The sequence below is a fragment of the Clytia hemisphaerica genome, unplaced genomic scaffold, assembly GCF_902728285.1.
Source record: "Clytia hemisphaerica strain Z4C2 unplaced genomic scaffold, Clytia hemisphaerica genome assembly, whole genome shotgun sequence".
Taxonomy (NCBI): domain Eukaryota; kingdom Metazoa; phylum Cnidaria; class Hydrozoa; order Leptothecata; family Clytiidae; genus Clytia; species Clytia hemisphaerica.
The window spans coordinates 219,710-276,665 of NW_027103373.1; the positions used below are offsets into that span (position 1 = coordinate 219,710).

The window sequence follows — 56,956 nt, forward strand, 5'->3', positions numbered from 1 at the left end:
GGGCGCAACTTTGGAAAATTGGGGCGCCATTTAAAAATAATTGACTTTGACCCCTCCAGAATTTTTTACGGGTGTATTTCCCTGAACTGGTAAAAAGATAAACCGTACTTGATCCTTAAATTGGAAACTTGGGGTGATGACTAAGACCTTTGGTATTCGGAAGTCGATAATCCTCGTTAATCTGTTTGTAAATTACCTCTTACATTCTTACTCAAAGTTTTATTCACGACCACAATGCGACTGTGTGCGTGTGTCACTTGATAAAATATAGACTTGTTCATAACAACTAAAATTTACACCGTGTGAGTTTAACCGTTTCCAGATCAGATTAAAGTGCCGAATACTTCTTAGTAATGTACGAAGGAGTACTAGCTCTATGAAAAACCTGAGCTATGTTATTTATTTTTGAGGCAGCAAGGAGACTCAAGACTCTGCTGTGTTAAACACAAAAATAATTGGAATTTTTAGAGAGAATATCGCTGGGAAAATCTCTACATATTGGTCAGATCAAAGCGATAAGATACTCATGTGGTAGTTAAGTAAAAGTGTCGACTCAAACCTTTTCATAATGGTCGTATTAAGTAATTGATCAGATAATTTGTATGTCTGACTTCACGGAACTCAAGTTGATGTTTCTGACGCATCTGATTTTTCATTAAATGAAAAATCAGATGCGTCAGAAACATCAACATCGGTAAATTTTACCGATGTATGAAATATGTATACTTCAGTAAAAGCACATGTCGTGATATTCATTACGTAATGTTTTATACGGAAGCGTCCAAAAGAACCGGCCGGGTGTTTGTTGCTTCAAAAGCTCAATCAACGATCAAGTCGCCAAAACCATGGCAAACACCCGGGCTATTTTGAGTGCTTCCATATCAAACATTACGTCATTACGTCATCAGTTCCCTTTCCACATATCCCTCACGGAAGTACCATGTAATAGCAAGGAACTTGGTAATAGTATTCCAGAAACAAAAATAATACTTTTCTTTTTTCCGTTGTTAGGTTATTGAGATTATTAGCGCAAAAAATGATGCTCAACCAAAAATTAAACAAAATATTAGTTAAAAAAAGATTAGTTAGTTTTACAGAAAAAAATCATATCCAAAGAAAAAGTCAAATAAAAATAAAAAGTAACATTAAACAACAAAAATATTAGTGATAAAATAAAGTAGCATGAAAATAAATAGAGTTAGATATATTTCCGTCTAAAAAAATAGTTTCGACACATTTTTTTCATTTAGCGAAATTTCAAACAGTTGACTCGTGATGAGCGAGGGGTCATGAGTTCAAGTGTTAGAACGAGATACGTGTTTCTCATTACAAAGTATAATCTGGTATGAAAAAATTTCTTTTATTCATTTCATTTGGAAGAAAATGTATCTGGATGCTTGAAAGGACGTCATGGGATATGTGCTTTGTTTGTAGAACAAATGTAGGTTTTAATTTGTTAGCAGTAACCCAGCTAACACACAACGCTGTTTTGACGTTCATTTAACGTTTTCTGTACGTTCTGGACGTTCGATAGACGTTAGTGTGCTAGCTGGTAAGGGAGCTAGTCATGAAAATAATACACTAAGATATAATACTCTATTACATACGATTGTTGTCTGTTACATACATATAATATCATCTTACAAATATGTGCAGGTGTGAAGGTGTACATATAAATATGTACTACTTGTTGTAAAAGAGGGGTCGTTCCCAAACCCTTTTTTATATTTAAAATTTTTCTATTGTCTTAAATAATTATTTTATTTACTACATACTGTACTAGGATAATAACATTTTTATAATAAAGATATTCAGAAAATAAAAAAGTTTAAAGAGTTTTTTTTAGTGCGAATATTCGAAGAAAATTTATTATTTTGCTCCGAAAAAAGTCTCGACTAAAAATTTCGCAACGGGTTTGCCAAAGTAAACGCTTTCTTCTTTGGAAGTATATGTTTTTATAACCATAAGCAGACTCAGATTTCTTGAGAATAAACGAAGCATTCAGGCCAACTTAAAAGATTGGATATTAGTTGAGAGAAAAACCAAAACGTAAAATATATTTACATTGGTAGAGAGTGAAACCTTAAAATATGTACAAAGCTGAAAAATCTCTCGGTCTCCAAATACTTCTCTAGTCATAAAATATATATATTAAACATTAAAAACGCACATCCAGGGGTAAAATGCAACGAAGACAAAATAATATATGTAACATTACGTCATCTAAAAACATTTAATGTACTTTTCAATGGTTTGCCTGCAAACCAGAAGTGAAATGTAACGCCAAGAACACAGGCTAAAATAAAGAGAAAAAAGAGTTTAAAAGTAAACACACAAAGCGTAAACAAGATGTGTAATAAATTGGGCTAGGGGTCAAAAAGAAAAATTTAACCTTTTTCGCCTTTTTACAGCGAAATTGATTACTTCAACGTAAAATCGAAGGAATAAATAGCAATGAAAAGAAATCCATAATCAAACATACCTTATGATCGCCCAATGCAACATCTTCACCAAACGTGTCGTAAACCATTGTAGATTTCTATCGATGAAAAGAGTAGTCGACAAGTCAAAGATTTGAAACTTTTTCAAATGATTTCTTTTCGGATATTCTTCCCGAATTTAATCATTATTCATTAAATTTGTTCAGTGATTTTTAATAAACCATTCACAACATGATGGACATAGTGTTTGAGCTTCCAAAACTGTGATCTTTTAGGGATGCGAAATCGATATGAAAACCCCACATTAAAACAATGTGTTTGCAAACATAAACACTATGTAATGAATTTATAGAAACGGAAGTACTAAGGTATTATTGGAGGGGGCGTGAAAATCGAATACCGACGCATTTTCTTAGGTTAGGTTTTCTTAGGTCAACACCTACAGTAAAAATTACTAAAATCCATATCATATCACCATATGGCATGTTTGAGCACTATTTTCTTCAAGCACCGAAAAACCAACGGAAAAAACGGGCTAATAACGTCACGCTGTCGAACTCGTACCCTTATTGAGACTTAAAAAAACATAAAACTCACAGATAGTTGATTGTCTAGTTCTTGATCAATAAGTATCCTGTCGCACCATGAAGGACATCTACAAAAGAAGATTTCTTTCTCATACACAAAGAAAATGTAATGATAATATAGAGTACTGTAATCAACGAAAAATTGTCATGAAAAAGCGATGAATATGAATTCAGCTAAGTCTGAAAGCTGCGATGAAGTCACGTAAAGATGACAGAGATTTCACCAGAAACAATTGCTTTATTTTTGTTTTGTCTATTTGCTGCTTTTACAATTTTTTGTTTTTTTACAAAAAATAGTGTTTGCTTTGATGCATTTTCTATGAATCTTTCATGGTCAAAGGCTTTGGAAAAATATTGATGCATGTGAGAAAACTTGAAGTGGGAAGAAATTTGATAAAAATAATTTCCTTTTTGGTGAAGTTTATGACAGTTTTTTTTCAATATGGATATTTTCCTTTTCTGATTGATTGAAACTGTTTCTCTCTTTTAAAATATTACTTATCTTTATATTTTTCATGTAGCCGACACACATATGTGCTCGAACGAAAAACCCGTCTTATAATCGCGGAAAATTTCTCACAAATGAATTTTTCTCAAACATATTTTTTTTACCTGACGTTAGCGAAGGAATATGTTCCAATATCTTTCGGGTTTTCCTTGTGAGGATAACTATTATGGGGAAAAGTAAAAGGAAAGTAAAATCTTTATATTAATCAGTATAATTAATTGATGATTTGAATAAATTAAGCCAAAATGAATCTTTACAGATAATATCAGACAAAATGTATGGACAGGGAAATTTAGTGAACGAATTCTTCATTCACGAGAAATGCAAAAAGCGAGAAAAACAAAAAGCCCAAAAAACGAGGAAGAAACCACATTTTTTTTAATAAAAACATCCAATTTTTTTGAAGCCTGTCGATGTTCTTAATATTCTGTTCTTATGTTCTTCAAAGAAAACCTCCATAAAATAATATTACTAATACACTTACGTTGGACGAAAACTGATCGGTAATTCGGCAAATTTATCGTTTAATAGCCAATCCAGCTCTTTATCAAACTTTAAGATTTCCGTTTGATGAGATCCATCGAAAGCTTCGTAATCACTGAACTCGAATAATCGCTCCTTGATTCTCAACAGATCCTAAATAACACAAAATTGTTGATGGTATAACATACAGTCAGTTGATCTCAAAACCAGTAAAAACAGATATCCTGAAATTTTATTCTCGGAGTCTACAAATGGAGAAAATCATTTTGCATATTTTTTAAACTTAGGCTTTAAAATTTGAAAAACATTCTGGTCCCTTGAATATCGAATTAGAGAGAGTCCACTGTACTTGAAAAGATACCTTAGTAGATCCATTGCAACTTCTATAAATGACAGTATGTGGTTTGGCATCTTCACTCTCAGCACCCAATGTATGGCGCACTGCTTTACTGTCCATCAAATACTAGGAAAATGGAGGAGATGGCTGATAAATTTTGTGCCTAATTCGGAAAAATATCTAAAAACGCATACCTATAATTCTATTGATTTTGGCGCATCTTGCAATTTCGGGGCCATTTTTTGAGTGTTTTTGAAAAAAACATAGGTAAAGAGGGCAAAAAAGACACAAATACCAGCATACTAGCTGGATCGTACATCCCACCCACTTACATCCCTTAAAAAGAGCCCTTAGAAGAGATTTCTACACATTTATTACGATTACTAATTCGCACACCTTATAATTTTTGTGAAACCTAGTGTACAAAAACAGGCGGCAAAAATTAATGGGATTTCAGTATTCATAAGTTTTTACATGCACATTTAAAAAAAAGGCAATAATTTCCACTGCTTTATATAAGCGAAAAAAAAGATGAATAGATAAGAAGACGAACTGGTGAATGTCTAGAAGCTAAAACATAATCTACATAACATAATGATCACCCAGCCATTCATGACATCACCTACTAAAGTTCAAAATTTCATTTTAACAAACCTCTAAAAGAGCTTTTGTATCCGGCCGAACATTGAAATCACCAAACATCATCTGATGGTCACTCTGTAATGTTTTCAGTCTGAAAATGAAGAAATGAAAATCAAAAGAACGTGTGTATCTAAGATATTATAATCAACTATACTTGTTTAACCCATTTAATATCTCAAGCATAAAAGAAACTAGAATAAAAGATTCCCAGAATGAAACGAACGAAACAGGTATCCAGAATCGGCAGAATTTTTCCCCATTTTCAAGGCTTTTTTACCAAATTTAGTGAATTTTCAATGTTTTTGAGTCATATTTTTTCAAGGGTTTTTCCCTTTTTTAACAAAATTTAATGGATTTTCAATGTTTTTCAGATCCGGCAGAAACCCTGAGGATAACCATGGTGTTCAGTAAAAAAATTTATTGATCAATTCTCAATCTCAGTTACATAATTACAAGAGTTCTATGTCATACCTGTCAAGCATGTATTCAAGTGACCTCCTCCTGTATCCTGAATATTTGGTTGGTGACTGTAACAAAAAAATCAAAACTTAAAATGGCTTGAGATAAATTCATTTCTATAATGCAATGCTATTAAAACTTGTCATAAATAATAATTTTTTCTAATCTTATTAAATTTTACAATTAGTATAAAGAATCTTACAACTTGTATCAAAACTTAATCCAAAAAGTAGAAAGAGAAAATATAGTTTTGAAAGGTTTCTCAAATGACAAAGAAAATAGTTCCCCTGTTTTACCTGTCTTGTAATTTCAATATTGCAGGCATCATGAGTTAAATGAATGTTCAAAAGCACAAAAACTTTGTTAAATAGCCTCCATTTGCTACATGTGAATCCTTTCCTTGGAAGTCTAGTTTGATTCTAAAAAACAATAAAGAGACAAGTTAAGCACAGAAAACTCTTTAAAAGTAGAAGGTATAAAAGTCTTTCTAACTCAATAGACATAAGACGTGATACCAATTTGAATAAAGAAATTGGCGGGGAAAACATTACAAAATACATCCAAAAACATTGAATTTGATGCTGCTCTGAAAAATAATTTTTTTTTTTATTTCTCATGCTGTTTCTTCAGCAAATACAAATTCAAAATTTAAAAGATCTGAAAATTCAATGAAAGTGTACTTTAAAATATAACTTTCTGTTAGTAAAAGAGACAGAAAGACTTACTTTTGAATAACAGGATAATGGGAATTTGTATTTCTGTAAAAATAGCGTATCTGAAGTGATTTGGTTTATTTCTCTTCCCTCAGCAGCAACCACAAAACGTTTCTCTAAAAGGAACAGGGAGCTTAAAAAAACATTTTGCCTACATATATATTGGTAAACAGTGAAAATTCCAAGCACTTTTTTGTGGCCGTTTAATGGCCAAAATACTCAATTGAGTTTTGAAAATCAATATTTGAAGAATTCTATTTTTGTCTTTGTATCACAAAAATGTTGAAAATAATATGTAGATGGTGAACAATGACAGAATTATTTTCCCTTCATGATTAAAACTCCTTTATTTCTAAATTCTCTTTATGATTAAAATTCCTTGAAAATAAATATTTCACGAAAGGTTAAGAGACATCCCTAACATGTTTCGAGGGCCTTTGACAAGCATCGACCACTTATGGTGGTTACAATCGGTCAAAACTCAATTTCTAATCCAAAAAACGGCCAGTGACTAATGCTTGGAATTTTGCCTGGTAAATGACGATTTAGAACATAAAAACACTCAACCACACAAAGAAACTCTGACAGTGCAAAGGCAGAAATGCAGCCCTGTGAATCCAGGTCGGCATTTGGCAATGCCGACATGCAAGCCGACGTAACTTGAGCTGAAGTCGGCTTTAAATTGCCGACGTAATTTACACTCTAGGTAGGCGTGCCGACAAAAGAAATGTTTTGGGTCGGCAAAGCCGATGAGGAAAAATATTATTTGTTAGGTTAATCTAAAATTGTGTTATCATTTGATAACACATGATAATCGAGCCTTATTCCATTCTCTTTATAAAACATAAAACTTATTAACACAATTATAGAGCAGCTGAATTTGTTAGTTCGTCTTTGCCGACCTAAACAAGCTACTTAGGACGGCTTTGCCGACCTAAAATGACCTCTAGGTCGGCAAAATTTTGCCGGCTTACGGCCCGTTTTGGTCGGCACTTGCGTGCCGATATGACTTTGTCTGAATTCACAGGGCTGGAAATGTGATCATGTTTAAATGATCTCATATTAACGAACAAGAAATTACCCCTATAGAAGAATAAAAATAATTCAAAATTTAAAGTGTGAGTTTCTTATCAACCTTTTTACCCAATAATTTTCTCATAGGACTTGAAGGATTTATTTTATTTCATTTATAAGCATGTTATTCAAAGATAGAGTTGTTTGAGTATAAAACCAAAATTGATTTTGCTAGTTCTTTGGCAAAAAAACCTTCATTGATGGAATCTTTAGGTTATACACAAAAAAGATCTCATTTTAATATTTGTGTTGGCTCATTTTTCACTATGACCCTAGACAAGTTTTGTTATGAAGGAAAATACAATCAATCTAAAATAAAAGATTGTTTGATTGATAAATAACCTATTTTAGTTTTCTTTTAAATGACATAAAAGGCACAGTAACAGTGTTTAGAACATTTTATTAATTTCTGTGAAAAGAATAGTGGGTAAAACTGATTCACCTGCTATCATTACAATGAAATTTTTAATGAAAATTCATTTTGCTTAAATAGCACCTCCATTGGGTAATAGAACTATCACTTAGTTGTAAAATAAGCCTGAGGTTAAAACTATTCCAGAGTTCTGATAAAAACTATTCCAGGGTTTTGATAAAGGTAAACACAGTAGTAGTAGAAAAGCGTAACAAAACAAACAGTTGATTAATTTGTTTGACAAGGGAAAGCAATCCAATGTTAAGCTTGCATCATATATTGTTTACAAATCAATTGAAAGATAAACATACCGTGAAAATTCCATTGTTGAAGGTGTCCTTTCAAGGATTTATGAATGAAATAAGAACATCCCATTGCCTGTAGATCAAATATATCTTACGTGAGAAAATAATACTATGTTTTAAGAGGAACACTCTTAAAGTGATTGACCCTTGAAAACTGCATTCTTTACTCTAAAATTTGATTCCCTTGAAGCTTAAAAATGATCTAAAAGGTTGGCTTTCCTAGTGTTTGACCAGTATGGCAAGAAAATTGACTTAAAAAAAGCTGTTTCAATGAATTGAAAAAAAAATGATTTAATATAATATTTATTGTTATGTCTGTACTTAAAAATTTCATAATGGGAAATAATCTCTTTTAAAGGAATCAATGCCAAATGTGTGGTCATTCGCTGAAATCTCCCGAGAAAAAAAGACTCTAAGGTGTGAGACTCTGCTTGATGGTTAGGGCTAAAGAGTTTCTCAGTAATAAAATTAAATTTCATTTTGTTCAAATATTAATATAAAACAAATTCGATAAAAACAAATCAAAAAATCTTACAGTGTATTTGACATCAACATATTCTTCATCTACAAAACTTTGGACACTGTAATAATCATCGAAATATTCTGGCTCATATAAATCCCTGTTTGGCAAAAGAAAAGTTATTATTTATACATAAAAAAAATAGACTCAGTCATACAAAGTTGTCACATTTAAAGGGTACTGTGTAAGTTGATCTTATCAGCACAACTCCTTTTCTTTTTCTGACATCCTTCTTTAGGGATGAGAAAGATATAAAAAGTTAGGATGGGGATCCCTGATTTGAAAAGATTTTTCCTATACAGTAGGCTGCTAAGAAAAGAAAATTTTTTCAATCAGTGATTCTAACCTTCTATCTCTAAAGAAGAGTGACAGAATTAGATTGGGATTGTAGACCACCAATTTACAATAAACCTTTAACATTGAGTTTGAGTTATAAGCATGCAATATGCAAATTCTTAATTTTAGAGAGAGATAGAGATACATAGAGTTCATTTCAAGTTGAAAAATGACAATTAAATATCAAGGGGGTAGGGTGTATGGTGTATGTACTTTTTATTCAACTTTTTTGTAGAGATTTAGTGAATATAATTTTTCAAGTGATTTATAAAATGCATCAATTAAAACTAACTGGAAAAAGTTTTTGACAATATCTTGAGAAACATCATGACTTTTCCCTCCAACTTCTTGTAAATGAAGAGCAATCAGAGCAGGCTCGTTTTCTGAAATTAGCTATATAATGAGAATGAAAAGATTATGATGAATTTAGTTACATAGTCACAACTATTATTTTCAAAATCCTAAATATTATAATTCATGTTTCATATTATAGGATCAAGGCTATCCCTTTATTTGTGAGAATAGGTTTTGCAAACCTCCTGTGAATTATCATATCATGAAACAGAAACAGAAATAGATGATACTGATAAGTTTTAATCCCAATATTTTAAAAGCCCTCTATTTTGTTAGAAAGAATTTTGAATGATTCAGAATTAAAACCTAAAATATGTTTTAATCAGTGATTTTTTAACCTTCTATATAATTCTAATTTTAAATTTTTATCTGACACACTCTTTTCAGAGAAAAGGGATAAAAAATGCAGGATTACTATATTCAACTAACAGGATCTTTGAGGGCTGGAATTTTATCCTATTTTGTAGCTCGAAAAGATCTTGCAGTAATGAAAACAATAATACCTTATGGAATGCAGATATCCAATTTGCACGCAGCTCTTCTCCATACTGAAATGTTAGAAGAAGAAGAAATTTTTACAGAAAATGACAACAACTAAGCAAATCAAGGATAGCATAGACCTTTTGCTATCCAATGTCATTTTGTATAAGTTAAAAAATAAAAACTCCAGTCGAGTCAAGTATCAAAACAGGAGTTTTTAACTTTTTAACTTGACATCACAAATACTAGCAAAAGGTCTATTTTAGTCACCAACATATACTTGCTACTACCTAAATGTACAAACAACGAAATAAATATGTTGTTCCCCTCCTCCTTCCAAAGCAAAACCAAACACGGGCTATTAGAAATCATTTAAAATTGAGTAGCACAATAATGTGGAAGGTGCAAATACTAAATCAAAAATAGGTTCTTGTCAATTGATATGATATAGCAGCTCCTTACATTCAATACTGTTTACTATCAGACTATTGCACACTTCCTGTCCACTAAAGCCATAAAGCAGCTATTTTTAATTAAAAAGTGCTGCAAACTGTACAAACGAAACTTCAAAAATATCATTAAGTTGGTGAAATCTTTTTTTGGAAAAGCCTAACAATAGCTCATGAAAAAGGTGGACATAACTAATTATGTATGAAAGCAAAAAAGTCGAAACTAATCATTAATACATTTTAATGATTGGAAACTAAATGAAAAATTGTGTATAGCCCTACCTCCTCGAAGAGTGAACCCACGTTCGCGGTGACGAGTAGAAACTTGGGATCATTATTTTCCATGTCTCTTAATCATATTATACTTATTAAATATTCTTGAGAAAAATGAGTTAAACTGCTGTGAAAACAAGACTAAAACAACTTATTTTGACAATTTTGTCTGCCAACCCTCCAGCGATCTCCAGGCTCAGCACTCAGCGCGACACAAATTCTGACTTCAATTTTTCGAAAGCCGTGGATTTTTTGTTTTGGTAGCCTCGTTTTGATGTTACGAAGAATTTTTCCCGTGTGACTTGCTTAAAGTACAATAACAAAGGTTTGAATCATAAAGTTTAAAGTAATTTTGATAAAAAAGTTAGACTTTGAGCAGGTCAGCCTAAACCGAAACCGAGCCGAGAAAAAAATTCGTTCGAGAAAAAAAGCGATGGTGGTGGAAGGAAAACAAAATGGTCGCACACTCTGGTCAACAAAAACAACACCAAAACCTTGGTAGAATCTCTTTTTTACTTTCACAAGCACATCATTTCATCGCTTACACTTTATCAGAACCAAGAGTAAGAATAACTAAAAAGTTTTACATGTTTTTTTTAAATATCTAAGTTCATTTATAGCTACCTATATACTGACTAGCAAATAAGACAAGATAGGTACTTAACCTAGTCTCTATTTTCTCTCTTTCAGGCCAACATTTCATTGTATAATAATCGAATGAAGGAAATGCTGGCTGAAATTTCCCTACTTTTCAAAGAATAATAAAGAATTCAAGTGTTTTTTTAGATTTTTGAAGCGAAGCACAGTCAGTGTCAGGTTTTTATCCAGACGATCTCAATCGAACGGAATCGAAGATTGAACCAGTCGAACCAAATCGAACGCAATCGACCGATTGAAATTCGATTGTCGAATGCAATTGAATCTTAATCAAATATTACCGCGATTTTCAGATTCGATTGATATTCGATTGCGTTCGATTGATGTTCGATTGCGTTCGATTGCGTTCGATCGTCAATTCATTGACCCCGGATTGTTCATCACATAATTTCTAAGGGAAATCAAAAGTAATTTCATTCGCCTCGTGATGTTTGAGAGCTTGGATGTTGGGAAACTGCAAGAATAAAGCAGTCAGGCACATCCTGGCAAATGAACGGGGTATTTTTCACTTGCGATTGGTGGCAAATGCAAGGGGTCGAAAACAAAAGTGATGTAGTAGCACTGAATACCCCACGCAATTGAAACGGGTTGGAAATATTTTTCTTCATTTCAAAGACAAAGAACTGCATAGATGAAATTTTTTTTCCATGGGTCAATTTTGTCTTCGAAGATTGAAGAAACTTTTAACGAAAAAATAAAGTTCCCAGTTTTCTTCCTTTTTTCCCATTTTCAGTTTGAAGTTCATTTTTATTCATTTTCACGCTTTTAGCCTGAAATGTCCTATCTCATTTACACTGGGTGACAAATACCCCATGCAAATGCTCACCCCGTTCATTTGCCAGGATGTGCCTGACTGTAAAGCCAGATGATCTCAATCGTATGGAATCGACGATCGAACCAGTCGAACAACAATCGAACCAGTCGAACAACAATCGAACCAGTTGAACAACAATCGAACCAATCGAATATAACCCAGAATTTTGACGTTTGATTGAGATTTGATTGCGTTCGACAATCGAATTTCATTCAATCGGTCAATTGCATTCGATTTGGTTTGACTGGTTCGATTGTCGATTCCGTTCGATTGAGATCGTCTGGTACTATACTACCGTCAACTGCTCCAACTTGGGACGAGTGTACGCAACATATGGGACTTGTTGATATCTGGCCTGTATTTTCACTTACCGTTAAATCTCTTTGACAACAAATTTGTTTCAATAACTCCACCAAGTTTATCAATCATAAACATGTCACGATAACTTTCACTGATAGTGCACCCTTTTTAACTTTTGTTTTCATTTAAAATGATCGGACGCCGTCCGAGTGGAAAGTTAGATAACGCCCGCCACCTAACCACCTACCGGCCAATGAGTTTAACAAATAGCGAGTGTGTAATTTGCACGTGCGAGTGACGTCAAACGCTCACATTCCTGCACATTCGCGCTGTTTCACTACAGATTTTTTTCATATTTCGATTTAAAAGCCTACTCGGTGCGAAAGAGAAATCGTGTATTTTTCAATACGCTTTTCATTTAACTCAAAACAAATGACTTTGGAGGTTCGGTGAAATGGTGGTGGAATGGCCATCCCATGTTGCGTAAGATAGTCCCAAGTTAGAGTAGTTGACGGTACCAGAAAGTTCTAATTAATAAATTTGATTATCAAAGTAATCGATAATGATCAAAGTAATCGAACGACCACTTATCGATTAACAGTCATCAAATTTCAAGTACAAAAATTTCAAAAAAATTGTGAGTATTTGATCCCTTTCTTAGCAACCCTTTGAAGACTCTCGATAACCAGACACGGTGTCAATCGAACGAATCGAACGCCAAATCAATTGAACGCAATTGAACACAATAGGACAAACATCGGACACATGAAAGTCTGGTGTAAAATGAGAATTTTTTTTTACCACCGGACAATCTCTACACTGGACTTAAGGAAGTCAGATGTCCGGTGTAGGAGAAGGATATTTTTTTCCACCGGACAATCAAAACATTGGACATGTGCGTTCGGTGCGTTCGGTGTTTCTTAATTTTTTGTTTCATAAATGTCCGAAAATTCCCTGTATGCAACACCGGACTGACACTGCGTGTAGCGAAAGGATACTTTAAGCCACCGGAGAAATACACCAGACAGTCCGGCGCATCGGCAGGGTCCTTGAACAATGAAACAATTGAACAATTGAACACAATCAAATAATTGCAATTCAATTGTCAAATGCGATTGAATCGCAATCGAATATTACCCAGGATTTGCCGTTCGATTACATCCGATTGTATTTGATTATGTTTGATTATGTTTGATCACATTCGATTGATTTAGAATTTATTTTTTAGCCCACGCTAAAAGGCTCTAACAGAGTGATCCAATCTAATTTAATCACAATCAAACTCATCAAACATAATTGTAATCGAACGAAATTGAAGATTAATCGAATGTAATTGACAATCAATGTCAAATATTACCCAGGAATTGGCCGTTCAATTGAGATTCGATTACGTTTGACAATCGAATCGCAATTATTTGATTGTGTTCCATAACGTTCAATTGGTTTTTGCTTGAAGTTCTATTGACACTATCTGGCAATAACCGTTTGAGCACTTACTTTGATTGTTATTGATACTTTCAATACCGTCAACTGCTCTAACTTAGGACTATCTGACAACACATGGGACAGCAATTCGGCCACCATTTCCCCGAACCTCCAAACTCATTTGATTTGAGTTAATGAACGGCGTATTAAAAAATACATGATTTCTCTTTCGCACTGAGTAGGCTTTTAAATCGAAATATGCATTGACCGCAAACCAAAGCACAAAAAGAAGCACAAGCCCATAATAAATTTCAGTAATTATCCAACCATTTTGTGTGTGTTCTCGCCCTGGGTTTATTCAAGTAACTCATATTGTGCATTCTGATTGGTTGGAGAAAACAAAAGTAGTTTTCGCCTGTGAATCATGTGTTTTTGATGAAGGGCGAGACAAACTCGGTTCAGATTCTGACGCGCTGCCATAGGAAACATATTTCTAGACGGTACTAATCGAACATTCGATTGTGATTGAAGTAATCAATAATGATTGATAATAATTGAAGGTGGTCAGTGACCACCTATCGATTTCATCAGTGATGGAATGCTCATTACTTCAATCATTATCGATTACTTCGATAATGGAATTTATCAATTAGTTCTGTCTGGATATTTGATACAATCGAAGGTACCTTAAGTTGGTTTAATGTTGACATCCCTCTTCTAATTCCCAGACCCAGTTTTAGAAATAGGAATATTAGGAAAGTTGGGATCATTGATAGACAAAAGGTTTTTCCTCTCTACACTCTGGTCGCTAAGGCAAATACTTTTTTATTGATTGGTTTACGGACCCGTCAACGTTATTTTTGCCAAAATAAAAAATAAATAAAATGGAGATTTCAAAAACTTTTATTTACTTTTTCTCCTCCGACCTTCAAAAAAGAAGAAAGAAATATAAAAACCTTTACTTAAACATGAAAACAAAAGAAAAGAAGAGAAAAGAGAGGGGGTTAAATGATCTAACACAGCTGTGCTCTATTCTGCCAATGTAAAGATACTTTGATCCTTCCCTTAATTTCAGGGAACTTCCCCATGGAATTTCCCTATCCACAAAGACTCCAACTCCAAGAGTACATTTTTCCTGCATATGTGCTAAGAAGAAGAGTTGTTGAAGAGAGACTTATTTAGATACTTAGCAAATTTCATAAAATTTTATTTCATTATTTCCTCTGATTTCTGATTTTAAAAGAGAAAATAAAAAAAAATTTAAACATCAATTTCATTTTTATTTTTTTTCATCCTCCTGTCCAAAACTTTTCCTCATAATGTCTGTAAACCAGAAAATAAAAAAGTAATTGCTTAAATAGAGAATAGTTTCCATCAGCAATTCCAACCTTCCTATTATTCCTATCTCTAAAACTGGGTGTCAGAATTAGAAGAGGGATGTGGAGGGATGTCAACATTAGACCAACCTACGGTATTCAATACGATTGTAAATAATAAAAAAAAGTAATTGAAATAGTTGCATTCTCCCATAAACAACTATGATCTAACGAATCGAATATTTGTGAAAAGGACCTGTACAATTGGTTTGAGGTATAATTCTAAATAGACTTCTAAATTAACTCTTGCGCTGTCTTCATTGACATTGCTGAGAAAATTGTCGCACTCTTTAGCATTCTAAGACATCAATCTCTTAGCATACTACAACCTCTCAGTATACTACAACATGAATCAAATATCTTAGTATATTAAGAGATTGAAGTATACGCCGTTGTCTTAGTATGCTACGGTCAATACCAACCGCAGACAAGCTATAGACAGGCTTCTTAAAAGTACATATGCAATCATTAGGTTGCAAAGTCTGCGAATGTCAAATGACTTCTAGTCTAACAAGCAGATATTTGTATAGCAAAATCAATAAAGATAAAAATTAATCAATAAGACATAATCTGCTATTACGTAATGACTCCAAAAACCTTGAGTTGGTCTAATGTTGACATTCCTCATCTAATTCCAACACCCTTCTTATAGATATGATTAAAAGGTTGGTCAGGGGGAGTCAAAATGGTATTACCCATATCCCATAATGTAATACATGCTACTCACTGTTATTGTTTTTAAGGGACATCGACATAGGAGGAGTTACCTTGTGTAGAAAAGTAGCTAATGCTCAGAACGCCTTGAAATTTTTCAAAATAGTAGATTTGACCCCAGTTCAAATCACCAAAGTAACTTTCATCTATGGTTCTGAGCCTGGCCTACTAATGCTGTGCTATCAAACGGCTGCATAAAATAGAAATTTGAAAATATTTAAAAAGAGACAGTACTAATCAATTGTTCATATGACACTGTACCATTTTTACTCTAAGAATTAGCAAATGAAAACATTAGGCAATGAGTAATTGATAAGCTATCAGGTTATCATGACATAATCTTACGATTATGAATATAATATAGTCATTATGTATATTTTTGCCCCTAATTTTTAGAGTCAAAATACCAAAAGTCCTACAAAAAGTGTATTGTGCAGCCTAAAGAGTGTGCCAACTGGAACAAACTACTCTGTACTCTTGGTCTATCTGTTGATTGTATACAGTAATATTTTTATTCCAAATACTTTTAGAGGTATTTGTGCAGGTATTTTTCTGGTCTTTCATGTGATTTATACTCTCATACCTTGCATTTTTGTTGTTGTTTTTTTTCCAAGATATTTACAATCTTTGATTTTCATTTCCCTCAGTAACTTTAAAAAGATAAAAAATATGACTTTTTTAAAAATGTGTGCACATAGCAAGGTGTTATCGGCGCTCTTTTGATTTGATTAAATAGTATCAGTGGAAAGGGCATGGCAATTTTCAGTTATAAGGCTGAATTTTAGCCATAGATCACACTAAAGGCCATAGATCATTATACATAAAAAGACTGTTGAACTGTTGAAAACTTTGACAAGGATTATGTATTTTATATTTTTCATAATTTTGGGTATAAACAGAAAAAAGTCAAATCAGGGGTTATTGTATGGTGCAAAAAATATGAGCAATCTGATTGGCGTAGAACAAATACATAAGCGTATTATTCACCAAAAACAGTGCAGATAAGTCCCAAAAACAGTACAAATATTGAAGGGAAACGGTGCAAATACAAACGAGAAATTTAAAATGGTAGATCGAAGCCAAGATTTTCAAAATTGAACTTGTTTGAAAACGCACATTAGAATGTTTTTTGGAATGTCATGAAAATCAAAACAAACCAAAAATTGTTTTCTTCTTCAGTTTTTTTGAGGAGACAAAACATTCTAATGTTGGTTTTGATTTTGAGTACTACTATTGAAATAAAAAGTGCAGTGCATTGTATAGGCAGAGGTGGATGTTTGAAAAAATTTAACCTTTCTTTTTCGATCCATCAAAGATGTAAAACAAAACTTTTTTGCACTTCATACGATAAACCAGTTATCACATAGTGCCTCGTGCTATATGAATTTATTTTTCTCGTTCTTTTTTTTTTGCTGTTATTTTCACTCGCCTAAAATAAAGAGCAAAAATAAAAGAACTCGAAAAATATAATCTCATATTGCACTCTGCACTATGCGATAACTAATACTTATCCTGGGTTATCAGCAACTTTCAAGATTTTTTAATTATTGTCTATAAAATTGATGAGGTCTAAAGAAATGGGAAATTTTTGGTAAATAAAATTGAATGTTAGAAAATTTTTGACATAGAGCAATAATACAACATCGCCTTCGCAAGATACTGAAGGATTAGGCTCAAAAGGCTGCTTAACTGGTTTCAGTGGATGGTTCTTGAAAATATGTTTGACTTATTTCTTGGGTTCCACTTTGATTTAGAATACACGAACTTCAGCTAAAGTAAAAGTACAACTTAAACATTGTCGGGTATTGTAATTAAAGGCCCAGCTTAGATGCTGGCTTCTTTCATTTAACATTTTATTATTATCTCGGTTATACTTGTTGTTGTTGTTTTTCTCTACTCACAGTCAGTTAATGGTGTAATTGTTTTGCTTAATTAATAATCAAAGAATGTTAATAGATTTGTCATAATTATTGCATTGCAAAAAGTAGAGAGACTATGAGAGCATGTATTTTTTTTGCACTGTCTATAAGTTTTTTCCAAACGTCATTTCGAAGGTTATTGTTATGCAGATTTAAATTATTAAGTAACTTAATACAAGTGAGGTTTTTTATTTTGATGTATACTCTATGTAAAACATAACACGACAATCATGAGATAGAGCTTTAAATCAAACTGAAAATATTTCAAATCTTTTATGTATATGACAGTGTATTCAGTTTATTTTCCAAAGTGGTTTTCTCAGAAGATCAGCTCATTATTTATTTTGACGTGGAAACTTCCAATTTCTTTCACTATCATCTTTGTGTTTGAACTTATGATGTTAAGAGGGTTGTTCTCTCTTTTTTTTAAATGATATATCACTTTCGATGGCTGTTGAACTTATACCAGCATTCCATATCTTCCTTTGCATAAACTAAGTCAAGGAACTTTCTCTGTTGCAAAGATTTCTTTAGATTAAACATCTTATCTTATTTTTAGTTCATTTGAATATTGAAAGCATATTACAAGTTTTCACCTTATCTAGTTTTCTTTTTGTTTTATGAACATGGTTGAATACTGTAAGTTATAATCTCCTTAATAAAGAGAAGTTTATTTTGGAAACTTGTGTAGCAGGAGGGTTTTAGACACTTTATGTTGAGTGTTATAGATAGCAGTGTTTTTTCCTTGGCAAAGAAATCTCACATTTTCTATCCACTTAATACAAATCTAGTTTTTCTTTCATTTTGTTATTTGTTTTTATATTTTCAGGGTAACAAATATTAAAATATGGTGTAAAACAAACAAGAAAACCTTTTTTTCTTTCACTCTTGGTGTGTGCAAGGGAAACAAAACACATTGCAGATTTTTGATTTTGTTTTGGTAGTGAAGTTAACTTGATATGCCTAAAAATGAAGCAGAGTTTAAATGGACTTGTAAACAATGTACTTATGGCAATTGGCCATCAGCTACCAAATGTGTTATGTGTAAATTTGACCCGAGGAATAGTATTAATAAAAACCACATTGCAGAAGGTGGAAATCATGAAAACAGTGAACGATGTCACGTGATCGATTGCTTAGGTGAGAGCACGTGTGAACATCAAGGGAGTGGAGACGAAACGAGTAGCTCCAATGAGAAAAATGGTGAAGCATGTAGTTCTTTGAATAAAATTAATAAATGGCCATGTTCTTTGTGTTCGTATACAAATTGGACGAAATCTGAATTTTGTGTCATGTGCAAAACAGAGAAACCAAGTGAATTTAAATTAGTTGAATCATTGAGGAACATTGAAAAGAATGAAGAGAAAAAAGAGAAAAATAAATTCTCAAGTCTGACTAGAGGTCATAAATGGTTATGTGTGAAATGTACTTATGAGAACTGGCCAAAAGCTTTCAAATGTGCCATTTGTCAACATCCGAAGAATAAGAGTTATAAACAAGATGACGGCCAGAAAAATGAAAAAACATGTTTAAATGAGAAGAAAACTTTAAAGGAAAAGAACAGTAGTTATTCAAGGAAGATTCATTCACCCAAAAGGTCACCACCCAGGTCGCCAAATACTATTTCTAGGAATAACAGTATAAACAATATTTTCGACATCTCTAAACAAGACGATGATAAAATTATGGATATTGCTTTAAGTATGGAGAAAATCACATTCCCATCGGAGAACAAACGTTTGAATCAGATTCGTAATCGTATGCAACCAAAAGATTGGGTGTGGTTGGCAGCCTGCAAAGGAGTAGCTGACCATGATATCACGGCTGTATCCAATTATTTAGCTTTGGGTGGTGACCGCGCAAGACAATTATCCAATGAAGATGTGACTGTTTTAAATCAACCAGGACGCTTTGAGCAAGGACATACATTAGTCCACTTAGCAATACGCTTCCAACGTGAAGATATTTTAAGGATGCTTTTATTACCAGAGACACCGCATCGTTCAAGAAAGAGACTACCGTGTCATGAATGTCCCGAACTAGCAACTACTATACGCAAAAATGTAGCTCATTCTATACGAAGTCGTAAAGGGGAATTTGGCTGCCCTTTCTTTACCGAACTCGTCACCTTCTCACTGCCAGGAGGTAAATATTTCAATACTTTCAATACTTGAAAATAGTCAAAAACTTGGTATTTGACATGACATTGCATTTCTTAAAACATCTTTTCCATTATGGGAGAACTGTTATGTTAAGTATTGTTCAATCTTTAGATGTACTTTTTCATTGCACACGTGCTTTGTTAACTTCTTTCAGATATGTTGGAACTACCGAACAGTACTCGTCATCAAATCTTCTCCGAAATACTTGATGTTGATGTCAAAAATGGTAAGCTACTCAGTTTCCAGGCTTCGATGGCTTCAATGGCCAAAATGTTAAGAACAATTTGAGAACATTTTAAGGTTTTTCAAATCTAAAACACCCCATTTTTCAGGGAATTGCACAAAGAATAACATAGTTTACACCCCCTCCCCTTTATAAAGGGGAGGGGGTGTAGCGATGTTCAAAAAATTTCAGAAAGGGGGGTAAGAGAATTTCATGTAGAAAGTTTTCAGAAAGGGGGAGGTTCATTTAGGAATTGGGGGGGGGGCGGTTAATGCGTTAGCAAAGTTCTTTGAACCATAGAGGTATAAAGAAAGACAGGAGATGAATTTGTCGGTAATTGGTCGTTAAAGTCTTTTGATTTCTTTTATGTAATAAATCAAAAGAAATTCTAGGCTCGCCCGATGAAATACGACTTTTTAGTAGAACTCAAGTTTGCTCTGAACATTCTTACTATCAGCATCGAAGATTTCTAGCCTTCTAATATACGAGAATAAAATAAAATTTAGCTCCACGAAATAAGTTTGCGTTCAACTTTGTCATCCATTAAATTTTGTTTTGAAAAGATATTTTCTCCAGCCAGAAAATAAAAAGTTCTGTATAAGCACACACAATTTCAGACCCAATTTGTAGACAAAAAGTCGCTGGAGAATTTTGGAGGAAAGTATTAATCAATAGGGTTCACCTTGAAGAAAATGTTCATCGAAAAATCCTGTCATTTGATGAAGGATTGCAAAGTTTACAGGCCTTTTTTAATCCATATTTTTTCTTACACCAATGTCAGAAACAATGAATCTCGTCTCATCTTATTTCCAACACTTAAGGTAGCCAATAAGATTTCACCTATCAACAAAAGAGCTCATTAAAAATGCACGATATATGAGATTATGATCATGCATACCTCGTAATTTTTTTAATCGTAGGGCGAGCATGGTTACAATAGCATACTTCTCCTGTTTCTTTATACCTCCATGTTTGAACCCATCTTTCTAGATTCTAGTTTTGCAGTCTTGGACTGGGTTAAAATCCTAAAGATTTTCTTGCTCGCTTCGCTCCCAATCTATTTTTACCACTTTTCAAAAGGGATACGCAGCTCTTTTCAAGAGAGAATATGCTTTTATTTTAGTTAATGTGAGTGATGCATAATGTCTTTAAAGTGGGAAAAATCACGATGACACCCCGACTTTGAGGGGGTTCCATCAAATTTGAAAGGGGGTTCCATCAAATTTGAAAGGGGGTAGAACCTAAAGTAGGGGGGTAGTGTGACCCCCTTCCGAACTATAAATACTCTACTAATTATTAACCTTAAAACTCAAAAGTTTGAATATGATGTTCTTATAAAAAAAGACGTACAGTATTGTAAAAATACGTATGTGTATTGTAAATAAATTCCCTGTACTCAGAAAGCAAAATGATTACTTTGTTGACCGAGTTCTACCTCCTCATATATTAATTGCCTCGTTTTCTGCTGAATAGATAAAACGACATTTGGTATTTTCGCATATTACTATTTTAAATTTTAATCTAATAGATTATGAAACAATCAGGTAATTAAAACACTTACTAGCCGTATGCGCAGCGTCACACGCTGTGAGTCCCAATTTCAATGAATCACTATACATTTAAGAAACTCTAACGAAAGAAAGATAGTATTAGGATCATATCACTCTCATTTTATGAAAATTGCCTTGAAAAACTCTGAAAGGGTTTTGAAAGTGTTTTGTGGCTCCCCCACAAAAAGTTTTGAAAAGTATTTGAATAAAAAAGCTTCAAAATGAAAAAGAAAAAAGTGAAAGTTAAAATGTATTGGAAGAAAATTGATTTTTACCGTTCCAGTTCCCAACTTCTTATATAAAAATCTCCAAATTAGTCTAGCGATATAACATCTGCTTAGGGCGCGAAAAGATTTGTAGAATTTTGTTAAATTCTCAACTTCAGTTGAGTTAGAATCTGACAATGTCTGCGTGTGTGTGTCTGTCCGAAAACTTTGGGGCAGGCTGGAGACTTCAAAAATGATCGGATTTGGCTGAAATTTGGCACACTTGTTCCTTGGGTTAATATCTGGGAGTTTTTTTTTCATTTTTTGAAAATTTTCATTTTTAAGGGCGTGGTCACGAGTTTTCGCCAAAACGAGGCTAAAACTTTGGGGCAGGCTGGATACTTCAAAAATGGTCAGATTTGGTTGAAAATTTGCACACTTGTTCCTTGGGTTAATATCTGTGGGTGTTTTTTTTATTTTTTGAAAATTTTCATTTTTAAGGGCGTGGTCACGAGTTTTTGCCAAAACGATGCTAAAACTTTGGGGCAGGCTGGAGACTTAAAAAATGATCAGATTTGGCCGAAATTTTGCACACTTGATACTTGGGTGAATCCCTGGTGGCGGTTTTTTCATTTTTTCAAAATTTCCATTTTCAAGGGCATGGTCACAAGTTTTCGCCAAAACGAGGCTAAAACTTTTAGGCAGGCTGGAAACTTAAAGGGAGAATCCCTGTGGGTGGTTTTATTATTTTATAATTTCCATTTTAAGGGGGTGGTCATGAGTTTTTAATTGAAATTGGTTACAATTTTACAATTGGGCCGAATGATTTAAAAACACTGAAGTTGAGCCCAGTGCGGTTAGCACGTTCGACAGTTTTTGAAAACTGTTTACAAAATGTTTTAAACATACACGAATTAGCGTATTAAAGTCTGTTCACGATAAGTGTGCACTCGTTTTTCTTTTACCTATAATTTTTAAAGGAATTCTTCAATCTTTATAAATTTGGTATCATTGAAGAGATATTTGTGAGTGGAACAATTTGAAATAAAAAAGTCTTTAAAAAAATTCTAAAAACGAAGATGAAAATAAGGAAGAAAATAATGAAGATCTTGTAGAAAAGTGCTATAACTTTCATTTTCACTGGAGAGATTCTTTGATCTTAGGAGGTCATCAGTGTGAAGAAATTTCACTAAAATATTTATTCAATATAAAGTTATGATACAAAGTTAATAAGTGATTGGCCCCAAAAAAACAGCAGAAAACTGCAGAAAGCAGCGTTTTTAGACGTCAATCAGCTTATAACTTTGTTTGATATCTTTTGACTGAATGATTATTTTTGAGAAATTTTTTCACAGTGATGGCGTTCGATGATCAGGGATTCACTTCAGTGAAAATGATAGTTACAGCGCTTTTTTACAAAATCTTCATTTTTTTCTTCTTCATTTTCATCTTCATTTTTTTCAAATTTCTTCATTTTTATTTCAAATTGTTCCACTCGCTAATATCTTTCCAATGATACCAAATTTATAAAGATTGAAGAATTCCTTCAAAAGTTATAGGTAAAAGCAGAAAAAAGAGTGCACACTAATCGTGAATATACTTTAATATATAGATTTTCTTTTTACAATGGCATCTACTTCGTTTCCTTAATAATGCCCTGGGAGCACATTGATATTTATACATGATGTCAATAAAGATATCTTTACCGTCAAGTTTAGTCCCTAATGAAGTCATTAGGTCATTATTAGCATGGGGACCACTATTGCTTTTTGATAGACTGGGTGGGTGGTACTGACAAGTGTCCTGGTGTAGTGTGGCAGACCTTTTTTGGCTTTGTTTAAGCACCAAACAAATCCATACCACTAGTCAATTGAGCTATTTTTTCAGCGCCTTCAAGATCATCAAGAATTCTCGTCTCGGTCATACCTGTAAGAGTTCTGTGTCCTGATGTTTGTGACTTGGGTCAAGCATTTTCCTTTATTCTCTTTCTTTTTAGTTCTCGAGGCAGAATCAGCCATTAATTGGAGCAGCGAGTTGACCAATCAATACGGGAGTTGTTTGTACCCGCTGTGGAATCGAGCGGCCGGTGATTGTCTTCTGGACAGTGTTCTTCAAGCCACGTGGGGTGTCTTCGATAGAGATAACGTCTTACGAAAGAAACTTCATGAATCACTCTATGAAGGCTACAACAAGTAAGACGTCGAAAATCTTCTCTTTTTAGAGGTCTTTTAGCTTTCATTTTAAGGTAGTTAATTTTCTATATGGTTTCAAGATTTCAATGACCAGAGAAATATCTAAATAAAGAGTTCTGAACCGTTCTCGTGATCCTTACCAAAAATGATGTGTTCGTTCGTCTTTGCAAAAATTTTAGTCCTTGTTAAAAATATTTGTTTGGTAGTAAAATTTAGAAAAATGAAAATTTCCCTTGAAATCCTGGTTTCAGTGAGGTCAGAATTACAGACCATTCCGTTCATTTGCCATTGCTAAATGATAGATACTAGAGTATAAACAAGTTGGTTAATGGATTGTAGTTGGTCGAACCAACCGTCTTATTAGATACAAAAATGTTAACATTTTACGAAATTTTGTTCAGATTTTATCCGCGATGGAAAGAAGCGGAACAAATGCAAGCCAGTGAGATGAATTACACTTTAGACGATCAACAATGGAAAAACGATTGGACTAGCCTGGTTTCACTTGCAGCAACAGCCGGAAATAGCCTGGAACAAGCTCACGTTTTTGCATTGGCTCACATTCTACGACGACCTATTATCATCTATGCTGTTAAATATGTAAAAGGCTTCAAAGGGGAATCGATTGACCTGGCCAGGTTTGAAGGTAATATTTATTTTTTGACTGAATTGTGAATGTATAGTGTAGGTAAAGTTATTGGAGAATTCGTATTGAAAAGTAGTTTTTGTGAAAAAAAAACGCCCCTGTCTCAGTGACACGATGTTAATTTTTTAGCCAGTGGTGATAAAATGAAGGAGCTCGATACCAATGGTAATGGAAACTATTTTTAATTGTGTGGGGGGGGGTTAAAAGTCTATTTTTTACATCTCACAAGTCCAATACCTGAAATTATCTAAAATGTGTTAACACGTGTTAAAACATTCTTTCTTACTAGGTGTTTACCTACCGATGTTGTGGGATGAAGATTTTACGTGGAAAAATCCCATTGCTCTCGGATACACTCGTGGTCATTTCTCTGCTCTTGTTCCCATGGAGAGGCCTAATTATGCTAATTATGCCGGTGCTGGTGCACACGTGGAGTGGAATGAGGATGATGCTCACGTGACCTATCTTCCAATGGTGGATCACGAAGGTCATCTGATGCCTGTTCATTTTTTAACCCTGGATGAGGTACCTTCTTCTTTCTATCACAATTTAAGGAGCGATGACCTATTGGCCAAAAGCGTCAGCGTTTTAAACCAAGGGTTCGTGGTTCGAATCCCTGCTCCTTCCAATGTTCTGTTCAATTTAGTTCATAGATAGCTGACTGGCCGTGGACCCCGTGAAAACAATCTAAAAATTGTCTAAAAGTCCTAGATTACTGTGCTACCCACGTAAAATATCTTTACAATATAGGTATTTTCATGAATTTTCTTATGATTTATAAGTACAACGATTGTCTCGTTTTGAAACCATAACCAAGGTGATTAAAGCCTCGAGTGCTCAAGTGTTTCTTTTATAAATAGAGTGAACTTCTCATAGCAAAAGTTTGAAAAGGAGGTCTACTTTTCTCAAGTTTCTCAACTCGAGGAAAATTGCCTCACAGAGGACTGGACGACTTTTAGATCGAATGACTGACCGGGACAAGCTGCAGTAATCGGGCTCAGTTTTGTTTTAAAAATTCACTTTTTGTTTCAAAACATCACCTAGGGCTTAAGTTTTCTTGTAATTAAATCATAAATCCATCCAAATAGTACTTGCATTAATTGATTTACAAAATTTCTCAATCCTTCTAGGTTGGCCAAGAGGAAAAGTTACTACAGAAATATTTCGATTGTTGCATAACGGATGGTGGAATCCTTGCAGCCAAGCAAGTGATCACACCAAGACCTCACCTCGTCAACCAAATGATCGACGAGTGGATCAATCGGTATAAGACCAAACAACATATTGAAACGTTTGACATGCGTGGAGCTGCTAAGCAATAAGGTGTGATTTGATGCATTGGAAATGTACGTGTTCAATAAACTCTTGTTATTTGAGAATGTTACAAAGTTGTGTTTGTTTGAAGTTTTTGATGAAGATGGTGGCGTTCCGTGAAGTGTTTTCTCCCCAAACTCCCCTTTTTGTAAATAAAATATGTATAAAGTCCCCCCCCCCTCATACGCATGCGCGAGTCGCTGTAGAAGATTTCGAATGATAGATGATGTGTTATTTGATAGATATTTTTTTATCACTACAACAAATGATATCTTATTTCAGTTTTCACAATGGCACTAAAATAGGTTATGATGGCTATAAATAGACAGCCTCGTTTCTGTGGTTTTGTTGCTACGCAACTATGTATATAAAAAATGTTATGATTTTTTGTTCGATTATTTTTTTGAATGATGTTTTTTAATTGAATGGACAGTAGTTTCCCGAGATCTCCTTGTCTTTACAGAGCTTTATTATCAAGGCGTGTTAGGCCAAGGCTGCTTGTATATAACGCGTTTTCTTATTAGATAGATATTTGATGCATATATTTTTTTTGTTTTATACTAAGATCAAACCCCTTTTTTTAGTTCGAAATTCGAAATTTTGTTGACTTTTACACGAAAGTAAGATGTAAGAGTATGCCTGAGTATTTTGGTTCCTGATAAGATTTTCAATTCTCTGTTCTCGAGTTTTGTGATTTTTGGATTTTACCATAATTTTCAGGTATTCGTAAGTCTCCTAAATAATGTAGGACTCGGCAAGAGTATGCAAGCTCGCAAATAGTATTATAAAAATCTTTCCTTTTTTATGGAACATGTAAATAGCAAAACCTTTCAATATTCATCATATTAGTTTTTTCTTCGGACGAAGAATTTTTTGTGAAAGGAAAGACAAATGAAGACAACAGAAATTGCAATTCATAAATTTTCTTTCTTATTTCTTTATAACCTTACACTGGAAAGGGGGGGTTTTCATTTTTACGGTATGACGGTATTGGGCCTTTTTACCCCCGGTAAATCGGTATTACGAGAAAAAAAACGACGGGATTACGGTATTTCATTTTCTACCGGTATCGGTAAATTGCCTGATTTTTTGTCGGTATTTCGATATTTTTATCAATAAAAAACGGTATTTCGATAAAACTATTTACCTTTTAGTTTCTTCATGAGTTTCGTGCAGAAAATCTTTCAAAAAAGATAAGTCTATTCCGCGATTTTAACCAGTAAAATTTTCTTGCTCGCTTCGCTCGCACAATCTTGGATGTCCTATTGACTTATTGTCATGGTGAGGTTATTCTAAATAAGCTAAACTTTACGATATTTAAACAAATATTTTTGTTATTTTTCTGCGCGCGCATTTTTTTAATGACAACTTTTGTGATGCAAATACTGCATCCAACAAATGAGTCTAGATAAAATTTTCTCCGTCAGCACTACAATCAGTGCCATAATATATTGGCACTTTTGAAATTTTTGAAATTTTGGATCCTCACATCCTAAGGTCCTAAGTGCTAAGTCTAGCGTTAAAACTCAGAGTTAAAACTCTACCCTTCGAACCTATAGAGCACTTACAAATCGATTGTGGTTTCAAAACACCCCGGTGAATTTCCCTTTTGTGCCAAGTATTTTGTGACTGATTGTAAATGATATGTTCGTCTCTCCGTATTCACTTATATTGCTACTACAATACAATACAGTGATACTGCAGTAACTTAGAGACAGTGAAAGCGGTATTTACTCCTTCAATAATTAGTAAAAGTAGGTAGTTCTAAAAACATCTTGTGCAGCATCGAACGATTAAAAAATAATTCACATCATGATGCACATGATGCGTTTTCAGGCAATCTAGGCATTCTAAAATTTAAATTTTTTCTTGGGCGAAACTCTTGGAACGCCGCACCGCGTAGGGCAGGTACGTCGCTTGCCGTACCATATTTTTGCCAACAAATGGTTAGTGTTAAATAAAATCAAAAATTGTGTGACCAAACAAGGCATACTTGGCTAACAATAGCGTATTAAGGCCGTTTTTCAATAACAAAGGAGAGCGAAAATGGTCGAAAAATTTTCGCGCACGCTTCGCTCGCGTTATGATTTTCCATTTATTTTTTTTCTTCCGATAGGGGGGGGGTTAAACTTTAGAATTCGCGTCCTCTAGTTGCACCACAGCACCACCTCTATGAAGCCTGGTGTTGAAGTCTACGGCTTCGCAGACCATGATTGGCCCAAACCTCGATTTAAAAAAATAATACTCAACATAAAAGACATTTTACGGGTGGAAGAAATTATTGGGGGATAGGCTTAATTTTGCATTTGCCTCCCGTAACATACCGTGAAAGCACAGGTCAAAATCATATATTGACGCTGTGCCGACGAATCGAGATTCTATTCATCGCGCAATCAACGAAGACAAAAGTAACCATGACGACCATCTAAGATCTTGGATGAAGTTCAAAGTTGATATTTTTATTCCCGTCGTTGAAAACAACTAAAAATTATCATCAATGCTTTTTAAAAAGAGTCAGTGATACAGAATCATAACATAAAGTCTGTCTATTATTTCGATTCAATTAAAAGTGACATTTCCATAATTAATAGTTTAGTAATTACTGTTGTACATTTGGGGATCATGTAAAAGATTTCTTTCGAAAGAAACTCATTTCAATTACACTTGGAGGTTTCTGGGGAATTCGTAAATAGTAAACTGCATACTGATACATTCTGCTAGACATTAATAAGGTAATATTTGCTCTTCATCTTTGATTCTTTCTACAGTGATTAGATTGACACATGCGCGATAAAATTTCTATTATTAGTCTTCAGAGGTTAATATATTCTTTGAAAACTTAACCTCTGATACTCAGGGTACCCGTAACAAGCAAGTAACTTTGGCGCGGCAGACCTAAAATCTTGCTTTGTGAAAGCTCAAATAGCTGTAAAAGAGGCCTTAAAAAGTCGACGATATCGAGAATAAGGTCACAAAACTAAAGTCTGTCCACGATAAGTGTGCACTCTTTGTTCTTTTACCTATAACTTTTGAAGGAATTCTTCAATCTTTGTAAATTTGATATCGTTGGAAAGATATTTGTGAGTGGAACAATTTGAAATAAAAAGGTTCAAAAAATTCTAAAAACGAAGATGAAAATAAAGAAGAAGAAAATGAAGATCTTGTAGAAAAATGCTATAACTTTCATTTTCACTGGAGAGATTCTTTGATCTTAGGAGGTCATCGCTGTGAAGAAATTTTACTAAAATATTTATTCAATATAAAGTTATGATACAAAGTTGCTAAGTATTGACCCCAAAAAACAGCAGAAAATAGCAGGAAACAGCGTTTTTAGACGTCAATCAGCTTATAACTTTGTTTGATATCTTTTGACTGAATGACTGAATTTGTGCGTGAATACCTGAATTGAAGGTTGACTGGGGGGCCTCATAAAGTACAAGACTTGTTTGTACAGTTTCTATTTTGTTACTACACAATAGATTTGATAACTGAAAATTCATTATTTTCGAGAAAAAAAACATAAATATAATATCGGTATCGGTATTAGGCTTCCTTCACCGACGGTATTACGGTATTTGACCCAAAATTTTGTCGGTATGACGGTATTTAAGACCCCTGAAAACCTCCCCCTGGAAATTTTGAAAGAAATAATGATAATTATTGATACAACCCTGTATCGCAAACCCAGTGGGACCCTGCTCCATTTGAAAATCTGATCAAAATTTTATCCCTGGTGGGAAAAATACCCTACAGTTCACTGGGTAATTGACTTTAATTTGATTTGAAATTCAATGGAAAACATTTTCACTCTAAATCATCCCCATTGGATCTCTTGAGCTTGGAAAAATTGGGATTTCGAAAGAAAATTTCATTTCCGCTGCAGGAATAAGTTCCACTGGGCTGCGAGACAGGGTTGTATTGATTCTACAGTGTTTGACCCGAGGTCAGTCTATTTCTATTCTGATTATGCGGTGACGATTTGATCAAGGTATTCTTGACGACGATCTTTGCTCGTCAGAATAAGCTTTCACTTTCTTCACGAGATGTCCTCAAAGGCATCGAACAAATAGATGTCTCTCCACTATGCGATGTCTTCTTGTGACATGTACTTTCCACCATAAAGTAAGAGGTCATTGTTCGAGAAATCTTCCGCTCTTTATCCCCTTGACACGATAAAATTAGTTTTGCGTCTTTTCTAAACTTCTTATCCACAATGGAATATATGAGAGGATTCAAAACACATTGGAAAGGGTATGGAATCAATAGAACATAAGCAAGAATTTCTTTTTCAGATTTTGAAAGCGTCGCCTTCGACATTATAAAGTGTCCAATTTGGTTGGGTAAAACGCAAATGGCGAACGCCACAATAACTAGAATCAAAAGTTTGGTGATTCTGATGTCTTTTTCGCGTCGTTTTATGAAAAGTTGTTCAAAACATGGGATAGGATCAATCGGTTTGCGAATAATGTAAATGATTCGCCCGTACAATACCGCTAAAATGACCATCGGTAACATGAAGGTGCCCACAAATGTATAGGTAGAGTAAATGAAAGCGGAATTTTCTTGATCGATATGATCTCCTGTGCTCCAAGTTTCGATACAGAAAGTATGGTTGCCCATATATGGTATGGTTACTGTGTTTAAGACGTTGAAATAAGGTGAAGCAGAGACGAAAGCAAACAGCCAAGCTATGATCAAGGAAAATGAAAAATCTCGATTGTTCCAATGTACTTTCAATGGTTGTGTGATTCCACGATATCTTTCTATTGCTATAACAACGACTGTTCCTTCCGCTGCCAAACTGGAAGCGAATTGGGTGGTAGGGAGTACTTTACAGAACATGGGCGTATACACCCAGTGCTTCTTAAGCCAGTTGGGCGTATCCAGTAATATAGAGATCGCATAGATGATGTCACAAAATGCTAAATGCGCCAATAGTTTCTTGAAGGTGGATGCTGTCCGGAATCTTTTCAACATGACCGCAATAACCAGAGTGTTTCCGATGAGACTGAAACAGCCAGCAAAGATGTTGGTTGCCGCCACACTGATGGAAAGCGGGTCTAATTCATCCGACCATACAGGGAACGCCATCGTTGTGTTGTTGAAGTGATGCATGGTGCTCACTGAAACGCAATAAAATATTATTAGCTACCTTGGAGATATCTTTGTTGAGAAACTAAAAAGCAACAAATGAGGGATTTTGGTAAGAAAAATATCATATTTTTGCGATAGAAAACGTACTAAATTTTGCTTGATTTTGGAATGACCTAACTTAAAATTTTCAAGATTAGTTTTCATCAAAATTAATTCTTTAAAGGTATGATTATTACGTGAATTTGAAGCGCAAGAAGTGTACCATTGTCATTTGAAAAATTGTTATTGTTTTCAGCTATGAGTCAGGGTTTTTTTCAAAAAAGTCTCTGATCAAAACATTACCCTTTGTTCGAAGCTTATCATTACCGAATATATCCATCCTGAACCTAAGCTGCTGGCATCCACTAACGGATTCGTGCTCCTTTTAGAGGGAGTTTTGTAGAGGTCTGCGATTCAGACTATCCTGAACCCAAATTTCTCGATTTTTACATAACAGCTTTAAGTAGATTTCAAAACGTCTTGTCTTTGCAGAAAAAAACTCTATTCAATTTTGTGGGTTTTAGTTTCTCCTTAATCTAATAGCTTGAGGAGAGATAAACGATTTCCTTTCGGAACTCACTATTTTGCTGGGTTGGATGCAATTAATTCACAGTGTTATTGTTGAATGGGCTTTTTTGATCAACAATTGAGTAATTTTCATAAATTACGCCCCATTTCACTCGCTCAGTATGTTCAAATTGAAATATTTGGAAAATAACGCGAATCAAAAACGTTACAAGTGATTGTTTTTAGATACTGTTTATATATTGCCACAGTCTGATTATAGGGCTAATATTTCAAAATCAAAAACTCCATAGAAATAACTTACCCTGTTATATGCTTTTCTTCGGAGCTTTTTTTAAATTTCGGCTGATTTGGTTGGTTAGTGTTTTGTTTGTGACTTCTTTTTATCTTTCGCTAAAATGAAGTCATTTTCAAATGTTACAGAAAATATCTACCAGAGAAGTGAAATGTTTTTGTTCCTGCAAACAATAATTTGAATTGTGAACAAAACAAGATGGCGGTCATAATATTTTTGAATATTTTGGCACCACCAACTTCTCCCGCATATTTTGTGAAAAATTCTGGAAAAAAAATTCAAAAATTGTCAAAATAAAGTTTATTGGATTACTCTTTAAGAATAAGTTATATTTTGAACTCCAAAAATTTCCACCTGTCAGTGACTTTCTTCGAAACGAAAACGTATATAATTAAAAAACAAATGCATCCTTAGGAGTCAATGAAAATAAAACCCTCTTTTAGCACTGCATGGTTGCAACTTGATGAAAATCTATTTCTTCTTTGATGATATATTTATAAGAAATTCTAAAATGGACCAGCAAATTTGATTATAATCTTTGCTTGTATTTGTTTTCAAAACGAGATATTCTTCCTAAAAGTTAATTTACAAATAAACTATGATTGCTATGATTGAGCTCAAGACTTTCTGGTTCCTTTGAAAAAAGTATACTCTTATATTCATTCTACAATTGCCATGCTTACAAATTTTATTTTTTTAGTGTTGAATTTTTCTCACATTCCGCGTCCCGACATTTCATTTTTCGAAAATAATTCACCAAAACAAAATACATGATGGCAAGGCATCCCTTATAGCCCTTATACCTACGCCATGCTGAAAATCTTTTTTGTAGTTTCTTCTCACCAGTCTCCACCGTGTCCCGACATTTCATATTCTGAAAACGTACCATATAACATACTCTCTCAAACGACATCTCTCTACTAGCCCTCAACTATCAGTATTTCGAAATACCCCGGTAGTGAAAATAGCTAAATACTACCACGAAAAAATACTAGTGCTAAAAACTAATGAAGTGTAAATTCCACTTGCCTGTTTCATGGAAAATATTTTGAATGTCTCTCGCGTGCAAATTTAAAACCTATTTTCACGTTTTAATGTTGAATTGGTTGAATTTTTGATTCGAGTCTAAGCGTGGTGCCGTCATTTTGTGAATAAGGCACCCAACTTGGTTTAAAGAAGTTTTTTTCAAAATTTTAACAAGTTTATCTCGTCTAATTTGTTTATCTTTGACTTTTAGATAAAATAGTATTATTTTTCGGAAGAGCTATTGCCATGCAGATAAAAATTTGACTTGCCTGGCTTTTCCCCATGAGGCAAGTGAATAGGATATGTGCCTGTAAGGGTTTAAAAAATCTGAAAATCAAATTTCAGTCCCATTAAGGGTCGGAAAAATAGGAAAATTTCAACTTTTTGCTCCCAGAAAGATTTAGTAGTTAGCAGTAGATTTAGTCCCAGAAAAATTTAGTCAAATTAGTCCCAATAAGAGTCACAAACAAAGTTTTCCTTTCTCTTCCTTTTTAGTTCCGCTAAGGGTCTGCGGGACCCCCTTCAGCTCGCAACCCTAGTACCCCCCCCGGATGAACCCAACAAAACGTTCCGTATTCCTAAGACTGATGGAAAACCATTCATTCACAGAATGCAAAATCTTATCCGTGAAAATAAAAATATCAGGTAGAACGAGATTTAGGACAATACAAAAGTTAATTAATACGAAAGTTGATCTTGAGTGACTGCTGTGACTGTCCTTATTGTCACATCACATTATCATATCACAGAATATCTGTGGCAGGTAAATACTTCCATAAAACGACCCCTAAAAACCTATAAGGTATCAGTGTTGATAGTATTTCGCTACAAAAGGAAGGTACGAATTTATGGGTTTATAACAGGAAAGGCTACGCAAATAAAGCTTCTTTCTGATTCATCATCCGGAAAACTGTTTATTTTGATGACCCGAAAGACAATAGTGCTGGGTCAGAAATATCAATTTTCACTTCTTATTATACAATACTTCAAGACATTGACACGACAAATGCAAAAACTACGAATAAGAAACTTTATACATCGATAGTAAACTTTTTATAGTTGTTGGCAGTTTTATTTTTAAGATGGCTGAAAGATTTTTGTGGTTTTTGAAAGTGATATACCTCATAATCCTGTCGCTACCGTCTCCTTTGAGAGGTCAGGTATGTAAGAAGAATTTTCACTTAATCCAATTCAATCAATAAATAGTTTTAACCCCCCCCCCCCCCCAAAAAAAAAAAAAGCTCTGGCAAAGCCAACTATGACCTACCCTATTTTTTTAGCAAAATGGAGAAAAAACAAACATGTTGTTTTCGGTAAAACTGCCGTTTTTCTTCTTTCCTAATTCTATCCTTTAGCCCCGAATCTACTTTTCCTCTGTGTGTCCCAGCCCCCTAAATCATTTTAACGAGATTTGATTGGTTGATTGCTTATTTAACAATATTCAATATTTTTCGGATAAATTTCACTTAAATACAAATTATTCAAACCAAAAATTCATCATGCGGTCAAGACTACAAAAGGTATGCTATATTACAATCAAAAGTATTTCAATTTACCAAATTCACATATATACAGTCCGGCTTGAAGGTTTTTGCATTCTCTACGTAGATTCTGAAGCTATTAGCAATCCTTGAAGCGAGCCTCGTAGTAGAAGCTATCTATTAGAAGATAGCTGAGCTAACCAGTAAGAAAACACTCATCGAGCACGCGATATCCGTGGGCAAACCACCACAAGATAAAAAAAGAAGAAATCTTTCATCCTTTCTTCGACCTCAAACAATCACAACACTTGGGTTTTGTTTTTTCAAGATGGCGACTCTTTTTCTTTTTCTTTCTGCCCACGAAGTACCAAAACCACTGAATTTCCATTTGGTCCTGAAACAAAACATTTTAAAGATAAAATTAGAAATTTATATTGTTCCATGAAAACACCCCTGTCTCGGTGACCTGGTAAGGATACTCAAGATATTGGATGAATTTGAAACTTGAACAAGTCATATAGTATAAATTTTCAAAATGTTTACTGAGCTGAGGATAGTTCTTTGTGGACCGAAACAATTTTTAAGTGACTTTTTTTATGAGGCATATGCTGGTGAAGTCAAAAATTTCAAAACAGAGAGCGCTTTAAATTTATGGCTTAGCTATATGGAAATTACTTTTTAAGTAAGAGAAATCCTGCAACTACAACAGAGAACTGGGACCAAGCGTTGTTAATAATCAAGACAAAGAAAAATTGAGAAAAGCTCACCAATCTGTGTAGAAGACATTCCATTGTGTTGTTGGATGGCGTTCTTGTTGACCACGTGTTTTCCAAATACGTGCTTCGTTTCGATTGTTTTCACGTATTCGATGATATTATGCTCGACTTCATCCGATCCAAGAAGTTCTTTATCGAAACCGATTCGAACACCAAAAGTTGCTTTCATTGTAAGAAACTGTAAGAGAATTCAGAAAACATCTATTGGAAAACAGTTATTTTAATCATTTTCTAAACGAAAAAACTTAGTGTCCATATTCTCCATCAAGTAAAATGGAACATCAAAGGGAAGCTACCTCAGTTTCAAAACCAAATCATTGGAATAATTTATATTTTTAATAATCGATCGAAAATAACTACTGATAACTGTTAAAAGTTTCAAAATCCAGGACACATGGTATCTATACTATCTTGATCATCATCAGAACTTACCACAACGATTGAGATAGCGATAGCCCATGCAGAGATAGCTAATGAACCACCGATGTTATACGCTAAAAGGTTTCCACTACCACCATAAAACACGCCTTTCTCTGCCAAAAAGAAATCATATCCTTTGGGCGGGTTGGCGAAAAGTCCGGTGGCGATCATCCCCCAGAATCCGGAAACCCAATGAACGCCAAAACATCCCACTGGATCGTCAATGTGAATCTTGTTTAAAAATGAAATCCCTAGAGAAGCAAATTTCATTATAATGTTAACTAAAAATTCAAAAGCCTTAGATTTTCAAATGTAGACCTCTCTAACCAAAAAACTTCAAAAGTAGGGCACTCATAGATTTTCCCCTAAAAATCTCACTTCAAATATTATCTAAAAGCAGAGTCCTTTTTACTGATGGACACCTATCTAACAACCTGAATGCAAGAAAGAAATGATTTTTATTCTTCAAAGTTTCTTTATCTCGGATGAAGCACAACAAAAGATGGATACAAGAAGATGTTCGTCTGTATCTATTCTTTAGTTTGAAAAGAAGTATAACAGTCAGTGAACATTCTTCGAGTAAGAGACACTTATCACTGACCTCCATTTGCCAACAACCCACCAATGAATCCAATGATGACAGCATGCCATGATTCGATCACCGCCGCACCTGCTGTCACCGACACCAAACCTCCAAGTATAGCGGAAGCAAATTGTGGAATATCCAAGATATACTTTCGTTGGCGATACAAGATGATGTTCAATATTACGCCCGCCATTCCTCCACCAACCGCCCCATTCATTGTACTCACGCCCGCTCTTATTGAGAGACGCCACATACCTGAAAATAATAAAAGGTCATGTTAATAGACACAAATTGGAAATACGGTAATACATCAAACAAACCTTTTAGCTTGAAGGGTCATTCAATAAGGTAAGGAGAATGAATTCGAGTTTCCAAGGTTGAATATCTTTATCTGCAAGTGTGTCAATTTAACGTTCCTTGACGTAAGACGTCATTCATTCCTGGGTAACTTAAACTTAATTCTCTTTAAAACAGGTTAAGTTAAAATCTTATAGGCTGTAATGAACGCGGGGTAATTAATTCAATAATCCTTAGATTTGTAGATGGATAGAGTCGATATCTTAAGTGAATAGCCCAGTAAGATAGGAATTTTAAATAGTCTTTTTATTGTTTTCACGGGGCTCACGGCCAGGCGGTTCGGCAATGAACTAAATAGAATATTAGGGCTCGTGGTTTGAATCCCCGTTTTGTAGCGCTTTTGTACCGTTTTGTAGCACTGATCTACCACTTGGCCACCACTCCTTAGTGAAATATGTTAACTCACCTCCAGTGACGGCGAAAGTTGATCCACAATTGAAACCGATCCATCCCCACCACAGAAAGAACGTCCCCAAAATGACGTTCGTCGGACATGCCATGCCGTACGTCTCTTTATCGTCATGTGAAAAACGTCCATGGCGTGGCCCAAGAACGATGGCGGCGATGAGACAGGACGCCCCTCCTGTCATATGAACAACAGAACCACCAGCAAAGTCGAAAGCACCTTTTTGTTTCAGCCACCCACTACCGTGCCACATCCAGTGGGCGGGAAAAGCGTAAATGAATGTGGATTGAATAAATATGAAAACCATGTAGGAGGAGAGCTTGATACGCTCCGCCACTGCTCCTAAAATGATGTAATGATAAAGTTAAAAGAAGACACTCAATCTAATCAAATTAATACTCAATGGACAATACTATAGTATGTTTCAAGCTATAACCAAACAGCTACTATAGAATCGATAATCACAATCTAGTTCTAGATACTTACTACTACTCACACTAGCTACTTTTTAGCCTCGAAGAAGGGATATGGGATCAAACAGTACTATATATTGCTTCAAAACAATTTTTTGCTTATGTAATAAAGATATTAAAATTCAAAAATATACTACAAGCACCAAATTAAATTCCTGTCCAAAAAACTTCCTTTCAGGTAGTTTAAAGACTGCATGCATTCTGAAAAGTAAACACTAAGTTAAGTTTAAAAAAAATGTTTTAACCTGACACAATAGTCACTGAAGTCGTTGAAAATGCCAACTGCAGGAAATATCTTGCCAACGATATGGAATCTTCTCCATCATCACTAACGAAATAGTTGCCAGTGGAAACGAACGAATTATTGTTGTCATCTGACATATCACCGAATGCAAAGCTATATCCTATGGACCAAAAGCCGAAACCTCCAATGACGACATCTAGCATGTTCTTAACCATCACATTCGATTCACTTTTACGTGATACCATTCCTGTAACAGAATAAGCAGCAAATATTAAAGAGACACACATTCCTTAACGCAGTGCCTCATCTTTTTACCTAATGCTATTCTAAATGAAATTTTAATACACTCTAATATACCGTCAAAAATAAGACAATTTTAAAACAATCCGGAGCCTGGAAATGCTGAATTTCAAGTAATTTTAGGGTTAAAGTATCAAAAATTGAGTATAAAGCCTAAGATACCTCATTTTGCTTTAAAAAAAGAGCCGGGCCTAAACAAACATTTTCTGGTTCTTATAAAAAAAGAGTATAAAGGTCGTTAAAAGGCCACTAGACATGGCGTTCTAGGTTTACAACGCGATGCCACTAGACCAATTTGAATAAATTTCATATACAATGAAAATTTATTAGTAGATTCTTGATATTAGGTAATTAGTTAATGAAATGAAAATGAAAATCAAAATTTTGGAATCGTAATCAACAGACCTTTTCATAAATTAAGTCACGAGCAACTCTGATTTAATCACCTTGGTAATTGGTTCAAAACGAAGCAGTCATTGCACTTAAAATAATTTATGAAAAGATAGAGCTTTGACTAAGATATCTTTAAAAGAATAAACACCGGGGATAGAAATCATTTTACCAGATTCTAATAAACCAAACCCAGATTGCATCGTGAAAATGATGAAGGTAGAAATAATGACGTAAGCAGCATCAATAGCCTCGCTTCCGCTGTCCCCACCAAAACCATTACGAGGCTCGAATGATGAAGTTTCGATCACAGGATCGTTGGAACCGAGAAATCTTGCGGTGGTCGTCGAATTATTGGTCATTCTCAAGCTTTCTCATGTGTTTACAGCTGGGGTATGCTGAAGTAAACAATGAAATTAATACATTCAAACTACAGAAAATTACATATATAGTAGACGATGCTATCGTCCGTTAGAGAGAGAGTAAACGCAGGAAAAAATATATGCGTAGAGTTTACAGCCATCACGGCGGTTTACGGGAAATAATAGTGGCGTTTGGAACAAATACTGTAAACACCTCCGCCACTGCTTACTCCGCCCCTGGTCTAACCACCGTTTTCAAATTCATCCCGCCTTCTAAACTATTTTTATTTTCATATTTGATATAATTTGATTTTAGTATCAGAAATTTGAGACGGTGGCTCAAAGAACTATTGATGAACTGCTTCTTCCCATATCTGAATCATCTTTCAATTAGTACAAAAGTTTTAATGAATTTGAGCAAAGGAGGCCTAGTATCAGATTGTCTCTAAAGTCTATTCACGATAAGTGTGCACTCTTTTTTCTTTTACCTATAACTTTTGAAGGAATTCTTCAATCTTTATAAATTTAGTATCATTGGAAAGATATTAGTGAGTGGAACAATTTGAAATAAAAAAAATCTTAAAAAAATTCTAAAAATGAAGATGAAAATGAAGAAGAAAAAAATGAAGATCTTGTAGAAAAGTGCTATAACTATCATTTTCACTGAGGTGAATCCTTGATCATCGAACGTCATCACTGTGAAAAAAATTCTCAAAAATAATCATTCAGTAAAAAGATATCAAACAAAGTTATAAGCTGATTGGCGTCTAAAAACGCTGTTTTCTGCAGTTTTTTGCTGTTTTTTTGGGGTCAATCACTTATTAACTTTGTATCATAACTTTATATTTAATAAATATTTTAATGAAATTTCTTCACAGTGATGATCTCCTAAGATCAAAGAATCTCTCCAGTGAAAATGAAAGTTATAGCACTTTTCTACAAGATCTTGCTTTTTTTCTTCTTCATTTTCATCTTCATTTTTAGAAGTTTTTAAAGATTTTTTTATTTCAAATTGCTCCACTCACTAATATCTTTCCAATAAAAACCAAATTTATAAAGATTGAAGAATTCCTTTAAAAGTTATAGGTAAAAGAAAAAAGAGTGCACACTTATCGTGAATAGACTTTAATTCACTTCTCCGTTTCACTGTGACCTAGAAGATATTTGTTTCCCGGAACAAAGTTGCATAATCTTAGCCAATAAAGTTACAGTACTATTTCAAGCCACGCCCACCCCGAATATTACAATCCACCTTGTACTGTCTCAAAAATAAAGAGCTTAATATAAATTCATTTTCGAACGTACAAATACTCTCCCTCAAAAATCTTTTTCCGTGGTTGATAAGCCAAAAAGCGTTTAATGAATATTGAGATTCAATCGAGGATTTGCCAGGGCAAACCACGAAGTAATTACATTAATTTTTATTCTCTCTACTTTCTTTTAACTATTTCCAATATTTCATAATTTCAGTTCTGCTGTATATAAAGCATATTGGCTTTCATTAGGTTGTATAAAAACCCTCACATTTCCCAATTTGTATATCACATTCGATCAAAGCTCCCTATTTTCACTATTTTTAATTAGTCTCACTGGTGTAACAGCTAATCAGCGTATCACGCAAAGATGCAGTTTTTTGGAAAATCTCTCTCTTCTATCAAAAATATAAATCCCAAGCATAATTTTTCTTTTTCCCATAATTTTCCCCTTCTCCCAATATTTGAGATTTCGGGATGAAATTGAAACATATTAAATATTGTTTTCAACGTGTTGATATTTATTTGTTAACTGGTTGTTGGTGTACAATGAATTAGAAAGAAAAAGAAATTTAATTAATGACGTAACAACAGAAAAATTATCCACTCATTGATATATTGATTATAAGAAATTTGAAAATATTTTTCTTTAAGTAATATCAAGACTATTGCCCAGCCCCTTTTTTGGTGCTCCCAGGCATCGTATATCATCGTTTTGAGGCCATCATGTAGTTTTGAGTGAGTGTTATAATGTAAGCTATGTATTACAATGAAATACGGAAATGTAAACTATTATATATTATATATATAAGGCATCTACCTCTAAGAAGAAAAACTTTCCAACTTTTTGATGTTTTGATTTTTATATTTTCTTAAATTTTTATCCATAGAATAAAGAGTTGAAATTCAATGACCCAGGCCTGAAAGACCAATGGTATTTGGTGAGTCATTCTTACACCCCTGTCCCCCTGTATCATCGATTATACGCCTAAGTTCCTAAAATTATATGACCTTGTGACCTTGAGAATCTATTGTAATAAAATATTTTCAGTATTTCGGACAGATATTCATTTCGAACGATTTATATTTCACAGGGTAAAAATGCAGCTGATGACCGTCATAACAACATATGGTCGGCATGGCAACAAGGCGCCACAGGAAAGGGCGTTCGAATCGCCCTCATTGATAATGGTGAGCTTTAGGATCACGATTATAAACGTTTGTTATTATTTGTCCTTCTGTACTTAATTTTCTTAAATTTCCAAGAGAAAAATTTAATCGTATAGATAATTCTTCTCAAAAACATCCTTCCACTGGCATATACCTTTCAAAGATAAAGTGTCATTTTTTTATTTGGTCTTTATTCATATACTTTAGACAAACTTCGTAATTGGTGGTAAACGCCCGGTGTTTTTTGTGTGTTTCCGTATAAGAGATTACGTCATGAATATCAAGAACACGAAAGAAATTTTTTACCGACGAAAATATTTTTCGATGAAGAATTTTCTACCGATAAGCTAAAAAAGATTTGTACTTATAAAATTCAGAAATCTGAAAAAATATATGATATCACGAGATCTAAATTATTGAGCACAGCCAAAAAGAAGCGAGACCGCAATATGTGATCAAACAAGAGAGCAATGCCAAAATGAACAACTAATGGCGTGACAGATGCCAGCACATTGAAACCAGAAAAAGAACAAATTTCATACTTAGAGCAAACAACATGTTGTTGTTATATTTTTCATCGTCAAAAGTATTTTTTTGAGTGCAGGAAACTTTAATGGCGGATTCATTGTAGCAATTGGGAAAGCCGAAGGAAAGCAATCAGAAATTAATTAATTCATACCATGTTTATTGATCCAGTCCTAGCACGTCTGTTCTAAGCTTAGGTAATCTTACATAAAGTTCCTTAAAAGACAGGGTAACCTCACTAAGGATCAAAGAATAAGTCTCCACGAATGAATGACAACAAGACTCAATTCTTTTTAGTTACATCCTACATGCGGCTGTGACAACATTTCTTGTTTCAAGAAGGGTAGTCTTTTTCGCAGAAATATTACAAAGCAACATAAAACTTCGATGACCAGAACATTACTCTTGTCTCCCGAATAGACGCCCCCCGCTAATTGTTAAGAAAAAAAAAATCCAACCCCCCGCTCTTATTGAGACCCCCCACTAATTAAATTCGAATAATTCAATATTTTATTACAGTGTAGATGGACCTTAAACTTGTTAAAATTGTCCTTTTTGTCAGTATTGGTTCTTATTTTACGTGTTCATCTGTTAAAGTTTCTTTTTTGTTGTTGAAATTGATACCAATTAAAAAAAATCTGTCTTCAAATTACCCCCCTCTTATTCCATCCCCCAGCTTATTAGAATTTAGAAAATTTTCCTACCCCCCTGCTTATTCGGACACCCCCCGTCTATTTGGGAGACAAGAGTAAGAACTCGAGGCTTAACGAACTCTAAAACATCCAATTTCTTACAGGAAATCGCACAAAAATAATCACAAAATAGTGAAAAATAAGAACATTTTATGAACATTTTCAGGCTTACTACACGTTTTCTTTATAAGAACAAACTACATAAGCAGTGGCGTGGTGGCAGGGGGGCCAGGGGGGCCAGGCCCCCCCAGCGGAGCCCTTTTGAGAAGAGGCGCCCAAAAATAAGGGACGCCAAGAAGGATTTTTCAGGCGCCCATATCGAATGATTGACAAATAAAAAAACAAAACTGGCGCCCCTCATCACCTCAAAAACTCAAAATTTTCTGGCTCGCTTCGCTCGCACACTCCCTTTTTTGTGTTCATAATGAGCGTATAGAGAGGAGCGCCAAAAACAAAAAATCCTTAAAAAGGGCGCCATATTTGCCTTGGCCACCTCAGAGAAATTTTCCCACCACGCCACTGTATATAAGAACATAAGGCTTCGATGGCCAAAATGTTAAGAACATGTTAAGAGCATCTGAAGGCTTTAAAATTCTTTGATGTTCTTATAAAAAGAGCATATATTTGAAAATACTATTCGCCAGAAAAATATTAAGAATTTTCTGATGTAAAAGAAAACAAAAAACTTTGCGCATTTTTGTACTGTCCTGGCTAGTTTTGATTTTTCTTTTCCAGGGGTAGAAGTCACCCACAATGATCTCCTCGACAATATTGTAAGTAAAAGAAGTTTAGCTATTTTCCGAATTTTCAAAAAGACGATGCAAAAAATTCATGAAAAACTATCTTCATATTTTTCAGGTCACAGAATCATCCTTCAATTATGGAGATTTCAATAGAGATTTACAGCCAAGGAAAACAAGGACACCTGGGTATAAATTCAAAGTTTACACAGGAAACTCCGAAACATCAAATTCTATCAAACGATTCTTAATCTCCAATTTCAAAAGTTTCATCCCAATCCAGGACCAGGACAAAAACAGTCTTGTGTATGTCTGCATGAAGCAAATGTTATTTTACGACCGAAACAATCATATGTAGAATAATCTTTTTTTACTTAGACACGGCACGAAGATGGCTGGAATTATTGGGATGTCAGCCAACAACAACCAGTGCGGTGTGGGTATCGCTTATGAAGCGAAAATTTCAGGTAAAATTAGCGTGTTTGTCGGAAATTCTCTCTGGTGCTTCCTGTAAGACTTAGAATCTAGAAACACGGATTACACAAATTCCTAAACTGTCTCCCACTTTGTATTTTGACTGCTTTTCTAAAGCTGAAATAAATCTATCAATTGATAAGGTGGTAAGCGAAGTTCTTAAATCTAAGATTCAATACCCTCTATCCTTTAGCTTTGACATTCGGTTGGACAGCACTGGCGCATGCGCAATCCTACACACACCGTTTGAATGAGACAGATATTTACGTTTCCACTACGGGGCCACCTGACAATGGACAGTTCATCGCAAAACACACCAAACAAGTGATGAAAGCTTATGTTAAAGGTATCACCAAGGTAATCATATTGGATATAAAGTCCCCAGCCAAGGCTTCAACAAGCTTCACTAATTTTCAAAAAGCTAATAATTACACAATTGAAACGGTAGAGAGTGTCGTTCCTCGAAAGTAAGATCCATTTACTTTCCATGCTATTATTTTTCAGGGCCGCAGGGGATTAGGGTCTATTTACATCAGAACATCAGGATCAGGTGGCTACCATGGGGACCACTGTGGTGCTGACGGAACCGTTAATAATCTTTATTCCATTGCGGTGGCAAGTGCTGCTAAAGATCACAGGTTCGTTGACGTATTTCATTCCATAACACTAAGCATAGACAACTGCTCCTTTATAAATCTCTTTTTACTTCACTGTCCCTAGATAACAAAACTAAAATATTGAGATATAGCTAGACTCGAGATGTATTCACACAAAGAACCCTTCAAATGAAACAATGATCCTTTTCAAGAGAGCGCACAATCAAACACTCATTTCCATTTCAATTTCCCAATAAAGCGCCATTCATGTTCGTTCAAGTGGCAATTGAAATAAAGGCCAGGGCATTTTTAAGCAAAGATGTACCATAAGTATCTCTTCATACAGGATGTTAGAAGTATATTTAATTGCTTTTTGATGACCACACTTGCGTAATTTTAATCTAGATTAGATGTTTAACAGTACACATTAGCAACAATTTCTATAATTGTTCATCTGACGTAAAAAAAACCATATATTTCGTTGCTTATCTTTTATTCACGTAAAAACTTCCCAAAATATATCCTGAGATATAATGAAGAATCGAAGAAGAGTAACGAGATAAACCGTTGTATAACTTTAGAATAGTTGTACAAGAAAACTGAACATTTTAAACGACACACTTGATACAACCTGGCTATCATTAGCCTTTTTCATAGGATTCATTTTTTAGTGTATGAAATTTTTCTACGTCACTGCAGTGAATCGAATAAATGGTTTTTGAATTCCCAAGCCATAAATTATGACAAAAATCAATTTTTTTAACATTTTTTTCCTTACTGTAAAGGGGGGAATCTGCACAGATTTGGTAATCTTTCCCCTGTACACTTTTCCTACGAGGGCACCGAACGATCAAACTTTGAATATGATTTTTCAATCTTCCAGTCAAACTCTATTAGGAGAAGGTTGCGCGTCTATCTTGACTTCAGTATACACACAACAAACAAAATGGTTTGTCAAAGGATTCACCAAAGATGTTGTAAGTCTCTCTACCCATTCCTAAAACTGACTTAAAAAACTTAAGCTTACAAGTAAACCATAATATTTAAATTTTGTCCGATCCAGCAAAGTAAAGGTGTTCCCTATGGGGGAATAAGACGAACAGTCATGGGGTTCTAAATCCAAAAATAAAACAAAACTCTTTGCAAATATCTGAAAATAGGGGTTCAGCTTATCCTTCCAAAAAAAAAAGAAGAATGAAAGTAATGGGATTTCATAGCCCTGTTGAATTGAGAAAGATCCTCAATCGTATTATAGTCTAGCTCGGGGGAAAATCCCCCAGAACCCCTGTAAGGATATTATTAAATCGACAATATTTTCAAAAATCATAAAAGGATCGCGGTTTTTCCCAAATTTATTGAGAAATCCCAAAGAGAAAATGTGGGAGATCAAAAATGCAAGAATCAGCAGATTCCTAAAAACTAAATCATTTAGGCCTCCCTCCCTTCTAGTTTTCCTTAAAGACTACCTCCATCAATAGCGAGTTTATGTATTTATTTGCACCCTTTGAGGACGGTGGAGTGATAAAAGCCATTTGAAAAAAACCCGCTGTTTTGACCAGAAAAACTCGAGGACGGTAAAAGGCGCTAATTTACCATATTTATCAGTCAATCGGGATCTAGACAAATTAGAACCTTACCGTCTCCGTTACAGAAAAACACAGATACATAAACTAACCAACTATCACCAAAATACAGATTCTTATTACCTTTACACTTTAGATCACCACTGATTTAAAAGGTTCATGTACCATCAATTCCGGTGGCTCATCAACTGCAGCAGCCATGGTTTCTGCTATTGTTGCTCTTGCTCTCAGTGTTAAGTAGGTATCATGCTCTTCTTCATATATAGCCTGAAAAACGAGTGAGAAACAGATTTACCATTATTTTTTCTTCTAATTATCGCGGCATTTCCCTTTTATCTTAAATATCTCTTCATTGATATCTATTAGTTATCGCATAGTGCCGAAAGGTGTTTGATAATTCCAGCCATGGCGTACTAAATTTATAACATGGTTCCAGCCAAAAAATCTGGGTAGCTTATATAGATAAAATGTGTACTTGACGGATGACAACAAGTCAAAACATATCTTTCAGTCAGCAATTGACTTGGCGTGACGTTCAATACCTGATCATCAAATCATCCAATCAGAACAATCTTCCTGTCACGTGGTACACCAATGGTGTTGGTCTTCGCTTCAACTCGCGTTACGGTTTCGGGATTCTCGATGCCGGAAAAATGGTCACCCTTTCTAAAACTTGGAAAACAACAGGCGTTAATATGGTTTCACAAAAGGTTCTAGTCACAAAATCAATGTAAGTATTTTTCGTCAATATCAAATTTAGTTGTGCTTTGTATAAAAATTTTGAATGTATTGTTTTAAGGACAATTTTCTGAGACATTAAATTATTTTTTTATGAATAGAAAGTAGTCTTAATAACATCCGCTGTTCTACACAATTTTTTGCATTTGAATATGGTTACTTTATGCAAGGGGATCTTACATTTTTCACAAGAGCTCTCCAACCTACAATACCGTCGTCGAAAAGCATTTTCCTGTTTGTTGTTGTTGTCAGTCTTCTTTAAAAGACGACCGCACCGCTAAGGGTTGATATGTGTATTGACATTGATTACTTACACGTCATTATCTTTTCATTGTTTTAGGGTGTTGACTTCATTAAAAAAGAACGAACTAATCAATCTGCCCATTAAAATCACTAATTCGAACATCAAATGCCTGGAACATGTTTCTTTGCTAACGTCTATAAGATTCGCTAAAAGAGGTCAAATTGCACTCTATCTGACGTCACCAAGTGGTACTGTCACTGAGTTGCTTGGATATCGATACAAAGACACCAGTCGTAGATGGTTTTCTAGATGGAGATTCACTTCTGTTCATTTTTGGGGAGAAAAACCTCTTGGGAAATGGCTTGTTCAAATTGTTCTTAATGGTATGGCTTTTTGGATATAATATTTCAGACCTTATTTGTGTTGGCATTACGTCTGGAGACGTATAACAGAGAATCAAAGCTGGATCACTCGATCTAGAATCGGCAGAATGTTCAGTTTTTGATATTAGATAATAGAAAATCAAAGAAAATTAGGCTACTAGTAAATTCGAATAAAACTGAAAAAGTTCGTTCTTCTGACTTACAATAATCTCACATTACATTTTGATCTCATGTCAGCGCTTACATTGCACTGGTGAAAGCCTGGAAAACATTTCCTTAAGGAGCGTACCCATAGGGTCGCGCTCCATAGTTGTTCACTGGTTCAAAACTTTTCTCTTCCATATTTTTAGGAGCTGGCAACGGACAAGTTCGGAGAATGTTTATAGAGTTGTTTGGTTCCAGTAATGACGAAACGTGCAAAACATTCGCCTGATGAAGAGACTTGATTAATTATTTGTGGTTAGAGTCCGTCTCAAAATAATCTGAAGATAAAAAAAACTGTAACTTTTAATAGAATTCTTTTAGAACTTTTTTTGGTATATAGAAACTTTGAAGCCTCCTGATTTCAACCAGCTGCGCTGGAAGGTCAGCCCGAAATCCGAAATGATTGATTTTTTCATGTTTTTAGCTCTAAAATATTTTTAGCCCAAAAAGATAGATGGCGATCAAATAGTGACAATTCAATCTAAAAAACAGTTTTGTTCAGCTCAGAGTGCCATAAAGAAAGTTTCAAAGATTATCCTTATATCACATATCCATATGCCCCACATATGAAAGCTTGGAAGTTCTATGTAACGTTAATTCAGCACAAAACGGTTACACAGCTGCTGCTACTGTGTCTTCTTGCCAAAATAAATTTTAAAATTGATCCAAAAGAGTAATTAGAGCTAAGATGTGAGTAAAAATAAACAGAAAAAGATCACTCAGCAAAAATTTGGACGCTGAGAGCTTTAAAACATCCCACTTTCAATTTTCCGCCTCATTCATGAAGCGTTTAAAAAAAACGAGGCATCTTGGGTACTTTTTTTTTGAATCAGAATAAAAAATCACACGTGGATTCCGATCGGAATAATAGCTAATATTGCTTAGGGCTAGCCATCAGCGATGTTCGGCTCTACTAACCCGTTCGGGATGTTTTTCGAAAACGTAGAAGAATCGGATTTAAACTTTGAAGTCTTGACCACCGGGAAAAATCACGAAAGGGATTTGAAGGGTCACCAGGGCTGACCAATAATTTTTCCTTAGAATACTTACATTGAAAGTTACTCTTAGGTCCCAAATAAACGGGCCCCCCGCTTGTTAATTTTTCGAAAATTTTCCAACCCCCCCGGACCTTATTAGGACCCCCCCCCCCGTTTATTAATCTCTAAGAATATTTTCAGCTGTCAAAGAGAAGGCCCCTTACTTTGCTCTAAATAGCCTGATTTTAGTCTATTTTTACCTTATTTTTGGATTTCAGAAGTACAATTTCCAACCCCCCCGGCAATTAGGTCCCCCCCCCCCCCGTTTATTAAAATCTAGAAAATTTTCCAACCCCCCCCCCCCGTTATTCGAACCCCCCCGTTTATTTGGAACCTAAGAGTATATCTTTAGAAGGTGGCCTGTTGGATAAGAAAAAAAAACAGAAAAAAAAGGTTTTTGACTCCACGAGTTACCTTCTAAAGGATTTATCTTTTGATGCAGTAACTTATGTAAAAAATGATTTATATAGCTGAAATCAGGAGGTTATATCGATTATATCGACTTAGTCGAACTTAGTTGGATTATACAATAAAAACGTTTCTGTATATTTTCGACATTTTAGTTGTTTTCAGTCACAATGGATGATCCTATAGTTTGATGATAGTTTTTTTAAAACTAAGATTTCAGAATGTTTTTTTATAAAATAATTCGTTATTTACAATATAGTAGAATAATTTAATATCATATAAAATGTTGAAAATTTCATTAAAAAATGAAGCCTAAAAAATAAGGGCTACTTTCCTTCTTCCTTGCTACATTCCAACTTGTAATCTTTGACGCGAAATTTCTCCATCTTTTCCAAAAATCTGTAAGAAAATATTGGGAAAGATCACTTCAATTACTTGAATTTCACTTCGTTACTTGAATTTTAGCTGAAGCAAGCAACAATATGCAAAAATTGAAAACAAGTAGGAAAGTGTACACATTCGTTTTTGAATTTTTGGAAGAGAAATATTAAATAACTCACGTTCTAATTGGCACCATTTCCTCATGTTGTGATTGGTCAAGAAAAATAGTTTGTCCGTTGAATTCAAGACGAACGTAATATTCAGACGCCTGAAAAGATAAAAAAGTTGAATAGTATAAACATATTAAACGAAGTTTCACCTTATGCTTCTTACTCAGCGGTACACCTTTATATACCCTGGACAAAGTTACATCCGCCATCTTTGATAAAAGGTTTTTTGAAGAAGCCATTGCAGTGTTAAAAATTAACCTCAAACGGCGCTACATCATCAAAAGTGTTAGAGGAAGAGTAGATCTAGCGATCTCGATACATTTACACCACTATTTACTAGTGCTACCATTAGGGTACCAAAAAACACCGATCAAAGATTTTGCCTGGCCGGAGTTGAGAAACTTGGTTCAGGGTATATAAAGGTCAGCGTTCTTACTCAGTACCACAGTGTATCACACGTAAAACGTGTGCAATGAAATTTGCAATATCTGTAGATGTTGGCAAACAGAGTCGATAATCTTCTACTAGGAATGTGAGTCAAATCAAACATTTTACTTCAAAATAACATTATGGTATATTACCATACCTCATCTTTATAGAGTTCAATTTTGAACAATGATACATAATAAGGCCATTCGTCCTTCCATTGATTTGTAACCATTAGCAACCCTTGCAAAGTCGTGTCATGCGCACTAACGAACTCCATTTTATGTACCCTAAGGATGAAAATACTTTAAATTTAAGACGGGCAAATTTTGTGGCATACGATAAGCACAATTAATATTCAGATTTTTAGTAATTTTTTGAGGCCTTTTCAAACTTAAGTATATTAGTCTGGGCCCGGTTGTTCAAAAGTGGATTAGCGGCCGATTAGCTTAAATCCGAATTAAATCGCGATTAGCGCGGATGAACGAAAATTTGTCTGTTGTTCACCAAAGATAAAACTACTGTACTGTGAATTATACGTACTTCTTAGGGTTTTTAACTTTTTCTTCGATATTCTGACAAAGATCTTCTACTAATGCACCAACTGAAAGTCTCAAAATGTTTCTGAAAAGAAAAACAAAATTATTGAACGTGAAGCAGAATGACATTTTCCCAGAATTCAATGTACTAATTTCAGTAGATAACGCTAAGAATGTGTTCTGTCATTTTTTTCGTTTTTCAACTTAAGGCACTTAATCCACTCCGTATACTTATCTTCGCCTTAATTTTTCCAGACGGCTCATTTTTTCAAATTTCCAACCAATATTTTTTTTTCCAAGTTCCAACCCCGAAACTATAATTTTTTTATCTATAATTTCGATGCCCGTTACAACATTTCCATCCTTAAGGCATTCGAGAGCGGAGTGTTTTCGCCGGTCTTGCCAAGGGATTATTCACAAGACACTCACCTGTCGTTATCCCCTTGTATAATAAAAGAGAAGAGTTTAGAAGCCGCTGTTTCGATTTTTTGACGATCTTCCTTTGTTAAATTATCTGGAAGTGCTTTGAAACCATGTGCCTAGAATGAAAAGATAATTGCTAATTAATAGTGGGAGCTGCTCTCATCTTCCACATATAGACCAGTAAAAATATCGTCTAAAAGCTTCTCTAAGCTTCGAAAAGCAGTGATTACTGATATGAAATTGAAATTATGGACTATGAATTATTATATTTTTTACCTTCGATGACCTCAAAAATTCTCTACTGGTGCATAATTCAGGCTGGAATTAAGAAGTTCTTGGTTTGCCATCACCCACTGCATGAAAAACTGGGATTTCGGTTTTCTTAAATCTGAAGAAATCCGTTTGAGAAAGGTCAGAAAACGTCTAAATGTGAAATTTCTGTCGCGTTTACTTTTGTAGTAAATATGGCATTTATTTTGAGGAAATGTCTGAATGTGAAATTTTGGCAAGTGAAAATATGAATGAACATGTGTTTATTTTATATTTACTACAAAAGAAATATCATATTTCCAAGAAATGATATTTCTACTGGGAAATGCCAAAATAAATCAAATTTACGTACAGTGCAGAATTGGGAAATCCCAGTTTTTCATGCAGTGACCCGACCCTAGATTTAGGAGGTGGGTTGGTCGGCAGGAAATTTTTTTTATTTTGGTCATTCATGGAATTTTTGTCTACATTTTGTAATTTTTGAAGAAAAAAAATTCGCTTCGTCGAAATAGCATTAAAAGGTCAGAGTCAGTCGGCTGACGGCAAACCAACATTTTTTTAAGTCCAGCCTCATTTAGTTAAAAGCTGTTAAAGTCCATGGTGCATTATATACTACCATGTTACAGTACTCGTGAAGTCTTATGTAGACAGATATTTTACGCGGATGATCCGATAATCTAAAACTTTTAGTCTTCCAATTGTTTTTATGGGGGCGTTCCACACGGGGCGGGGATTCGAACCACGATTCAACACCAAATGCTAAAACTCTCTCTCGCTCTCTTTTAACGATCGAATTTCAGGACCTTAACCAGCCAAAAGAAGTTCACTAACCTCTCGAGTGTGCATGATATCAAGAAGGTGGAAAACATCGATCATTTGCTCCTTCTCCACAAGTCCAAGCTTCTTGTTGATATCTATCGTTATCTCCCTAATATCTGGTCGAAAATTGATGAAGTCTTTCTTCGCCACTTTGAAATGACGATTGAGGTTTGGACATTGGTAGAAATTAGGATAAAGATATTCTTCTTGAGAGCGTACCGTCCACATCTCGATTGGTTCTAGATGAAGAAAGGAAATTAACCTTAACAAAGCATTATTACTACAGATAGCCACATATGCGCCAGAAACATGGACCCTTCGCGAGAGTGAAAACAATCCCTACTGCCCTTCGAGATTACTCTCGGGTACCTAATAACCTAATTTCCCACCCAGAACATTCTTATTCCAACCCCCTCGCTTATTGATTTTTGGGAAAATGTTTTTAAAGGTTCCCTTTTTTGTCCCAATTCTGCTGTTTTAGCCTCCTTTTCAAAAAATCTCCACCCGGGACATTTTTATTCCAACCCCCCGGCTATTAGGTACCCGAGAGTAGGTGTCTGCGATCGTTCCTCGGAGTAAGCCTTCGTCAACTTCTTAGGCTGTTGGTATGCACTAACGGATTCGTGCTCCTTATATATACCACCTGCGGTTTTGTAGAGGTCTGCGATTCAACGTCTTCGAAATACCACCATTCCAATTTGAAGTACCTCCCGCTGATCAATTTTTTGTTTTAAATTAAAACGAAGTCTTACCTCGAATTTGATCTTTACCATATAACCCAGCTAGCATGCTTTTTACAGTTCCAACCGTTCTTTGGAAAGATGACGTTCGAACTCTAGAAGTAAAAGAAAAATGTAATTCTTTAACCAACCAAGAATCAATGATAATTTTTTTCAGATTTTCTACACAGTTATGCAAAATGGTAATTCCTGAAATTTGAGACTACAAGATTTTCAAAAGAAATTTTTTTAGGTAAATCTTTCAAGGATTAAGTGTTGTAATGTTACCTTATTTCATTAGGACTGTATATAGAGGAGATGAATTTCCGTTCCTGGATGTATTCTTTTTGTAAGTGCTGTCCAACATCAAAAGCCATTTGTTGTCCATTCTTTGTCAGTTTGCCTGTCTGCATTCCACCCTTTGATTCAGAAAGATTAAAGTTACTTGAACACGATTTTAGTTCCAAAAATTTAAAGTTCGTCATTGTATACCGTCAAAATAAACGGCAAATTCTCAATTCTTATGCTGGCGCACTAAAACTGGAGTGAGACCTCTTCTTTTGTTAGATTTCAATAGTGTTGGCCAAAAAGATAAATCCAAGAGAATAGAACTTACCTTCAAACGTCTTTTGGACCAACTTGAAGGGTCGATAGATTCGAGTAAAACTTCTTCTCCAGTGGAAACTAGCTTCAAAGTATAGTCAACATTGGTATGTGGTAAATCTCCAAGGAATTTTTCCGGGTCCCAAACGGCTGGTTCAACACCAGGCAAATCATATGTGCACACTGGTGTACGCGCACCATGTCTGAATACTAACTGTACATGTTCCAATGTGTACTTAGGCGTCTCCTTAGCAGTTAAAATGTGATTGGTGGAGAGCCGATCATGTTGTAATTTGATGCCTAAAACCACTGCTGTAATTGAGATAGATCCTTTGAATATTGTTTTTAATACTTTCATTTTTTCTTTGTATAAGTCACTCTAAAACGAAAGTAGAATGATCTAGAAATGAAATTGTAATAAGTACATCGTTGATCGTTTCCTGACATATATCAGAAACTTCGAGCGACACGTTTCCCTGAAGTAGATCGTTTCAATTGGTAGAAAATTACCATAGGAAGGTGACAGTAGTTAGATTTGGTACAGGTTAGGATAGAAGGAAAAGACAAAAAATAAACAATTTATTAGAACAGGGTGGATAGCAAAGTGGATAAAAATGAATTATAAATTTTTCAATCTGACTTTTTCTATAAAATTATATTTGTAAATCTTTTTAATATTTAAAGCTCATTTCTTTTTTCATTAAAATTGTAATAAAAAAAAATCTTTTGAATTATTATGAGAGGAACTTATCTGATAAAGTTTTCAACAGTAAAAATATTCATTCATCCCCTCTATCATGAATCAGTCCTCAGCATTGAGCGAAGTCTTGCGATAGAGTTTGATCCTTTCCAAAAACCTTTAAAGAAAGAAAATGTAAACCATCAAAATCACTGCACTACCACTTTCTTAAGAAACACCTCATAAACATCAGTAACCTTTGCTGTGGCGTGTGTGTGTGTGTGTGCGATTCACAGAATGATAATCAGATTATAAAAAAAAGCTGCTTGACTTTGACATCTTTTAAAAATTTATAAATATATAGTATAGTCTATATATTAATAGCGGTGCTTTGTGTGTCTGTGTGTCACCACTTTCGTTTTTGCTTTGTTTGTGTTTTAGAATTATGACTTTTAGTCTCTTGCTCCACAAATTTGTTCTATTGGATTCGCGCCATTTGCAAAAGATTTCGCAAGCAATGTTTTGTTCTCGATAAGTTCGTTTTGATTGACAGATCGGATAGAGCCTGGTTTAGACTTTATTCAGCCTTTGTTTTGAAATTTAAGGCCCATCTACATTTAGTAATTTTAATTTCTGCACAGCTTTGCCTGATCCTGTTTTTCTCTTTTCTTTTGTTTTAAATGTTTTCGAATGTATTTAACGATCGTATTTATTAATGACATTCGAATTCTTGTCAAAACAAAACAAGTTTCTTTTATAGAAAAGAACATTTCAAAAATCAGAACATAAATTTAAAAAGTTAGTCGAACAATAACAGCATTCAAAGGGCGATAACAAGCAAGAGAAGAAATTAGTCCATCTCTTTCTTCATATAAAGATATTAAAACATTCAAGTGGTTGATACTGTTAAAAACTGTGTACGTCATTTTACATGTTTAAATTCGAAAAGTTATGACAAGGGTTTAAAAAATGCAATTTAGAATTGACTATTTCGGCAAGTACAAAACGCCTACTACCTACTACTTAATACTTACTACCTACTACTTACTACCTACTGTAAAATAGCTCAAAACGGCTCGAAATTACCTTTAAAATATTCAGCATGTTAAAATTAGCAAAATCTGAAACTTTGGTGGTAAAAAAGTTAAAACTTCTTCTTTGAAGACTTCAAAATATTTTTTCTCTTTTATTTTGTTTATGACTTTTTCCCGCGCTTTTTCTATAAAGTTTACAGACGCATTTCTTCGTAGAAGAGAAAAATATTTCCTTCGCACACTTATTTATTCATGTCAGTTTTATTTATAAGAATCGACCAATCTAAAAAGTTAAAACACTTTAAGTAAGTAGAGCCATATGTTTCACTGGGTACTAGCTGAAAATCCTTTGACATGTCTTTGCGTGTCTTTGACATTTATTGACAAAATGACCCTTTTGAACCAAACTATTGACAGGGTCGTTAAATATGACCTTTGTAGACTTCATTTTATGTAGCAAAAATTCTTATTTTGCTCAATAAGATGTTTTCAATATCGCAAGGTAGAAATTTTCGGTAGGAAAATACTACAAAGAGCTGTTTTAGAGGTGTCAATTTGACCATGTCAAAGTATTGACGAAATGAAATTTTTGATAAAAATATTGACACAGTTAATGAATATTAAAAGCTTCGCAAACCAATTCCAAGAAATATTTTGGCAACATTTGATATGATGCAGATCATACAATAGGATATAGATAGATTGACCCCCTATTTATATTACAGAGCCTTTTTTAGACATTTACGTGTATTCTTATCGTCTTATAATAAGAGTCATAAGAAGGAGTATGTTAAGGTGGTAGTCTACCGCCAGATTTCAAAAGTCAAAAAATCACATTTTTTGCAATAACTCAAGAACTTCTTTGCATTTCGTAATGAAATTTTCAGGAAATGTATATCAACTATTAACATTTCTAAAAATAAAAAAAAAATCTAAAAATAACCAAAGACGGGGGTAAAATCAGGCCAGGGGGTAAAATACTTTATTTTGCTTGTGTCAGGTTTTCTGAATAGTCGGCTTGACCTATGAAGTTAGTTTTTTTTTTAAATGACTAATATTTAGAAAAGGTCTGGAATGAGTGAAAAAAAAAATTAAAATATTTTTCCAGGGGGTAAGAAACTGAAAAAAACGCTTTTTTGAGATTAAAAATCAGGAAACCAATTTTAAAACTTTTTAATCCATTCATTCAATGCACAATCATTTAAGGAAACTTCCCTGAAAATTTCAAGTCTGTAGCTACTCTCAATCCTAAGATATTTCTGACAAGGTTTTGCGAACCCCCGGAACGCGTTTTTGAGAAAATCAAAGAAAAAGACAAAAATGGCTATCATTTTAAGCTGGAAAGCTCTTTTCAAAAAATTTCTTCACTGAATACTCATCAAACCAGTCAGGTTTCATAAGTTAAAGTAAAACATTTCACAAAAATTTATAAATTATCCAAAAATCAACGAAAACATGTTGCGCTAAAGTTACGTAAATATAGCAAACTTTGCGGTAATCTTGCGATAAACATCAAATTTGGGTGAAAACAGCCACATAAGTGTGACAAAATGTTCATTGAAATTCCCAGCATGACTCTCTATAGACATGGAAACTTTTCTAGTGCATATTTTTATTCACATAGACTTGAATTGACAATGAGCTGGCTTGATCGAAGGCGGTGCCTTCGCTTCGGTTACCGCCTAGGCGGTTATGAATGGCTGGTGTCAGATGAGAAATGTGTGTCTCCAGTAGTTAGATCCAGTTCATTATAATGCACATTTCTATCTCTGTTACATCATGTTGTGCTTGGAAATATCTCAGTTACATTTAAATCCACTACAAAACAATATGTGAGCCACCAAAAGCACACTGTCTATGCTCAAAACAAAATGCCGACAACTTAAATGTTTTTCGCAGAAATCCAGCAACACAACCAATGTAGAGCAACTTCATAGATTCTGTAGAGTCCATTCTTCATTTAAATAAATCATTTCAATCAAAGAGATTAAGTTTTGATCTAAAAATTGCCAAGAAATCTGCAGAATCATGCTTACAGCTTGCTTTTCAGCTGGTTTTGATGTGCTACACTACTGCAGCTACCATCTTTAATTTCAAGGATTACGTAATGCCACGGAAAATAATATTTTGACGCTCGAAAAGGGCGTAAAAAGAGCTTTCTTTTGGCGTATCACATTGCTATGTTTCGGCCGAGATTGAAG

General features: G+C 34.4%; 7 protein-coding genes across 14 annotated transcripts in view; 2 read left to right on the top strand and 5 right to left on the bottom strand.

Annotated features, from left to right (window-relative positions):
• Positions 1 to 1,457: 1,457 nt before the first annotated feature.
• Positions 1,458 to 10,604, bottom strand: LOC136824092 (inositol polyphosphate-5-phosphatase A-like). Of its 2 annotated transcripts, XM_067080257.1 has the most exons (15): positions 10,383 to 10,603; positions 9,675 to 9,719; positions 9,110 to 9,210; positions 8,497 to 8,581; positions 7,968 to 8,034; positions 6,183 to 6,286; positions 5,754 to 5,876; positions 5,470 to 5,525; positions 5,011 to 5,089; positions 4,381 to 4,482; positions 4,021 to 4,172; positions 3,641 to 3,697; positions 3,039 to 3,096; positions 2,483 to 2,539; positions 1,458 to 2,296 (listed from the first exon to the last, which is right to left on the bottom strand). In XM_067080257.1, the coding sequence occupies exons 1-15, from the start codon at positions 10,443 to 10,445 to the stop codon at positions 2,246 to 2,248; spliced, it is 1,200 nt and encodes a 399-aa protein (XP_066936358.1). In that variant the 5' UTR covers positions 10,446 to 10,603; the 3' UTR covers positions 1,458 to 2,245. The 2 variants fall into 2 exon arrangements, with proteins under 2 accessions (XP_066936358.1, XP_066936363.1); XM_067080262.1 differs by lacking the exon at positions 9,110 to 9,210 and having other exon boundaries at positions 10,383 to 10,604.
• Positions 10,605 to 18,405: 7,801 nt separating this feature from the next.
• LOC136824104 (ubiquitin thioesterase ZRANB1-like) lies at positions 18,406 to 26,778 on the top strand. Its single transcript, XM_067080271.1, has 6 exons — positions 18,406 to 19,723; positions 19,895 to 19,966; positions 23,716 to 23,911; positions 24,313 to 24,557; positions 24,847 to 25,082; positions 25,688 to 26,778. The coding sequence occupies exons 1-6, from the start codon at positions 18,538 to 18,540 to the stop codon at positions 25,877 to 25,879; spliced, it is 2,127 nt and encodes a 708-aa protein (XP_066936372.1). The 5' UTR covers positions 18,406 to 18,537; the 3' UTR covers positions 25,880 to 26,778.
• Positions 26,779 to 29,754: 2,976 nt separating this feature from the next.
• Positions 29,755 to 32,112, bottom strand: LOC136824114 (galanin receptor 2a-like). 2 transcript variants are annotated; one of them, XM_067080288.1, is made up of 2 exons: positions 31,834 to 32,112; positions 29,755 to 30,994 (listed from the first exon to the last, which is right to left on the bottom strand). In XM_067080288.1, the coding sequence occupies exon 2, from the start codon at positions 30,984 to 30,986 to the stop codon at positions 29,886 to 29,888; it is 1,101 nt and encodes a 366-aa protein (XP_066936389.1). In that variant the 5' UTR covers positions 30,987 to 30,994; positions 31,834 to 32,112; the 3' UTR covers positions 29,755 to 29,885. The 2 variants fall into 2 exon arrangements, with proteins under 2 accessions (XP_066936389.1, XP_066936383.1); XM_067080282.1 differs by lacking the exon at positions 31,834 to 32,112 and adding an exon at positions 31,308 to 31,486.
• A 1,427-nt stretch (positions 32,113 to 33,539) lies between these two features.
• On the top strand, positions 33,540 to 46,415 carry LOC136824196 (furin-1-like). 2 transcript variants are annotated; one of them, XM_067080376.1, is made up of 11 exons: positions 33,540 to 34,010; positions 40,789 to 40,839; positions 40,993 to 41,089; positions 43,021 to 43,058; positions 43,144 to 43,214; positions 43,404 to 43,492; positions 43,693 to 43,856; positions 44,004 to 44,137; positions 44,979 to 45,072; positions 45,815 to 45,915; positions 46,190 to 46,415. In XM_067080376.1, exons 1-11 carry the CDS (start codon positions 33,933 to 33,935, stop codon positions 46,410 to 46,412), a joined length of 1,140 nt encoding a protein of 379 aa, XP_066936477.1. In that variant the 5' UTR covers positions 33,540 to 33,932; the 3' UTR covers positions 46,413 to 46,415. The 2 variants fall into 2 exon arrangements, with proteins under 2 accessions (XP_066936477.1, XP_066936485.1); XM_067080384.1 differs by lacking the exons at positions 33,540 to 34,010; positions 40,789 to 40,839 and having other exon boundaries at positions 40,999 to 41,089; positions 43,404 to 43,535.
• Positions 34,276 to 38,681, bottom strand: LOC136824133 (putative ammonium transporter 3). Its single transcript, XM_067080298.1, has 7 exons — positions 38,456 to 38,681; positions 37,595 to 37,840; positions 36,877 to 37,218; positions 36,129 to 36,368; positions 35,540 to 35,778; positions 35,099 to 35,285; positions 34,276 to 34,725 (listed from the first exon to the last, which is right to left on the bottom strand). Exons 1-7 carry the CDS (start codon positions 38,643 to 38,645, stop codon positions 34,655 to 34,657), a joined length of 1,515 nt encoding a protein of 504 aa, XP_066936399.1. The 5' UTR covers positions 38,646 to 38,681; the 3' UTR covers positions 34,276 to 34,654.
• Positions 46,416 to 48,832: 2,417 nt separating the features above from the next.
• On the bottom strand, positions 48,833 to 53,639 carry LOC136824152 (lysophosphatidic acid phosphatase type 6-like). Its single transcript, XM_067080322.1, has 9 exons — positions 53,056 to 53,639; positions 52,728 to 52,858; positions 52,473 to 52,555; positions 51,733 to 51,959; positions 50,638 to 50,747; positions 50,213 to 50,293; positions 49,830 to 49,959; positions 49,253 to 49,341; positions 48,833 to 49,091 (listed from the first exon to the last, which is right to left on the bottom strand). Exons 1-9 carry the CDS (start codon positions 53,398 to 53,400, stop codon positions 49,019 to 49,021), a joined length of 1,269 nt encoding a protein of 422 aa, XP_066936423.1. The 5' UTR covers positions 53,401 to 53,639; the 3' UTR covers positions 48,833 to 49,018.
• A 39-nt stretch (positions 53,640 to 53,678) lies between these two features.
• Positions 53,679 to 56,956, bottom strand: part of LOC136824161 (lysophosphatidic acid phosphatase type 6-like) — a 12,821-nt gene continuing 9,543 nt past the window's right edge. For all 5 annotated transcript variants that reach the window (XM_067080343.1, XM_067080359.1, XM_067080365.1 and 2 more), the window contains exon 12: positions 53,679 to 53,899. In XM_067080343.1, coding sequence (XP_066936444.1) covers positions 53,845 to 53,899 — 55 coding nt within the window. In that variant the 3' untranslated portion in view covers positions 53,679 to 53,844. The remainder of the gene's footprint in view (positions 53,900 to 56,956) is intronic.

What these genes read in the sequence shown, in the direction of transcription:
- LOC136824092 (XM_067080257.1), bottom strand. Translation starts at nt 10,445, where the DNA reads ATGGAAAATAATGATCCCAAGTTTCTACTCGTCACCGCGAACGTGGGT. An exon ending in TGGGTTCACTCTTCGAGGAG is followed by an intron (nt 9,720 to 10,382) that starts GTAGGGCTATAC and finishes CTAACATTTCAG; the next exon opens with TATGGAGAAGAGCTGCGTGC. An exon ending in ATACAAAAGCTCTTTTAGAG is followed by an intron (nt 4,483 to 5,010) that starts GTTTGTTAAAAT and finishes CCATTTTCCTAG; the next exon opens with TATTTGATGGACAGTAAAGC.
- LOC136824104 (XM_067080271.1), top strand. Translation starts at nt 18,538, where the DNA reads ATGCCTAAAAATGAAGCAGAGTTTAAATGGACTTGTAAACAATGTACT. An exon ending in TGATGTTGATGTCAAAAATG is followed by an intron (nt 19,967 to 23,715) that starts GTAAGCTACTCA and finishes CTTTCTTTTTAG; the next exon opens with TTCTCGAGGCAGAATCAGCC. An exon ending in CTCTATGAAGGCTACAACAA is followed by an intron (nt 23,912 to 24,312) that starts GTAAGACGTCGA and finishes AATTTTGTTCAG; the next exon opens with ATTTTATCCGCGATGGAAAG.
- LOC136824114 (XM_067080282.1), bottom strand. Translation starts at nt 31,344, where the DNA reads ATGGATATATTCGGTAATGATAAGCTTCGAACAAAGG. An exon ending in TGATAAGCTTCGAACAAAGG is followed by an intron (nt 30,995 to 31,307) that starts GTAATGTTTTGA and finishes ATTGCGTTTCAG; the next exon opens with TGAGCACCATGCATCACTTC.
- LOC136824196 (XM_067080376.1), top strand. Translation starts at nt 33,933, where the DNA reads ATGGCTGAAAGATTTTTGTGGTTTTTGAAAGTGATATACCTCATAATC. An exon ending in ATGATCTCCTCGACAATATT is followed by an intron (nt 43,059 to 43,143) that starts GTAAGTAAAAGA and finishes CATATTTTTCAG; the next exon opens with GTCACAGAATCATCCTTCAA. An exon ending in TTATGAAGCGAAAATTTCAG is followed by an intron (nt 43,493 to 43,692) that starts GTAAAATTAGCG and finishes TCTATCCTTTAG; the next exon opens with CTTTGACATTCGGTTGGACA.
- LOC136824133 (XM_067080298.1), bottom strand. Translation starts at nt 38,645, where the DNA reads ATGACCAATAATTCGACGACCACCGCAAGATTTCTCGGTTCCAACGAT. An exon ending in TGGGTTGTTGGCAAATGGAG is followed by an intron (nt 35,779 to 36,128) that starts GTCAGTGATAAG and finishes TTGCTTCTCTAG; the next exon opens with GGATTTCATTTTTAAACAAG. An exon ending in AATGTCTTCTACACAGATTG is followed by an intron (nt 34,726 to 35,098) that starts GTGAGCTTTTCT and finishes GTTTTGTTTCAG; the next exon opens with GACCAAATGGAAATTCAGTG.
- LOC136824152 (XM_067080322.1), bottom strand. Translation starts at nt 53,400, where the DNA reads ATGAAAGTATTAAAAACAATATTCAAAGGATCTATCTCAATTACAGCA. An exon ending in GGTCCAAAAGACGTTTGAAG is followed by an intron (nt 52,859 to 53,055) that starts GTAAGTTCTATT and finishes TCTGAATCAAAG; the next exon opens with GGTGGAATGCAGACAGGCAA. An exon ending in AAAGTTAAAAACCCTAAGAA is followed by an intron (nt 49,960 to 50,212) that starts GTACGTATAATT and finishes TTTCATCCTTAG; the next exon opens with GGTACATAAAATGGAGTTCG.